Source organism: Bidens hawaiensis, unplaced genomic scaffold, assembly GCF_021521415.1.
Source record: "Bidens hawaiensis isolate Kalapana, Puna unplaced genomic scaffold, B.hawaiensis_p1.1 tig00035416_1, whole genome shotgun sequence".
In the NCBI taxonomy this organism is placed as follows: Eukaryota; Viridiplantae; Streptophyta; class Magnoliopsida; order Asterales; family Asteraceae; genus Bidens; species Bidens hawaiensis.
In genome coordinates, this window is record NW_027496146.1 from 31044 (window position 1) to 103132 (window position 72089).

The 72089-nt window shown below is 38.2% G+C and overlaps 1 protein-coding gene across 1 annotated transcript; it reads left to right on the plus strand.

Moving 5' to 3' along the window:
- Window positions 1–28947: 28947 nt before the first annotated feature.
- Window positions 28948–30605, plus strand: LOC143587240 (zinc finger protein 4-like). Its single transcript, XM_077068584.1, has 2 exons — window positions 28948–29234; window positions 29673–30605. The coding sequence occupies exon 2, from the start codon at window positions 29720–29722 to the stop codon at window positions 30344–30346; it is 627 nt and encodes a 208-aa protein (XP_076924699.1). The 5' UTR covers window positions 28948–29234; window positions 29673–29719; the 3' UTR covers window positions 30347–30605.
- The last annotated feature ends 41484 nt before the right edge of the window (window positions 30606–72089 follow it).

The following is a 72089-nucleotide window of genomic DNA, read 5'->3' on the forward strand; positions in this document are numbered from 1 at the left end:
AGTAGTTTTCGGTTGCCAAGGGTTCTCGGTCAACGTTAGTTCTCGGTCAACACTTGTTCTCAGTTATTTTCAAGGCTTCTCGGTCAAAGCTCATTTTCAGTCACCTAAGTTCTTGGTCAAAGTAACAGTTCTCGGCCAAAAAAAAAAATGGCGGGAAAATATTTCTTGAACGAAAATTTTCCTGAATGCTCCTTATAAGCGAGACTTCATTCTTGAAAATTTGGGCGAAAACATTTTCTTTCGGGTGATTTTCGGTGAATTTTTTTGCGAGAAATTCGAAAAAAAATTGTCTTGAACGAAATTTTTCCTAGACACTTCTTTTGAGTGGGACATATTTCTTGAGAATTTTGCCAATCGTATTTTTTTCGAAAAATTTGTTGGGTTTTATACAAGATTATCAAAGTTCAAGTTAACCATATTTAACTAGAAAACGCAACGGAAGCTTAGATTTTAAATCTAGTTATAAACATACCTTTATGTTAAAACTAAAACCCAAAGCCAAGGATCAATATTACAAGAACAATATGCTTACAAAATGTAAATGGTACCTTCTTATACCTTATAAGAAGATGTAGATGGATGAAGAAGATAATGACTTTGAATGGCTAGGTTGCAAAGGAGAAACCCTCAAGCTTTTGATACCCCAAGCTTTGATCAACAACACCAACTAGTTGCTAGGATTTAGAACACTTGAACTAGCTCACAAAAAACTCCCTCTTGTTGCCCAAGGGAGCCGTGGGTTTTGGAGAGAAAGAGAGAGAGTTATTTTGTTACAACACTTGAAAATTCAAAAAAATGAGACAAGAAGCTAATTGCATGTGTTGTGAATGGAGAAGTATAAAGGAGGTCAACACTAGAAGACAAAACCTTGGAGTCTCCACCCACATGGGGTGGACGGCTCCCCTTTTTTTTTTTTTTTTTTTTTTTTTTTTTGTGTTTTTTGTTTTAACCATTTAAACATCTCCATTCATTTTATAAAACTTAATTTTATAAAATGTACATGCATTTACATAATTATTTAACCAATTAAATAATTAATTTATATAAATAAATTATCCAGATAATTTATTTAAATCCTCAAGTGTGTTTGTTTAGAAAACCAATTTCCTAAACACGTAGTGTTCGGTATTCTTTTAAATGATCAAATCACTAAAGGAATACATTTGGTGTTGTCTAGCTTGTTATTGGGTATGACCCGACTTGGATCAAACACAGTTAGCCACATTAGTATAAGTATGTGTCTCGGGCATACGTAATTCCAACAATCTCCCACTTGCACGAGATACATAGAAAATTAATGCAAGTGTTGAATACCGCCTAACAACAGTTCACCACCCCTAATGTGTTTGACGAAGTGCCATTCAATAACATCATCCCTTCAAGTTCCTTACTTGATATGTTTTAGGTGAATCTATCATTATATCCCTTTGTTACTAGATGTCATGTTGGATCTAAGAGACATAGGCGATCATTCTCTTTACAATTCAACTTTATCAGGCCTTAGACATCTAAACTCTCAACACATAAGAGGAACAAATTCCTTCTTGACTGTATACGCCTCTCACTATCACTTTATACTCCACCCGAGCTCATCCTTATGTACCATCTTTTACGAATAGCGAAGGGGAGAGTCAAAGTGTAATACTTGGTGAAAATCAAGACCCAGTATACATCTCAGGTCTAAGGATAATATGAAATTCTCCTTTACTCAAAATTACTAATGATCAAGTCAATCGACTCCATGTAGTAATATTGAGAGCGGGTCAGTCCAATATTTGTATCCCACAAATATCTATGAACCTTGGCAGCAAACCTATGCTCCATATTCATTCCTTATGAATATCCACCAATCCTAGTTCATAATAGTCTTGCTTCATATTTGTTCCCACAAATGTGATCGACTACGGACTTTTAGAATAAGATAACTTATTCATGGATTAAACATGCAAAATTAGAATTTAACTCAAGATTCCATAATCATATAAAAGTTAAATTACAAAAGTCTTTTAAACGTAAATACAAAATAGATCAAATCCAATTACTAGAATATCGAAGTCCTAAGCCACTCGCATGACGCTCATGTTTCGGTCTTTCTAGGAGCTTCGTGAATGGATCCGCAAGATTTTGATCAGTTCCAACTTTGCGAATACATATCTTTCCTTTTTCAACTTCATCCCTTATGTAGTTGAATCTCCGCTCTATGTGCCTTGTCTTTTGGTGTGAACGAGGTTCCTTGATTTGTGCAATCGCACCCTCGTTGTCACAAAAGATTTCTAGGGGGTCTTGAATGGAAGAGACCACCCCTAGATCAGTAATGAATTTCTTCAACCATGCAGCTTCCTGAGCTGCTAATGAAGCGGCGATGTATTCTGATTCTGTAGTGGACAATGCTACCACTTCCTGTTTTGAGCTCTTCCAAGAGACAGCTCCTCCATTAAGAGTGAACACATACCCAGATTGTGATCGAGAATCATCTCGATCAGTTTGGAAGCTCGCATCCGTGTAACCTTTTATAGCGAGTTCCTCCTCACCAGATCCATATATCAGAAACATATCCTTAGTTCTCCTAAGGTATTTCAATATGCTCTTAACAGCCATCCAATGACTGTTTCCTGGATTCTGTTGATATCTGCTTGTCATGCTCAAAGCGCATGACACATCCGGTCTAGTACATATCATCGCATACATGATGGATCCTATAGCTGAAGCATATGGGATTTGTTTCATCATCTCTTGCTCACCCTTTGAGTTTGGACATTGAGCTGAACTCAATATGGTCCCTCTTTGAATAGGTACAAAACCTTTCTTGGAGTTTTCCATCTTGAACCTTTTCAAGATTTTATCAATGTATGTACTTTGGTTCAAACCTATCAAGCGCCTTGACCTATCCCTATAGATCTTTATTCCCAAAATATAGGCAGCTTCACCAAGATCCTTGATGGAAAATCTACTTCCAAGCCAAGCCTTAACGCTTTCCATGGTTGGAATGTCATTTCCAAATAGTAGAATGTCATCGACATACAATACTAAGAAGGTAATTATACTCCCACTAGCTTTCTTATACACACAAGCCTCATCAGCGTTCTTGATGAATCCAAAACTTTTGATTTCTTCATCAAAACGATGATTCCAAGTTCTAGATGCTTGTTTCAATCCATAGATTGATTTCTTTAACTTGCATACTTTATTAGGATGTTTTGGATCGACAAAACCTTCAGGCTGAACCATATAGACATCTTCCTCAAGATATCCATTTAGGAAAGCGGTCTTGACATCCATTTGCCAAATTTCATAATCATAATGTGCAGCTATGGCAAATAATATCCTAATAGACTTTAGCATTGCCACAGGCGAAAAAGTCTCATCATAATCAACCCCTTGAGTTTGAGTGAAACCTTTAGCTACAAGTCTTGCTTTATAAGTATCCAAGTTTCCATGCATATCAGTTTTCCTTTTGAAAACCCACTTACTTCCAACAGCTTTGGAGTTGAGTGGTGGTTCAACCAATTCCCAAACTTGGTTGTCATACATGGATTGCATCTCAACGTTCATGGCTTCAAGCCATTTGTCACAATCATTCTTGGACATTGCATCACGGTATGTGGTTGGTTCATCCGAATCTACCACGTAGCAACCTTCTACAAAAAATCCATATCTTTCAGGTGGATTGCTAACTCTACCAGATCTGCGAACGTTTTGTGTGTTTTGATCAACCACTTGATCACTTTCAACAACCTCTTGTTGAGTGCTAGTATCAACCAATTGTGTATCATCTTGTGATTCTTGATCCTCATCAAATTTCACTGTTCTACTATTAGTTCCTTCCTCAAGGAACTTAGTTTCCAAGAACTTACCCTTTCGAGCAATAATAACATTTTGCTCACTAGGATCGTAAAAGTAATATCCTAAATCATCTTTAGGATAACCTATAAAGATACACTTAGTGGATCGGACTTCTAATTTGTTTGGGGTGTATTGCTTTACATAAGCTTCACAACCCCAAACTCTTAAGAATGATAGCGATGGAGCCTTTCCATGCCATACTTCAAAAGGTGTCTTCTCCACTTTCTTGGTCGGAGCCATATTCAATATGCGAACAGCGGAAAGTAAAGCATAGCCCCAAAATGATAGAGGTAAAGTGCTTCTAGCCATCATCGATCGAACCATATCTAATAGGGTACGATTTCTCCTTTCAGACACACCATTATGTTGTGGTGTTCCAGGTGGAGTAAGTTGTGAAATAATTCCACAACTCTTAAGATGATCTTGAAAAACACCACTTAGGTATTCACCTCCTCTATCACTACGAAGTACTTTGATTGTGGTCTTGAGTTGTCTTTCTACTTCAGTTTTGAAGTCTTTGAACATTTCAAAAGCTTCATCTTTGTGTTTCATTAAGTACACATAACCATATCGACTATAATCGTCAATAAAGGTAATGAAGTATCTTTCACCATTCCTAGTCATTGGTCTAAAAGGACCACATACATCCGAATGTATGATACCCAATAATTCTTTTGACCTTTCAAAAGTTTTATTAAAGGGTTGCTTTGTCATTTTGCCTTGTAAACAAGATTCACATATATCAAATGAATCATACTCATTTGTTTCTAGAATACCACTCTTGCGAAGAGTTTGCATGCGATTCTTGCTTATATGTCCAAGGCGACAATGCCAAAGATAGGAATCACCCAAGTCCTTCTTGAGTTTCTTGGTGTTGACATTGTACATTGAACTACTATGTGACATACCACTTTGATCTATTTCATATATACCATTCATGGGTATAGCTTTAAAATAAAACATGCCATTCATCAAAACATGAATATCACAATTTATAAATTTAAGATCAAAGCCACATTGTTTTAAAAGAGACACGGAAATAATGTTTCTCCTTAACTTAGGAGCATACAAAACATTCTTCAAAATTACTTCCAAACCACTTGGAAGCTTTAACAAGTAGTCTCCTTGGGCTTGGACTTCAACTCTTGCTCCATTGCCCATAAAGAGACTAATGTCCCCTTTGTTGAGTTGTTTACTTCTTTTGAACCCCTGCAACAAATTGCAAATGTGAGTTCCACATCCGGTATCAAGTACCCATGTATTTGAAGAAATAACATTTAGTTCAATATGTATAGTAAAGATAATACCTGAGGTATGCCCCGCATCCCTCTTATCTTTTAACGCATTGAGATAGGTCGGACAATTCCTTTTCCAATGACCTATCTCTCCACACTCAAAGCATGGATCTTGCGCCGCAACCTTTTGCTTCTTTTCCTTCGGTTTGGTGGGCGTGATGGCTTTCCTCTTTCCCTTTCCTTGGACGTGGCCCTTGCCCTTAGCAACACTTGCTTTGGGGTTGGAGTTATGTCCCCTTTTCCCTTCATTGATTGTTAGAACGGGTAAAACCCTTTTACCCATTCCCGCTTCGGCCGTTCTTAGCATTGCGTGAAGCTCACCAATGCTTTTGTCCCACCCGTTCATGTTATAGTTCATGACAAAGGTTTCAAACCTTTTGGTCAAAGAGTTGAGGATCAAATCCGTAGCCAACTCATTTGAGACGGGACAATTCAACCTACGAAGCTTTTCAATGTAGCTTTTCATCTTTAGGACATAAGATGAGACGCTTTGGGTTTCCTCCATACGACATGCATGAAACGCTCGAACCGTTTCGAAACGTTCCGCTCTAGCTTGTTGAAGGAACATTTCCTTCAATTGAGTTATCATGTCGTATGCCCCATGATGCTCGAAATCCTTTTGGATTTCGGGAATCATAGTCCCTAACATGAGGCAAGAGGCTTGCACCGAATCTTTGGTGTACTTGACCCAATCGTTATACGCCTCCTCATCTTCCACGTTAGGCTCATCGGGAATGGGATCGTCTAAGACATATGATATCTCTTCTTGTTTGAGAACTATTCTTAAGTTGCGATACCAATCCATAAAGTTATTATGGTTTAGACGATCCTTTTCAAGGATGGTTCTTAAGGATAGGTTACGGGTGTTATGGGTAGAGGTGTTTGCATTGTTAGCGGCCATCTACAAAATTTAACAAAGTTTTATTTTAGTATTATAAACAATTTAATTATTAATACCCTTTTATTCCAAATTTTAAAATAATAATTAAATTCTAGAATCCAACGATAAATCAAATTTCGGTTAGGTGACCTTTATCCCGTTATTTGATTTAACAAGGTAGTCAATCTTGACAATTGCAACCCTTTGCAACTTCTAGAGGTATGGGACCATTCGAAATCCTTATTTCGTGTTGGCATGTTTATCCCATCAACACCATTGGACCCCATGCTTAGGTGACCTTTATCACATGGTTTCCAATTCAAGTCGTCCTACTTGTATAAACATGTAAGATTAACATACAAGTGGTTAGGTGACCTTTATCCCACAAATATGTTAATATTACCCTAAGTATATTAGTTTGCTCAAAATGGTTAGGTGACCTTTATCCCATTTAAAGTTCCCTAATACGTTAAGTGTCATACAAAAGGATGGTGTAAGACTTGTTTCCTTGGTAATTATGAAAAAGGGATTTTAAGTTTTCCAATATTCTAGTTTGAAAAACATTATGCCATATCCTAACATGCATTTAGTAATATGGCGATTTTGAAAACCAATTTTCAAGGTTCAAGTTATAATAAAACCAATTTTATTATATGTGAGTAATCGCTTAGTTTTAATAAACCCATTTAATTAAACTAATTGACGCGATATTACCAAATATATATTAGAACCCGTTTTATGCTTGTTGTCGTTCCTATGTGACGGTTTGGATATCCTAATATCTATCAACCACACATTACAATAAGTAAAACAAACAACCAAGCAAACACATGCAAAATATAGTCATAACCGAGAACCGCTAAGTTTGACCATACTTGTTAGCCGAAACAAGTATAGGTCATAAGTCACACCTAAGGGACAAAACATGACACAAGGATGGAATGTTGACTCCCACTTGACCTTGCATCCAAATGCTTCAAGTATCCTTTCCAAGTTGTTGTGTTCTTGTTGGGCTTGTTAATGGGCTCCAAACTTCCAAAAGTCTTCTTGGGCCCAAGAGTGAAATTTATGGGCCTAATGGGCTTGAATCCCATGATGGGCCGGTGAGGCCCAACAAGCCCAAAATTTCGGTCCAAGGCCCAAATCCACCAATTCTTGCATCTTCAATTTTTACAAAATGTATCCTAATACATATTTTTCTAAAAAAAGAAAATGCAACTAATCTATTTATTACAAACCAACTTATGAATAAATAAATTACACAAGCCTAAGATTATGAATTATTACAACCATATTGAATAATAAACATAATCAACATACACAAACAACAATCAACACATCCAAGGTCTAGGTTTCGGTTATGACACATCCAAACATACCAAATGTTCTAAGCATGCAACCTAAGCAACCAATGCCCAAAATCACCAAATAAAAATCGGCCCCCCCCCCCAAAGAGGCTACGGCCCAAAAAAATTTTTATTATTTTTTTATTTTCAACATCCAAATGTTAATAATGGTTTCCTAAGATCTTTCCATGCATGTCAAGATCTTACAAATCCATGAGGGGTATAATCCACCAAAATTTCGGACCCCTTTTTCACCCATGAAAAAACCCGAAATCTATGAACATGTAAGAAACATAAGTCCTTGTAACCGGCTCTTGATGCCATTGTTGGGTTTTATACAAGATTATCAAAGTTCAAGTTAACCATATTTAACTAGAAAACGCAACGGAAGCTTAGATTTTAAATCTAGTTATAAACATACCTTTATGTTAAAACTAAAACCCAAAGCCAAGGATCAATATTACAAGAACAATATGCTTACAAAATGTAAATGGTACCTTCTTATACCTTATAAGAAGATGTAGATGGATGAAGAAGATAATGACTTTGAATGGCTAGGTTGCAAAGGAGAAACCCTCAAGCTTTTGATACCCCAAGCTTTGATCAACAACACCAACTAGTTGCTAGGATTTAGAACACTTGAACTAGCTCACAAAAAACTCCCTCTTGTTGCCCAAGGGAGCCGTGGGTTTTGGAGAGAAAGAGAGAGAGTTATTTTGTTACAACACTTGAAAATTCAAAAAAATGAGACAAGAAGCTAATTGCATGTGTTGTGAATGGAGAAGTATAAAGGAGGTCAACACTAGAAGACAAAACCTTGGAGTCTCCACCCACATGGGGTGGACGGCTCCCCTTTTTTTTTTTTTTTTTTTTTTTTTTTTTTGTGTTTTTTGTTTTAACCATTTAAACATCTCCATTCATTTTATAAAACTTAATTTTATAAAATGTACATGCATTTACATAATTATTTAACCAATTAAATAATTAATTTATATAAATAAATTATCCAGATAATTTATTTAAATCCTCAAGTGTGTTTGTTTAGAAAACCAATTTCCTAAACACGTAGTGTTCGGTATTCTTTTAAATGATCAAATCACTAAAGGAATACATTTGGTGTTGTCTAGCTTGTTATTGGGTATGACCCGACTTGGATCAAACACAGTTAGCCACATTAGTATAAGTATGTGTCTCGGGCATACGTAATTCCAACAAAATTTTGGAGGGAAAACCAGTTTAATTTCTTTAATTACTCAATAGATTCTTCACAACCCATCTCAATATTTGGAAGTACTCTTAATCAGTCTACTCCCTCACAAGTAGTATTTCAGAGTTCATCATCTGAGGTAAGTTTTCAACCATGTTCTCAAGATTGTGTTGATAAAATAGAATTATATAAGCTCCACAATGATAATTTAATCAGAGACATGGAAAGATTAAATTCTGAAAATTTTAAACTTAAGAAAAATGAAAAGGCTTTCCTAGATAAAATAGAAGCACAGAAAAATGACATCTCTAAGCTTAAGTCTGATTTCAGTATAAAAAGTTGTCACCTCCTAGATGCCAAACAGGAAATCACTAAACTAACTGCTAAACTGGAAGCCTCTAAGTAAGAAATTCTGAATCTAACTAGTAAATTTGAAAGGGCTGAACTTGATTTCAAAAAATTCGAGGGTTCCAGTAAAATAGTCATTTCAATGATTGAAAATCAATTATGGTGGAAAGAAACCGAAGGTGAGTGTATAGGATATAGTCAAGTACCCCCACCATACAATGACAACTATACTAGTCTTCCTCTTACCAAAAAGCAGGAAGAAAAGGGAAAAGACATCAAGTATGGTAAATAGATTCAATCTGAAATTGTTGGATTAGGAGAGGTAATTAATCCTGCTTTTAAATGTGTGAACAATTTTGATGCCTCTACTTCATGTGCAGATATAGTAAATGATGTTGCTTCTGTTAGTATAGGGGTTCATGCCAGTGAAAATGAATCTTATTTTAACGTGTCATCAAACAAAGATGACTCCACAACACAAAATTGTACTAATAATAATACAAAGAGTTGTGGAAATAAAGGGAAGGCACATAAGAAATCAGCACAACAAGGACAGTTTCGTCCACATAGATCCTCCGGATCTCAATGTGTTGATAAATCATTGGGTGCTATTTATATTAACAGGCAAACATGTTACCACTGTGGCACGTCAGGACATATAGCCAGGAATTGTGTTCATCGTCTATATGTTCCCTATTGTAATAAAGATCAGAAGGCTTCACCAATGGGCAAGAAGAATGGAAAAACCTTTCCTAAGAAGGAATTCCAACATGAGGCAAGTGCTTCCGTTGACATTAGAAGAAGGATGAAGGCGTGTTTCGTCTGCGGGAACGGCGGGCAGTTGGCAAAGGAGTGTCACTACCGTCCTGTTAATAGACAAGCTCCTCGGGTGAAAGGTAATAAGTTTCAACCCAATCCAGTGGTTAAACAAAATGATTATTTTACAAAACCACGAGTATTCATACAACGGGACACAGATACTAAAGGATTCAAAACTAATATGACAAGTTTGCACTCAAATAATTTAGAAACTGTTAAAAGAAAAATAAATTTTCAGAAGTCAAAGAGTGTTGAGAGTTCTAAGAATTCGAGTTCGAATTGGTCCACTCCAAAATCTGTTCTATCAAATTTCACTAAACCAAGACAGACTTGGAAACTTAAAACTCAGCAAATAGAATCTTTATTAACTAATGATTCTGTTAAAGATGGGAAATATATGAGTTGGCAAGAGGTCACATATGTTGATGCTCAAGGGAACCCCAAGACATTTATGACTTGGTTTCCTATCTCCAACTGATCCCTCTATGCATGTAGGAACAATCACAAATTCATTTTTATTAAATGGGTTGTTCCAGGCTGTAGGTTCCTGGACGGATCGTACACGGGATGTCTCTAACAACGCAGGTGCGGAATCCCTGCGTAAGTAGATACGAGTGTAGAGTATGTAGAGATCGAACACACAAGCAATAAACCAACCACGTTATATTGATAACAAACATGTGACCCGAGGTCACCGTTACAGACTATGACACGTAACTCGGTTACTGAAAACTGAAACGAAAACCCTAAACCAACTAACTAAACTGTTTCGTCTGAAACAGTATATAAACACGACAACTTCGCCACAGGCGAAGTTGTCAATAACTTCGCTGATTCAACAAGTTCGCCATAGCGAACTTGTTGACAACTTCGCGCATTACAAAACAAACATAAACAAAACATAATTACATTACAGACTCGATTACAAATGCTAGACTATGAACTACTGACATACATGTACCAACAGACTCCCCCTTGGCAGTAGCTTCATATCTTGATCTTCAAATCTTGAGTCTTGTAAACTTTACCTCTACGCGTGCGCCCCTTCTCTCACACATACCGACACTACCCTTTGATATTTCCTAGCTTGATCCTTCCAAGCAGGAATGTAGAAGATCTTCTTCTCGTTGAGCACTTTCAAATCATCCTTCGATAGATTAACAAGATGCATCGGGTCGTACACCCGAAGTACTTCTTGTTCATCCTCATCTTCCATTACCGCCTCAGCTGTCTCACAATCCACGTACCACCATTTTAAATCTTTTAGGACGTTCTTGGGCATAACTTTCATCGGTACTTCTTTCAAATGACGGACTGGTTTATACTTCATTACCATCCAAGGTTTGCCGTCAGCCCTCATTCCACGATCTTTGTCTTCTATCAACTTTCCTTTTTGAGGCTTTAGGAGTTCAAACTTTTTGTCTTTAATGGCTTCTTTCCAGACGATCTTCCCAATGATTCTTGCCATATCATCATTACTTCTATTGATCAGCCCCAATCTCACTAAATCTCTCACCTCACATTCTGGTAAGGAATTCAGAGATCTCAACAATCTCTTAAAGTACTGAATGCCGTCGTACCGTTTGATCACAAATAGTTTCAGCTCTTTGTCGTACAACCAGCATATGATTCCTTTCTTTGACTCTGCATAGCCCTTTATATTATAAGTCTTTCTGAACATCGTTGGCACTGCAGGCTTCTTGGTTTTAACAAACCACTGAGCACAGCCTTCTTTCCAGTTCGGCTGCTCCTCCCATACTGTATCTTCTATCACACTCTCATCCCCCAATTCTGATCTCTCAACAGCTGGAATCTCATGTTCCACTGACTCATCTACAATCTCACCTTCTTCTAATACATCTTCCACATTAATCTGTTCTCCAATCCTCTCAATCTCATCCATAGGCAACACGTCATCATCATCCATCAACTCATCGTCCTCCTCCTCATCCAACTCCTTCAACGCATCAATAACGTCTTCAACATCAGCGTCGTCATCGACAACTACAACATCATCACCAGCTGCATTTGTAGACTCCCCCTCAGTTGTGGAAGCTCCAAGAGCCTGAGAGATTCTTGGCAGCTCACCACCTGCACCTGAAGGTGCATTGGGATCATCGTCATGATCTTCTCGTCTTTTCGTTCTCAACTCATCGCCCCTACACGTCTTCTCCCCCTGAGATACCAAGTAATCCTTGAAGGCATCTATTATTCGTCCATGTTCTACCAGGAGGGCAGCTTGTAGTCGATTGGATTCCACTAGGCGGTCAATAGTCTTTGACTGTTCAGCAACAATCCGCTCTAGCGAAAGAATCCTCTCGGTATCTGAAGTAGGCAATGGAGTTGGTGGAACATCAGCAGAAGTGACCGCAGGTGGTACACTTGGTAACCCTGCAGTAGAGGTGATTGTCGACTCCACAAACCGTGCAACTACCACCGGTGGATTAAGCGGTTGAGGTGGTAGGGACACAATTGTTGGTGCCGACGTCTCGATCGCTGAAACCTGTGCAGTAGTAGGAATAAGAGACATACCAGATAAGGCAGGTGGAGCAAAACGTACTAGTCTTGAAGATTCTCCAGCTCCCGAACCTATCCCTCTCTGTTCTCTTCTTGAGCGTCTTAGCACAATCTGTACTGCCTCCTCTTCATCCACTTCATCCTCATCCTCCCCCACAGTTCTCGGCCTCTTTCCCGTAGTCCGTTCACGAGACACCATAAGTCTTCTTGCCTCAGCAAACGTCTCGTCTAGATCAGAGTCAGCTACCGAAGTAGCTGCTCTGGTAACATCCATAAACTGAGGACCCGAGACATCCATATCAAACAAACCATGTCCACTAAAAGCAGCATCTAGATCAACGTTTTCAGCAGTGGACACAGCCTGAGATATAGTAGCTGGCACAGCAGCAGAAGATACAACAGGCGCAGCTGATACAGCATGAGGTGCTGCCGCCTGATGTGGTTGCGGATCCCTGAACTCGTCCCCTCCTGCAGGAACATACTCCGGGTTAATGAGATACCCGAAAAGTGGAGTATGCCTGGGACGCCGCTCAGGGTTGCTTCGAGTGCTCGACGTTCTGCACTGAGCAAAGATACGTTTTGTTACGCACTCAACGTATCTGATAGGGCGTCTTTGCGGTACAGACGGAGCGACATGATTGATAATCATTTGTAGGAACCGAGGATACATAATAAAACGCTCGCGCGCCGTCGCCCGTCTCTGACGATCAATCTCGTAAAAGATTAGCTGACTAAACGAATATCTGCGGTTGTAAGTCAGCGCAATCATAGCCGATTGCATCGTCGCACCCATCCCATCTGTTCCTGCCTTTCTGCCGGACATGCATACTATCAACACATGCATCAAAAAGCGCCATTGATCCAGCAGAAAGCCTTTCCTCCTCTGCGAGTCCCCCAGCGGACCCGAATAACCCATCCTTAAGTAAGCTCCGTCACGGAAAGGAGCTACGAATTCCGTTGGGTCGTCTCTCGTTTCATCACCGAACTGCTGAGCCAACCGTATGTCTTCCGAGGAAAACTGTATGTCTTGACCATTGACAGTTGCTCGCATCACTGGAGGCTCAGGTCTGCAATCATAATACACCGTCTGCCAGAAATCTTGAATGTTGGGCAGAGATATGGGTAGTGTATTAGTGATCGCGTGGAAAACTCGTGATCGTTGGAGAAATGTGATAATCTCCCTATAGTCTTCAACGCCTCGTGCGTCTGGATCCAAAGTGATGTATTGGTTATGAGCTGGGAAGAATTGTCGTTGCTCATCACCATCATCACCGCCAGCACCTCCAACAGCACCCATATCTGCACAAAACAAATCAAGTTAGAGACCATAAAACCATCTCACAAGTTCGCTGTGTACCATATGCGAAGTTGTGATGTACAGGCGAATTTAAAGGTGAGGCGAAGTTGGGAACAACTTCGCTTCATCTGTAAGTTCGTCTATAAACTTATAAAAAATTTGAAATAGGCGAAGTTGTGTTCAAGGCGAAGTTATGGATAACTTCGCCATAGGCGAAATTAAGCTTCAAGCGAAGTTGTGGATAACTTCGCTGAAGGCGAACTTAAGCCACTGGCGAAGTTGAGAATAACTTCGCGTAAACCTTAACTTCGCCTGAATCTGAAACGGCGACTGTTCAGATTCAAACAAGTGTTATCCGACGTTTCGGACCGATTTAATGATCCATCAATGAAGAACGGCATGGATTAATGATATTGAAACGTGAAGGACGTCCATGAACACGTAACACAAAGGTGAAAAACTTGGTTTCGAAGGTTCGACGACCCGAGGTCTCGAACCGGGTAAAACTATAGAGAATGAGTATGTTTGTGAAAGATATTGACCATACATACCGTCAATGAGTACTAGAAACTGAAATCAAGGATCGAAATCGAAGATAACAAGATCGCGGATAATCTGTATTTGATATTATGTTCGCCGGAAAGTTTTCAATATATGTTACTGTTCCCGTTAGAAAGTCCTTATATAGGGCTGAGTTGGTTCAGGCGAAGTTACGCTTAACTTCGCCAAGGCGAAGTTAAGCACAACTTCGCTGAATTCAACAACTTCGCCCGTAATTTTCAAAATCAGCCCTTTAAGTTTGAATAATCCTGAATTTAACCTTAGAAATTACCAAAAAGAGTTAAACAAATATGATCAAGACCCAGTAACCAACAATAAAATAATATAACTACAAAAACTAAAAAAAACTTAGAAAAATTTTAACGAAATAAGGGATCAAATTTCAGTCTAGTCAGGGACCACTACGTTTTAGAAAAGATCCTAACAGGAATCATACTAACGATGTGACTGTCACTTAGATCCGTCTTTGGCTGTATTATGACATAGAGACACAGGTTGCAAGCATGTAAATAACGTAAATGGTTTTCATCGTTTCTGTGATACGGATTAAGGTTCAGTTAAGCTCAAAAATTTAAGTTGGCAACATCTCAGAGATAATGATGTCTTCTATCTATTCTCAAAGCGTATTTGGCTATACCCAAGTCACCCCGAATTGACTTCGACCCATAATGTCTGATTAACTTGTATATACTCGTTGACTGCTTCCCGTTCTCTTCTTACTCCAGACATGAGAAGTCTTGATTGTTACTATGTCTCATAAGTACTAAAAATATACATGTTTTTTTTTTTTTTTTTTTTTTTTTTTTTTTTTTTTTAACCAAACATTCTTATTGACTTCGGAGTATTAAACTACTGCAAGTCCCGAATCTGGATCACTGCAGTGTCTTGAAATGCTTTCTTCACGGGAATCAGATCACTCAGGGGCTCGTGTATGACTGGGTAGTCGCTTTTCTGCCTATCATTCGGAAAGATATGTGTGAAGACATTCAAAACTCTTAAGGAGTTTCCACGTAAATTCGAGTAGTTTAAGTTAGTATCACATACACTTTTACGCACCATAAAAATTACCACGACATACAATGACTGTTCTAAAGCCTTTTAAGCCTAATAACTTCACTAGTTAAGCACACACGATTAGTATATATATCATTTTCCAAGGTTGGATCAATTTTCTGTTAAACACAGCATAGAACTTCATACGAAGTAACAGACTTGAAAATTAATTTCATTTCCCTTAAAAAAAAACTTTAAATTCAATCGCCCCAATCACGTCAAAGTCGTCAGGTAAACGGCTATCCTGAAGATCCAATGGATCAACTGGACCGACCACATACAAGTATGTGTCCTTCTTACTAAGTATGACCGACTAATTTTCAGCAACTGAAAGAACACACGTCATAGCTGCACCGGTCACTTTCAGTCTTCCGGTTAATGGCTATCTTCATTCTCTAAGTTGAAACGAGGACCAAAACATATCCTAGGATATGTCCATCAAACTGAGGTAACCGACTCATTTTAAGCAAAAATGACCCATGTTTTTTTTTTTTTTTTTTTTTTTTTTTTTTAAAATCAAAGACATGGTTACTCGGGATTGATCATCCCGTTTAGCTCAATTAGGTTTTGAAATCTAGATTTATCAAACGCTTTTGTAAACAAGTCAGCAAAATTTTCAAGTGTATCAACTTTTTCGATCTTGATCAGTTTCTTCTCAGCACAATCCCGTATGAAGTGATGACGAATGTCAATATGTTTAGTTTTACTGTGCTTCACGGGATTGTTAATTACTGAGATGGCGGCAGTGTTATCAATTAAAATAGGAGTAAGTAAGAAATTCAGACCATAGTCGCGCAATTGTTGCTGAATCCACAAAACCTGAGAGCAGCAGTTGGATGCTGCCATGTATTCAGCTTCGCATGTTGAAATTGCAACTGATGTCTGTTTCTTGCACTGCCAGGAAACTAATCTTCCTCCAAGAAACTGACAGCCTCCTGTTGTTGACTTCCGACTCTGATTACAGCCACCATAATCAGAATCTGTATACGCCACCAGTTCAACGTCTCCCCCCTTTGGGTACCACAACCCTAGTTTCGGCTTGCCCTTAAGATACCGCAAAATCCTCTTCACACCTTTCATGTGAGATTCCTTTGGGTTTGCCTGAAAACGAGCACAAAGACAAACAGAAAACATTATATCGGGCCTAGAAGCAGTTAAATACATTAATGAACCTATTATCGCCCGATACAGAGTAGGGTCCACATCTGCGTCACCATCTGATTCAGCGCCCAATTTGTGATTGACGCAGATTGGGGTGTCATATGGAGAACTGTCCTCCATCTTGAATCTCTTCAGCACATCATGAACATACTTTGTTTGATGAATGAACATCCCATCCTTCTTCTGATCAACCTGCAATCCTAGAAAGAAGGTTAGTTCACCCATAGCACTCATCTCGAATCGTTTCTTCATGACAGCCTCAAAATCCTGACACATGGATACTCTTGATGCAGCAAAAATGATATCATCCACGTAGACTTGAACCAGTAAGAAGTCACATCCTTCTCTCTTCACAAACAGCGTACTGTCAATCAATCCCCTTTCAAAACCATTTTCCAGCAAGTAGTCCGATAACGTTGAATACCAGGCACGAGGTGCCTGATGTAACCCATATAACGCCTTGCTCAACCTGTATACGTGATCCGGAAAGTCTGGGTCAGGAAAACCCGGAGGTTGTTCAACAAACACAACCTCATCAACTTTCCCGTTAAGAAACGCGCTCTTCACATCTAACTGAAACACCTTCATCTTTTTAGATGCAGCAAACGCCAAAAACAATCGAATCGCTTCTAACCGGGCAACAGGAGCGAAAACCTCATTGTAGTCAATACCCTCTTGTTGATTAAAACCTTTAACAACCAGCCTCGCCTTATTTCTCACGATAATCCCCTTTTCATCCCTCTTACACTTGAACACCCATTTCGTGCCTATAGCATGCACATTTCTTGGTTTTTCAACCAAGGTCCAAACTTCCATTTTCTCGAACTGAGCCAATTCTTCTTGCATGGCTTCGACCCACGAGCTGTCCTTTAAAGCCATTTGATAATTCTTTGGTTCAATTTGGCTTATAAAGCAGGAGTACAAACATTCATTCATTATACCCGTTTCTTTTATGCTTGTATAAACACAGGTGTGCTCATTCAAGCTACTTCTGGTTTGTACACTCGAGGACACATCACCTATAACGTTCTCCAAAGGGTGATCTTTGTGAATTCTCGTGGTCGGAACAGCACCGACATGTAAATTGTCTTCCAAGTTCGAAGAGATCTCATCTATGGTTGTTTCTGGCTGAGAGTGAAAAGGATTAATAAACTCATCTTCAGTTGAGGCCGCAGGGGTATCGATAGGATTTGATGTGGAAGGCTGAGATTTTTCTGTCATCTGATGTTGCACTACCTCCTCTTCCTCATCAAAAATCATCTTCGTCACTGCTCTTTCGTCTTCTTCAGAAATTTCCAAAGTAGGTACGTTAAACGACTTAAAAAGTTTAACATAGTCAAACAGCTCAGCAGGTCCATTGCTTGGTTTTGGCGGTTGGTAACTAGTAATGTCGGTGTTACAAACCACCTCCACCTTGCAAGTTGTCGTATTGAAGACCCGTCTGTTGGGAGTCCCAACAACATAACCGACTAGGATTCCCTCATCGGCTACTTCACCAAATTTCGAGTTAGTCTTCAAAATCGAACAAGGAGACCCAAAAGGTTCAAGACCGCACAAGTTGGGCTTCCTTCCGTGCATAAGCTCGTAACAAGTTTTTCCAAGTCTCTTAACGGTTAACACCCGATTCAGAACATAGCAGGCTGTAGCAACTGCTTCAGCCCAGAACATCACAGGAAGCTTTGAGTCTGCCAGCATAGTTCTGGCTCCTTCAATCAACGTTCGGTTCTTCCTTTCAGCTACTCCGTTCTGTTGTGGAGTATACGGAGCGCTGTATTGATGCTCAATACCCTTCTGAAGACAAAAGATTTCCATCTCAAAGTTCTTGAACTCTGTCCCATTGTCGCTTCTGATGAATTTAACTGATTTACTCATGACGTTCTCGACTTTTGTAATCAGATTCTTCACCATCTGAGTCGTCTCGTCTTTCGTTTTCAGAAAATATACCCACGAGTATCGCGAGTAATCATCAGTTATCACCAAGCAGTAAGAAGTACCACCTAGACTTTGTACATTCACCGGACCGAAGAGATCCATATGAAGTAGTTCTAGAGTACCAGCAATTGAGTTGATCGTCTTGGTGAGATGGCTTTTCTTGTGTTGTTTTCCCTTCTTGCACGCTATGCATTTATCTTCAAAGTTAAAACTCTTTAAGGGAACGCCCATCACAAGCCCATTTTTGACAATGAAGTTCATCTTACGAAGATGAATATGTCCCATTCTCCTGTGCCATAATTCTGATTCTGATTCGCTTGCCTTTGTCATTAAACAGGATTCTCCGGTGGCCATTTCAGTAGACCTCATATCCATCACGTATGTATTCGTTTCACGTGGAGCTTTCATTACTATCCATTCTTCTGGTATATGAAAACCAGGCTTCAATACAATCGCTTCATTCTTAGTGAAATGGACAGTGTATTCTTTATCACAGATCTGCGACACACTCAGCAGATTGTGCTTTAATTCCTCCACAAAATTTACGTTTTCAAGTGTCATTCTCCCATTCGACACAGTTCCTCTACCGGTAATCCTTCCTCCGCTTTCACCAGCAAAACTAACTCTAGCTCCCTGAACAGGTTTTAAGTCTTGCAACAAGTGTCTGTTGCCTGTCATGTGCCTGGAACAGCCGCTATCTACAATCCAAAGATTGTTTGCAGCCCTGTTCAACTGTTCCTGCACAATAAAACAAAGAGTTAGAATCTTGGGACCCAAGACCAATTGGTCTTGGATCGATACGTCCCGTACCCTGGCTTTCTTAAGTTAGCATCAGGATAATTTCTGTAAGTCCTGTTAGGGAATCTCCCTGCAGATTGTGTGTAATGCCTTCCAAACCTTTGAGAATTGAAGGTGTTATATCTTGAGGTTTGGTTGTAAAAATGAGGTTGGTTTTTATGAAAACTTGAATTCGTTATATTTTGGCATTTTTTAAAGTTTTCATTTTTAGCAGGAACAAAATGATGCTTATTCTCATTTTTATTTGTCTTTACATCTCTAAATCTCGGTTTCAAAGGGCAATCTGCAACTAGATGTCCTAACTTGTTACATCTAAAGCAACATCTACTCTCCATTTTCTTGTCAAATGTTGGTTTGGATGTAGAGGCAGCGTTACCAGCCGTTCGTCTCACATAAGGTGGGACGTACGGATTGAGTGGAGAACTCTTTTTAGAAACTTCATTTTTATCTCCATCGGTGGGTAAACCTACCTTCTCTTTTGTCTGACCAGATTCGGACAACTTATCCGAATCTGATGAGACTGGACTTGAAACAGAAATATTCACACTAGAAACAGGCGAACTTGTTTCGCCACAGTTAACACTTGATTCAACACTTGTAATCTTGATAGGAGTTGTCTGAGAAACCTCGAAATCAACAGATTTCTGAACACTTGGATTATAAGTATAGTTGTGGTTAAAGGGTGGTGGAACTTCATTATATCCGATTCCTCCCCTCTTTGCAGAGGTACCTGGATCACTCACGAGGTGATCAAGGATGGCCGAGGAATTCCTGAACTGCTCAAGTTTGCGGTTCAGTTCCACCACCTTTACCTGGTGGTCAGCAATCTGTTTATCTCGATCAGCAATCACTTTAGTTTTTTCCTCCAAAACTTCATAACTAAGATCAATTATTTCAATTTTCTCAGCAAGTTTAATTTTTAAGCTTTGAACGTCTTTTTCACATGCTTTTATTTTAATTTTATAACTCGTTTCTCTTGCTTTCGTAAAATGGTGATCTTCTTTAATAGTTTTAAAGTCAGCATCTAAATGGACATACTGATCAGTTATTGTTTTAAGTTGCTCAGACAAATTCTCACAACTAGTACAAATAGTTTTAGGACTTACCTCGGAGCGATTATCTTTGTCATTTGCCATGAAAGCGATTTCTTCTTCATTTGCTTTCTCAATTTCTTCAACCTTCTTACATTCTTCAGCTTCAGACTCAGCCATGTTTGCTTGCTCACCAGAACCACTTGAGCGTTGATTCCAGTTGTACTCTCCTGCCTCTCTGGTCAACATGGCATTTATCTCTCTGTTAACTCCTGAGTGTTGTGTAGGTCGACCTTGTCCTCGTTCAACCCTCTCATTTCTGCATTCCTTGGCAAAGTGCCCGTACTGTTGACAATTATAGCACCTTACTTTGGACTTGTCGAACCCGGGCCGACCACCAACAAACTTTCTCCCCGTCTTATTCATGAAACGCTTGACTCTCCTCACTATCATGGCCATTTGCCATTGCAAATCCATCTCCTCCAGATCATCAGCATCGATCTGGTCATAATCCTCATCCAGAACAGCAGGGTCCACAATCTTCCCCTGGATGTAGTTTTCATAGGAAGCAATAAATGATGCATAGACTGCAAACTGCTCTTCAGCAGATTTTACACTCATAGGCATCTTGGAATAACTATTGCTAGATGCATTTGCAGAAAAACTACTTGTGGATGCTTGAGGCTTTGAAGTACTAGATCCTCCAGCAACGAAACATACATCACCATTCGTGTTTACAGAAACTTTTCCTTCATGAGACGAGTCAGAGCCTGACTCCCCTTTAGAGTAATAAGCAGCAGATTCAGGCCTTGAACTTGAGCCTGAGTTGACCTTTGCACCATACATACCAGGGTCTTGTATCTGATCTGTAGGTGTTTCTTTTCGAACCATATTAAGCTCATAAGTTCTGAGCTTGTTCACTGCCGTTTCAAGATCATAATTAGGAAAGTCTCTGTCTTCCCTCATAAGAACGGTGTACATTTCCCACTTCGGTGGAAGAGCATCGAGAAGTTTTTCAACGATCTCTTCTTCTCGGTAAGCAATCGAATAATTGCTAAGCTCTGTCATTAGATGATAGTATCTGGTGATAATATCATCCAGCGATTCGTTCTTCAAAAATTTGAAGACGGAGAACTGGGTCTTCAAAAGTTTTACCTTCGATGCACGGATACCCACATTCCCCTCGAATCTATTTTCAAGAGCATCCCAAAGCTCTCTTGCAGAAGTGTACTTTCGGAACGTATGGAGAACCTCTTGAGGAAGTGCCATTGTTATCGCAGCATGGGCCTTGCTTTCGGCCTCGTACATTTTCTTTTCTTCCTCCTCCATTTTGCTGTACTTCTTAACCACATCGCGACCTTCGTATTGCGCAGTTGGAGGGATATATCCATCCTGGATGCACACCCACATTTTGGCATCCTGGTATTTGATGTATTGGATGAATCTGTCCTTCCATGCCACGAAGTCAGTTCCCTTCATCAGCCTCGGGGCCTTAGTGGCAGACCCCGCTTCTACTTCCATCTTGACCAAGTCGGAGATATTGATCGACGACATCCTTGCAAAAACCTGAAAAACCTGGAAAAAAAAAAAATATTAAAACAGCTCAGTTGGCGAAGTTAAGAATAACTTCGCTTGAAGGTTAACTTCGCTGAAAGAGAACTTCGCTGAGATCTTAAATTCGCTTGATTTGGGCGAAGTTAAGAATAACTTCGCTTAGCTCTGGCGAACTTATGAGTTGAGCGAACTTGGGTTTGAAGCGAAGTTGCGGATAACTTCGCTAAGGCGAACTTATGAAGTGAGCGAAGTTGTAGTTAACTTCGCTAATCCTTATATCTTCGCCAAAAACCCTAATTCCAGCGACGGCAACTTCGCCTGAAGAATGGTAACTTCGCCCGATGAACGGTAACTTCGCCCGATGAACAGGGAAGTTTGTTCAGATCTGTTTTCGTCAATCCAGCAGCTCCCGATCAATGCAAAGGCTTGAAAATGACTGTCAAGCACTAGCAAAACTCAATCCCAACAAAAACACGTCCCGCGAATAGGTCAAACGAGACGTTTTCTACAACCGCGTGAAATCCCGAACCTCACAATCGAGCCGATTGGCTCTGATACCAATTGTAGGTTCCTGGACGGATCGTACACGGGATGTCTCTAACAACGCAGGTGCGGAATCCCTGCGTAGGTAGATACGAGTGTAGAGTATGTAGAGATCGAACACACAAGCAATAAACCAACCACGTTATATTGATAACAAACACGTGACCCGAGGTCACCGTTACAGACTATGACACGTAACTCGGTTACTGAAAACTGAAACGAAAACCCTAAACCAACTAACTAAACTGTTTCGTCTGAAACAGTATATAAACACGACAACTTCGCCACAGGCGAAGTTGTCAATAACTTCGCTGATTCAACAAGTTCGCCATAGCGAACTTGTTGACAACTTCGCGCATTACAAAACAAACATAAACAAAACATAATTATATTACAGACTCGATTACAAATGCTAGACTATGAACTACTGACATACATGTACCAACACAGGCACATGACAGGGTAAATATCCATTTTTTTAATCTTTAAACCATAAAATGGATTATGTGTTGCCTGGACGGGATTTTAGGGTGATGGAACATTTTTAATCTGCTCTTTATGTATGTAGGAACAAGTCAGGGGAGGGAAATTAAAAAAATTCAAAAAGAGTGTGTGTGTGTGTGTGTGTTTTAAAACAAAAGGTTAAAAAGAGTGTGTGTGTGTTTTTTTAAACAAAAAGTTAAAAAGAGTGTGTGTTAAAAAATTAATAATAATAATAAAATTTTTTAATTACATTCGCTTAAAATTATGTCGGTCACTCAAGTTTGAAGAACATATACTTGTATATGTTTGGTCCGGTGATCTACTCGTAGATTCACAGGATAGCCATTTATCTAAAGACTAAAAGCATCATGGGCGATTGTGATATGTTTTCGTGATATGTATTCTTTCACTTAAAATTATATCGGTAATTCCAAGTCGGAGGGACACGTATTTTCATATGTGTTTTGGTCCTGTTAACCACCAGTGGTCATACGGGATAACCATTTACCAGAAAACTGAAGAGTGACCGGGCTGACTGAGTTCTTAACATATGTATCTTCTGTAACCTTCTGGGAAGTGATATGATTATTCCGTTAACAGCTTTTTAGAAGCTTCAAAATATTTTCAAATGAATATTAATCCAACCTTTGGAAAATGATAGATAAATTGTTTCTGTGTGTCCAACGGGTGGAGTTATTAACCTTAAAAGGCCCTAGAACATTCATTGATTTGTATGGTAGCTTTCCATGACGCGTAAAAGTTGTAGTGATATAAACTAAATATGCTAAACTTATTGTGAAGAGTCATTTTGAAGAAATGTGCATGTCTCCATATACATCTCTCCGAGGGATAGGCAGAAAAGCAATTACCCAGTCATATATGAGCCCGTTAGTGTCTTGACCACCAAAAATATTGTGTTATTATGTTTATTATTAATAAAAAATAAAAATAAAAAGAGAGAGAGAGAAATAAAAGGGAATTATGAGTATGCATATAATTTGTGCTGTGAAAAAAAAATGTTATTTCAGAAGCTTAAAGGGTCAAACTAGAACTAAAGAGATAGGGGCACACAAGTAAGTCCTGTCATGTCCCGAATGAAAGGCCTGTAAGTCCACTGACTTGTAAGTCCAACGTTCAACCTTAAAGCTTAAATTCTTGTTCGTTTATCTATAAAAGAAAATCTTTTTGATCAAGCACTAGGGGGTTGGAGTCAAATTGGGGTGATCTGGGGAAAGCCAAATACGCTTTGAGAGGATATAGGAGGCATCACAGGTCCATGAGTGATGTCCATCTAAGCTTTATGCCGAACTAAACCTAATTCATATCACTGATGCAATGAAAATCATGCTGAGTTTATTATACCTACTATCAACCTGTTTCTTTATGTCATAATAACGCTGAACATGAATCTTTGTGAAAGCACCGTTATCAATAAGATTCCATGTTCGGATCTTTTCATAAAGGCAGCAGTTTTATCAAAAACTGAAATTTGATCCCAAAATTTTTGCAAAATTTCAAGAGGACCGGTGATTAAATTTGTTTTATTTGTTGTTTTTGGTTTTATTTTATTTCATTTATTTTTTACTTCTTGATTACTCTTGTCGAAACAAATGTGTTAAGAAATCGTCTTAAAGTTTGTTTTAGCTGTTGTCTTCAGCTCATGAAATCTGATATCGGTTATTGTGTTATAGTTGGTTTAGCTGGTATGATCTCATCTCAAGTCTTTTAAAGAAAATCAAACAAAAAAAAAACAGAAAAATAAAAATCTCAAAAATTATGTCTGTCTTATTTTGTTTCATTTAATTGTTTTCAAAATATTTTGGTTGATCATTCTATCAAAGTTGAGTGTTCTTTCAAGACAGATTTCTTAACGGAAGCATATGAAGTATCTCAGATTCAAATTAGATGATGTTGTCAATAAGGGGGAGATGATAGAGTATTGGATGCAGATGCTGAAGTTGCAGATGATGTTCAAGTAAAGATTCTGAAGGTTTTGAAAGCATCAGTCTAAGGGGGATATTGTTGGGCCATAATTTGGTTAGACTGACGCATATCAAAAGGCCATGACATGATCAAGACCAAAGTGACATAAACGAAGACGAGTTGAAGAATTGCATTATGGTTATGATGATGTAGTAGGGATTTCGGTTGGGCTTGGGCTTGGGCTTTGTTGGGCTAGGTTGTTTTGGTTTCCCTATATATAGATAACATGTATAGGATTTATTGTTGGTTGTTGAACACTTTGAGAGCCACCATCTAGAGAGAAAATAACGATTTTGGGTAATCTCATGTACTAGACGATTTACTAATATAATTGTTTACATTTGGAGTATTATCGTGTTTATTATATTCGTGTTCTTCATTTATCTCGTTCTTGAATCACCACGGTGTTAGGATTCCGTACTAACATCGTGTTCGAGTTGATATCATATTGTAGTGATTCAGATTTGGGACTTACAATAACAGTGCTCAAACGCTTGATAATGATAACTAATAATTAATCAAAACTTTAAAGGGTATTTATAGACGAAGACTTCATTCGTTATACATGCCACAACAAAAGAGAGTCATTCTCTAACATACGTTAACATGATTACATTAAATTAACGAATAAGCACATTCGTAGTCATCATTCGTTAACAAGCCTAACGAATGAACCCGAATAAACACGCATTGACACATTCGTTATTATCTACTCTAGCGAATGTGCCTTACAATAACAAATGTGCCTTACAATAGCAAAGTTCCATTAAATTTTCAAACTCAATCTATTAAAGATTACATTAATAGATCTTGAAGTCATGCCATTAATATGCATGGCCCATCATACTCAATTGTAAGGCCCCGGTCCTGGTGCCCTACTTTGTCGTTGGATTACTCATAAACACAGTTCTAAATATTATAGTGAATTAAAACTTTCGCGAAATATAAAAAGTTCAATCATTCTTTACAAACATTCGATACTTTTCTTTAAAAACAAAACATAAATGATTTATTTAAAACATGATGACAAAACTTATTTCGATGCCAGTCCCTTCAATCCTGCCATGTGTCCTTCTCTCAAGCCAACTTCTTCAATCTATTCACTTGCGTGCATACTAAAAGTCAGCTATGCTGAGTGAGTTCTAATTAATCAGGCAACATGCATTCATACATTTACTTTCATATACGCATCCGAAGATACATATTATATATTTTACATGTTACATTCCTTTCGTATGTTCATACATTCTTTCATACTATCACACTTTCATACTTTCATACTACATACTTACTATCTTTACCATCTTAAATATTATTAGGGTCTGGTCCCTTTCTTCTCTATCTTAGATATTATCAGGTTCTGGTCCCTTCCTTCTCTATCTCATATATTATTGGTGTCTGGTCCCTTTCTTCTCTATCTCATATATTATTAGGGTTTGGTCCCTTCTATCTTAGATATTATTAGGGTATGGTCCCTTCTTTCTCAACAACCATACCTACGCTTCTTTACACGTACATTCTATTATATACATTCATACATATTCTTAACCATTCATACATCATTCATGCATCTTATGTAAGACTCATCTTTCCTGGCGATACGTGAAATATCTGAAGATCGTTGTCGTACCGACAAGCATACATTCATAACACAAATATAACTATCACATCTATCATTAAGACATACACTTGCCACTTAAGTATTAACATTCACTTTTTGTATGCACACAGCCCCGAAAACATAACAATGAAGCGGGGCTAGAAACTCACCCGCGTCCTGCTACGTTCACCGTTAATGGTTATTCCTTTCTTTAGTTGTGCGTGACTAAGTGTATAACAATTACACGTATCAATTAACTATCGCTACCCATATTGCGTTTCTAGTTTAATTATAAAACTCGATGAACGAGGGTCCGGGGCAGCGGGGTTCTAAAGGCGGCAGCCCCTAGCAGGGTCCAAGGGGTAGTACCCCTAGCTGGGGTCGAGCTTTCTTAACACAATTTTCATTAGAATTCTTAACTTATTATTTTATTTTCTAACTCATAAAGTTCGAGGGCTTCTTTGTAATTAATCCATTTTATCCTAAGTTCAGGGGCCTTCCTGTCATTTTATCAAACTCTAATTCGTCCTTTGACCCTTAATGAATGCGGGCTCATTCGTTGACTGGACTAACGAATGAGCATCAAACGAAAGTGAGCTCATTCGTTAGTCTGGTCTAACGAATGACCTCCAACGAATGATGGCTCTATAACGAACGGGCACTCATTCGTTATTTCATAACGAATGGGTCTTTTCATAACAAACGACCTAGCGAATGAGCCTCTAACGAATGAGGGCTCATTCGTTAGTTCTCTATAACGAATTGCTTAACGAATGAGGTTCCTTCGTTATTCTTCCTTAACGAGTGATCATAGCTCATTCGTTACACGCGCCTAGGGTTAGGGCACGGAATGTCAGAACATTCCCTAACATTCTTACCTCATACGCTGCCTTTCCGGCGTCGCCATGCCGGAAAAACGTGTTTTCACACCGTTTTCTCCCCGATCGATCCGGATACGAGCTAGGATGACCCCCTAAACTTGTCATTTGATTGGTTTATACCCGATTCCACTTGGATCTCGTGACTTTAACGGTTGAGGGCGTCGGTTCATCATTTCGCGACTAAATCTAGAGGGTTTCAATCCATATAAGATCATACTTTTATACCTCGGATCAAAGATTGGTTTTCCTTCTTGGTTTCGGCTAGAGAAAGAGAGAAAGAAGAGAGAGAGTTTAAGTGTGTGTTTTGGGTGGTGTATGGAATGAGTGAAAATGAATTGATTAATGAATAATTATTGTTTATATATTATGGGTCTTGGGCTTAAGCCCATGGTCTTTCTTCCTTCCCTATTAATCCAAATCCATTACCCACATTTATTTAACCCAACATAAGCCCATATCATAATAACTAGTATTATTATTTTATTAACCGAAACAGGAAATGGGATGTTACATTAGGTAAGTAGATACACAACTTTAGATGTTAGAAAACAAAAATATATATATAAATACATGTTGGCATGCGTAAGCCAAAAGTGTTAGGGTGGAGAGAGTGGTCACCTAAGGGTAGTGTGAAGCTACCCTTAACATTGATCAATCATGCACTGCCACATCATTTTTACCCTCAACTACACTAAGGGTTGTGAACAGTGACGCATCCAAATTACCTTACAAAAGTTTATTTTTTAGTTTAAAATAACTCAAAAATTATAATTTAAAAACTCAAAAATAAAAAAAAATGCATGCATTAATATTTAAAAACACATAATAATTAAACATTTTATTAAAACATAGATAAAAAATATTATTACCAATTCCATCGATTTTTTACTTTTGTTATGAGTTCAAATGTGTCGTTATCGCGAGCGTTAATTTGTAAACCATATTTCGCCATTTCAAACACACTTGGTGTGTGTAAGATGGCTTGATCCTCCATATGAAACAAAATAGTTCCAAACTCGTGTCCAAAAACCCAGAGTCCGTTGCTCCATGTGGTCCATGTATTCGAACACATAGACCCAAGCCTTAGCTAGCGCTTTATCTTCACAGATCCATATTCGTGGCGTAATTCGTTGGGGATTTGATTGAGGATTTGGTTGCTCCATGTAAATATTGTTTGAATTTGAAGAGAATAAAAAAATTATTGTAGAATACAGTGTTTAAAAATGAGAAAAGATGGGGACTTAGATAGAAAAATAGGAAATATGGGTACTTATTTATTGGAATTAAATTTAGAATTATAGTTGTCAAATGACCATATTTCACACAAAGTCTCACGTGGTTTACTATTTTAGCCAACTCATAGCCGGAGAAAAAAGGGGGCGACGGAGGTTTTCCCTGCAGGGAATAGTGGCCCTCGGAGGGATCCGTCGCCCAACTCCACCATTATATTTATTTGTTTTAAAAATATAGATGATCCGACATATGAATGAGCAAATTCGGTACTGATTCAATATCAAAGTTTTGAGTTTCGGTATCGGTACGGTACCGCTATTTTCCGAATTTTACCTTAAATACCGGTATCGTCCTGTTTTCGAACCAATACTAAGAATTTATGATTTTCGAGATCGGATCGATACCAATACCAGTCGGTATCGGTACAGTTCGATCATTCTCTAGTTTTACATTTCCTTAGTCCTTACTTTTCAAATTTCTGGTTTGGTATTTGTTTTCTATTTTCTAAATGTGCAAAATATAGAAGAAGTATAATATCTTGGGATTGGCATGCTTTCGACCTTTAAGAGGAATACTATAGTAGTACTAAGTTACCTTTAAAAAGTCATCAATCATTCTGCAAATTTTAAATTATTTGCTCCTCCTCTCTCTCTTTCACTTACCTGACAATCTGACATCACCCCACTCTCTCTCTCTCTCTCTCTCTCTCATATGATCTTATCTTAATAATTCCTCCATTTTCATTATTCTGCGTCTCATCTTTCTCACCATATTTGGCAAAACATAGAAAACATCATCACACAACGTGTTTCATATTCTAGTTCAAACCAGTTACTTAGTACGGACCCAGTTAGTACACTTTAGTTCAGGTACCCCTTTTCTGTAGTTGGACATTTGCTGTTGATGTTTTTTTACAGTTCTCTCGTGTTTACTGATAAATTTGTGAAGTTTATGGATTAGCTTTGAATTTGTATAATTCTGTGCAGATTGTAGTAAAAAAATTTTTTTGTTAATTGTTGCTCAAGATTTATATAGTATAAGATTTTTGTGTTTATGGGTAGTTCAGTAGGTTTCAGATTGAGTGATTAATGTTCTTAGTTATGGTTTTCAACTCGGGTTTATGCAATTCATACCAAATCTGAAAATTTGCAGATTTTGGGGATTTATTGTGCTTGGTTGTAAAGAGTGATAGATTTATAATGGTATTTGGTTGCAAGTTTAACAAGAATCTTGCAAATAATGGATCTGTAACTGCTTTATGATAGTCCTCAGTTATTAATACCTGGTTATCAAATTTGGTTTTATAGAAGACAAACATCAAGATTGTGGTTAGTACATCATTAACCAACCAAGCATGGAATCTCCAAATAACATGTTTGAATCGGAAGAGGAATCAGAAATCAGCAGCCATGTACCCGAAGGCGGCAGCACAACTTCTGGAGCCACACCGGTCACTCTGGACCTAACTCTGGCTTTCAACCCCATGATGATGGACGAACATGCACCCACTGAAGTGCCGTCTACAAACACTGCCTCGGGATCACCGACACTGCGTGTCTTCTCTTGCAATTATTGTAGGCGCAAGTTCTACAGCTCACAGGCATTAGGAGGCCATCAAAATGCGCATAAACGAGAAAGAACAATGGCTAAAAGAGCCATGAGAATGGGAATGTTGTCCGAAAGATATCCAAGTTTAGCATCATTACCACTTCATGGATCTACATATCGGTCACTGGGTGTTGAAGCCCACGGGTCTTTGCATCAACGGGTTGTGCCTACACAAATGGGGTTTTACTCCGTAAGAGGCGGATCAAGATTCGACCAAACCTATGTTGGGCGACCAATGTTTGTGGAAGAAGATGAACCCGAAATGTTTTGGCCGGGTAGCTTTAGGCAGATTGATAATGTTGGTGGTTCAAGTATGGCTCCACCAACGGGTCGAGATTCTAACAACAGCCCTGATCTTACTTTGAAACTTTGACATTTAAGTCAAAGATTTGGTTGCTAGAATTAATATCTATGTTTGGTTTTTTATGTTTAGGGTTGTGAGCAATTCGGGTAGCTACAATGTACAGTGAGATACAAGATGAATTTGGCTTCATTTTTGTGGTTATCCATGTAATTCTGTGATATGCAATATTTAGCTTGATTTATCTCCAATAAAAACAATGTGGCTACAAGTTTTCCTTTTTTTTTTATTTTTTGGTAAATTTGATGCGCTTTATGTGTTTTCGTTAAGGTGTACCTGACCAAATATAAATTTGGTATGTCAACCTCAATGTATATGAGGTAACGAATGAACAGTTACAATACTAGGTGGTTAATATGTCACCGAGGATACAACGAAAGGTTGGATTTTACACGAAACATGGTCTTTCTATACCAAACACAGGAGATGTAAGTCCTCAAAATCAAAAGTACGACAAACGTAAGGCTTAACGTAGTGGGCGAAATGTGAGGGGTGACAGGGGCGATTTTGGGGATGAACACCCCCCCCCCCCCGGCGATTTTGGGGCGAAATGGGGTGGGGGCGGGATGATTTTGTCGCCTGGAAGAAGAAAAAAAATAGTAATAAAATAATTAATATATGTGTGTGATATATATACATATATATATATATATTATTTGTAGCCCCTACACCATTACACCTCGAAATCAAATTATCACCACTTGTTGACTGGACGTCACGTGTCGAAATTCGCCCTAATTTGTAGTCCCTCCGCTACGCGTAATGTAAATTAATAAGAGATTCATCATGCCAAATACGTGTCAATTGCACATGTAATTGGAGTTAAAATCTTTCCAGAAATACACCCTATAAAATTTCATTTTAAGCCAGTGAGTTCTAAAATATTATATTTGGAAGTAGCACTACATAGTATCGCTTCTTCTCAAAGCCCAGGGTCTTAGATATGGGGACTTTCTATGGGTATGTTCAGCTTATAAAGCATAAGTGTTGAAATAAATGGCAATTAATCAAACTGGTAGAAAAACATTTAGCTCAAAAAAAGTTGAGCTAAATTTCATAACTCTTTCAGACATGTTTTTTTAATGGGGTCATATGTTTTTCTATCATTTTGATAAAATGATATGATTGGTATTAATCAAAATGCTTTTATAATGTGGCCATATAGCCTGGATCTTGAATAAAAAGTAACGGGGTACTAGGGGTTAAAAATTTAGAGTGAATTGCGGTTTTCGTCAATGTGGTTTGTTAAAATTTGCGGGTTTAGTTAGCAGTTTCAGATTTACGATTTTAGTTCTATGGTTTCATTTCACTTGCAATAAAATATCATCTCACTAACCCCGTTAAGTCTGGTCCCATCAACATGCCCCTCACATGAGGGCCAATTTTGTGTTTATTACCCCAAATAAACTCCAAACCTAATTCGCAAGCCCCTACACGGGAGGTGCTAATGTGTACTTTGGGGGGGGGGGGGGCGTCACATGAGGAGCACACATATGGGTTTAACGATCATACTTAACGACGTTTGTGTGGTCAGGTTAAATTGCAAGTGAAATGCAACCAACAGGACAAAAATCACAAATTTGAAACTATTTGACTAAAATCGCAGATTTGGACAAACTACAGGGACGAAAACCACAGTTTACTCACAAAATTTGTTTAGGAGTAACTGATATATATAACGAAAAAGAAAAACAATATTACATTAAAAATGTACTTCGCCAAGAAAAATTGACGGATACCCTTAAACCATGGCTAGATTTGCCTGATCGCCCTTGCCCCTAAGGGCGCAGCTCAAGAGGGACCCGGGGTGGCCCCGGTCACCCCCGTTTTTTCGCTTAGTAAGGCGAATTTTCATGATTTCATCCAAACATTTTATAGGTATTGAGTCCGGTCACCTCCGTGTAAAGCTGTTGGTCACCCATTCTCTTTATCTTTTTAATAAAATTCCAACATTTGATTTTTTTTCCACAATCAGAAGGTAATAAGTCAAAAATGGGTCTATATTTGGATGACAATCGGTCAAAATTAAACCAAATAAGTCAAGTGGAATGAGTTATTATCTTAATTTGGACCAAAACTGAACTGAATTTGGGGCTAGGGTTTGTGCTGTAGTGCTGTGTGTGATGAACAAGAAGGTTGAAGAAAGTAGGTAAAAAAACATATTTGTTTACATCTAACTCCTCCAGCTTTATTAGTTTGTTTAAATCAAGTTTAGGCATTTTACTTTTAACTCCTTCAACTTCTAATTTTATTTATAAAAGGTATAAATTCAACTTATATATATATATGTAAAAAATACATAAAAAGTATGATTCGGTTAATTCATAGTCGATATCCACCACCCAACTAGCGCCTAAAATATCTACAACCATGATTGTAGGTATAGTCAATTTAATGATGAAGAAAAAATAAATAATTAGATTTTATATTGTTTGACCTGACCCGACCCGAACCGAAATCACAAACCCAAAATTTTGGTCCGTGATTTCTGTCACCCCGATGACATTGCTCAATCTTCGCCACTGCTTGCCCCCAACTATAAGTTTGAAATACAATTTGTTTTTGTATCTTGAAGTATGCTTGATGATAGCCATGGTTGTGATTTTACTTGAGTATGTATGATCTTGCTCTGTAACTCCAAATTAAAGGACACAGACCGAACACGAGTTTAATCTGATCTCACTAAGAGCAAGGCTATGCTTTGCCTATGTAGAACTGACGAGGCCACATGCTCAGTCCATAATAATTAAACTAAGAAGAGTGTTATGCAATGGCATATGTAAAACTAATGAGTTCACATGGTTTGGCCCTAAGTTCTTATGATATTTAAAATTTACATGAATGATCAAGTCTTTGGGATTGTAACATTCGTTACTTTTCAACCCGAAAATCCGGCCTTTTTAAATTTTTATTTTTTTATTTATAAGTACGTGTGTAAATATAAAAATATATTTCAAGTTTCGTCTTATGTATTTTTATTATGTTCATTAACCGACACGTTTCGATGCTCCAAAGTATTCGTAATTATCTTTTGTTGATTTAATAATAATTACGACGTTTTATAATCATTATTCATTCATGTTTTATTTCGTGTGATTCATTAACGAAATTTCAAGTTTTAGCAAGTTACTAAAACGAATCTCCGAGTCTTAAAAGTTTATAAAATAATCAAAGTTTCAATCTATACGAGTATTAAACGTAAACAACCCAAATATATTAAAGTATATCAAGTTATGTATATTTAAAATACAAGGTTCAAAGAGTAAATAAAGTTCAAAAACAAATTATAAAGTTATTTAAAGTTCAAGGGATGAAGGTGTAACATTGTATTTAAAATATAATAAACAACCAGCCCCCCCCCCCCCACACCCGTCTCCCTCCTCTCTTCACGTTTTTCCGGCAATAACTTCGGCGGCCAGAAACCGGCATCGGAGAAAACCCAAACATCGTTATAACCCCCAAATTGATTCGTTAATTCATCCCAAACGACTTCTCCATTAACGATAAACATTAATATACGATTAATTTCGTTATTAACAACCCAAATTAACTCTAATTAATCTCTAACCCGTTAGATTATTATAACAACTCTAATAACTCAAATAAAAATCAAACGATCCAATCGAGGGTATAAATAAGATGCTAATATTCGTCTAAACATGTTGCAAACATAAAATTTCACAAACAAATTCTCTAGATATCTCGTTTGATCATTAAAGTTTACTTTTCCGGCGAGTCTTGTTCTCAATATTCCAACACCAAACCATGTAAGTAATATATGTATGTTAATCATTTTAAGCCGTCTAATAACACCCCTAACCTAATTTGAGCAAACATGGAGCTAATTAAACATATTAGAAATATAGGGTTTAAAGGAAGAAGATGAAGTTGAAGGATTATATATATTTAATTGTTTTCATCTTATAATACAAAACCCAAACTGGTCCAGTGGCTAAGTCACTAATGTGTGGTCCAAGGGACTCGAGTTCGAACCCGGGTCAGTGCATGTTTTGTTTTATATATCAAATTATTATAAATCAAATAAAATCATTTTAGGTTAAATAAAAATTGTTTTAGATTATTTTTAGCATTTCATCCAAAAACCAAACTTTTACAAACCCGAAACATTCATTAAGACTCGTAAAATACATACATATATATATATATATATGATATATATATATGTATGTATATATATATATAAATAGAGAGAGAGAGAGAGAGAGAAAATGGTTCAAATAAAAAACAATTGTTTTGTGAGAAGTGTGAGAAGACTTTGAAAATAAACTACATCACCTAAATAAGACACTATGCCATGTAAATAGAAAACTATACAACTTTTAGAAACTACCAATCTCAACCACTAGATCTTAGATCCAAGGGTCTACATCTATTCTTATGCTTCTCACAAAACAATTGGTTTTTATGTTAACCCTACCTTTCCCTATATATATATATATATATATATATATATATATATATATAAACGAATACATAAAATTACTACGTGTCGTGATGTGGTCGCTCCACCTTTTTTGGGAGTCATGAGATTTGCTTGATTTTTAAATGGAGGCTTCTCATGCATTTGACATGAATTCACGTGTATGGGTCTTATCAAACCTAGATATTTCTTAAACAGGTTATGACATCCCATTAAATTAAAAACTAATCTCACCAAATATTTGATATAAAAATTCTATAAAGTTGGGGATATACTAAAAATTAATATATGGTTTATTTGAAAAAAGATGTATATTATATATAATTAAAAAACGTATTATATAATAAAAATAATAAACGGATCTTGGGTCTCATCAAACGCATATATCATTTAAACCGGGTTATAACATCTCATTAATTTGTGAAATAATTTATCATGAAACCATAAGTATATTATTAACTTTCATACAATAAAAAAAATAAAAATTCAAAAAAATAAATAAATATTAAAAACAAATAATATAAAACAACCCCGTAATACGGGGGATAAAAACTAGTGTGTGTATATATATATATATATAGAAAAAGGTTAAAATAAAAAGACATAGTTTTGTAGGGAGAGTATGAATGACATAAAATTTAGAGTTAGAAAACTATGAAGCCTAAATCCTAGATCCTAAGAAACAATTTGGTATTTTAAAAACTACCAATCTCAACCATTAGATCATAGATCCAATAGCTTAGATTTATTCTTACTTTTTCTAGAAAACTATTTCTTTTTCTTATAACTCATCCCTTTCTATAATATATATAAACAAAAACATAAAAATCCTATGTGTTGCGATGTGGTCGCTCCCCCTTTTTTTGGAGTCATCAGATTTGCTTGATTTTTAAATGGAGGCTTCTCATGGATTTGACCCGTACTCATGGCTATGGGTCTTATCAAATCCAGATATTTCTTAAACATGTTATAACATCTCATTAAATTAAACACTAATATCACCAAATATATGATACAAAAATCCTATAAAGTAGGAATATATTAAAAATTAATATCTGATTTATTTAAAAAAAATATATGTTATTTATAATTAAAAAACCAGTTTTATATTTAAAAAAAATAAACGGGTCTTAGGTCCTATCAAACTCATATAACTTTTAAACCGGGTTATAACATCTCATTTATTTATGAAACAATTTAATATCAAACCATAAGTATATTATTAACTTTCATACAATAATAAAAATAAAAATTCAAAAAACAGATAACTACTAAAAACAAATAATATAAAACGACCCCCGTAATACGTGAGATAAAAACTAGTGTGTGTGTGTGTGTGTGTGTGTGTGTGTGTATACACATATATATAAGGGTTAAAATAAAAAGACATAGGAAGAATAGGAATGACATAAAATTTAGAGTTAGGAAACTATGTAGCATAAATCCTAGATCCTAGGAAACTATTTGGTATTTTAAAAACTACCAATCATAGATCCAATGGCTTAGATTTATTCTTACTCTTCCTAGAAAACTATTTCATTTTATTATAACTCACCCCTATATATATATATATACACACACACACACACAGAGACACACACACATACAAACGTACTGAACCACATTCAAACCTATATACCTACACACATACAAACATACATACACATATACAAAAATACGTACCTACACACGTACATACGCACCTACACAATAATAAAGGGAGTGAAATTAGGGATTAATGGAGTTACACATTCACTTCTCGCACTTCTCGTTGTAAAAAAGACTTCTAAAATGATCCAATACCTATATATATGTATTATCGTCGTAAACTTTACTAAAATAAAATATACCGGTAAAGATAAAAATCTCGTAACAATATAATATTCAAATTTAATATTCATATCATAAGTAATATTATAATAATAAGACATTAAAATCCGTTAGACTTTTATATTAATACACATTAAAATGTTTAAAAGTATGTATATAAATAATAGCGTATGAACTTTAAAACCAACATTTTATTTCCGTTAATTAGTTAGTAATTCTCATGTTTCTTATTTTAGCTCATAAGATTCGATTCTTTGGTTTCATATAACGCGCGCTCTCCGTTTCATTTTCAATTTGTCATCTAAATTCAAAGGTAAGTTTCTCACACCCCCTTTTTAATCTTTTATTACTTTTGGGGGTAACATGTGTATTATACAAATCCCAATTACTTATAATTTCGCTTACAAATTACAATTTGCTTCATGGACTTGTGTGTTTACTTGTTACTTGCTCAAAATTACTTGCTCACGGATTACTCCACGATACTATGATCATACACCCCCCCTCCCCCCCGCTTGCACTCAAGACCTTGTTGTTATGAGTGGAAAATGGTCTCATTATCCGAGTACGTTGGTTGTAACCATCGGGAAAGAACCTTATTTGCTTTTCACGAGTTTTCATGGAATTGTATGATTTTTATGTATTATATAAAAATGTTTGAACTCACCAACTATTAAGTTAGTTGACATTATTTTATACATATGTTACAGGTACGCTTATTAGAGAACAAAACAAGAGAAGACACTAGACATAGATTATTAATAGAGTGTTTGATATGTTTTATTTTCTTGTAATTCTCTTATTTGCAAAAGAACTTGTTATTTAAATCATCAATGAAATAATGATAATATTGTCACTTAATAGTGTCACATATGTTTTAAACATTCTGTACGTCACACCTGGGCATATTCCGCTTTAGCCGGGGTGTTACATATTGGTATTAGATCCGTGACTATTAGATAGGACATTAGACATAGTGTTTTAGTTAGTTATAGTTTATTTGCTTAATTATTTAGTTTGCATGATTAGAAATTATGTGAGTCTTATGTGATTGTTCGAAACACTTACTTGTTACTATTTTACTGATGATTCAATTAATTCAATAACACAAGCACACACAAGTCCAAGGCTTATGCCTAAAAACAAATATTTTTCAAACATTATTAATAATCGATTTCTTTTGCGGTGTTCTGATAATTCTTCTTCTTAAAATGGTTCTATATGGCGGGTATGTAGTAACTGTAAGGGGGGCGTGCTTGTTTTTCGAAACTCTTGACACCAAGGTTATTGAAACCTAAGGATAAGCAATGCGCATAAATCCCAATTAGACGCGAGACCCGGTTGCTTACCTGGAGAGTTAGGAAAGGGCGTGGACATATTAAGCCAAATCATACCACTTTCAGCGCCATATGAATCATAACTTTAAGCTTTCAAACGTGACCACGTTCTCTTTTTGAAAAGAATATGGCTACACTCCTAAGGATGTCACGCAAGTCATGGTGGTTCATGCGACGTGTGACTCCGACTCTCTATGTTTTACAGTGTGTTTTAACTGAAAGTCTGTCAAGTGTAAGGCCCCGGTCCTGGTGCCCTACATTTCATGTCTGATTTACTCATAAACACAGTTCTACAAATCAGGGTTAATTAAAACTTTTTGCGAAAATGTTAACTTCAATCATTCGTTACAAAACATACAAACTTGTCATTAAAACGTATCATAATACATCATCTTTAAAACACCATTTATTCTGTCTTTAGATTCCAGATTAACTAGAACTCACTCTGTGTAGCTGACTCTTAGTATGCACGCAGGTAAATACGCTTGAGGAGCTAGCATGAGAACGACACATGGCAAGGATTGAACGACTGGCATCTGAAGACGGAGGAAATGATGTTTTAAAGATGATGTATTATGATACGTTTTAATGACAAGTTTGTATGTTTTGTAACGAATGATTGAAGTTAACATTTCCGCAAAAAGTTTTAATTAACTCTGATTTGTAGAACTGTGTTTATGGGTAAATCTGACATGAAATGTAGGGCACCAGGACCGGGGCCTTACAAGTTGGTATCAGAGCATGAGTTCGAGATAATTAAGAATCCAATATGCTTAGACTCGAACAGAGAATGGGATTTAAGTAAGAAAGGAAAGAAGATGTCAGTTCAAGATAGTCATGTGTCACTCAAGCAAGCTCAATAAAGGTACAGTGTATGGTTAAATAATAATGTATATTGATGTTAGCTTAATTGATAAAGAAAGGATATGTGAATGATATGGATAGGATTAAGTAATTGTCTGATTAATTAACTATTTAAAAGTAGAACTTAGCACAAATAGACTCATAAAGGGAAGTGTATAGGACACGGAAAGTAACGTGATCAGCTAATCACAGCTGGCCACTGTTATTACCTGTTAGCCTTACTATCCTTGTACTAAATAGTTCCTTGAGTGATGAAGTTTGTGTTTCCTTATAGAGTACAAATGGCTGTAGCAAGAAGGGTCATCGATAAAGGAGGTCGCACTGGACGTCGTGGTAGGCCACGAATGGTTCGAGAACTTTCTTTTGAACCATCTACTAACACCGGGGGAGAAGAAAGTGCAGCTGATCGAAATCCGAGCAACAACGAAGGATATCAACTTGACCCTATTGTTCAAGCTGCCATTGCTCAAGCTGTAGCAGCTGCCGTGAAGAACTTGAATCCTGAAAAGTCTGCTAGAAGTCATGAAAGAAATACTGAGAGATCAGGGGATAATGGTAAGAAAGGTGATGAGGCGGAGATGGGTGACTCGAGCGAAGTCCAATCTGTGAACGTTAATGACAGGAAGAGAGGCCGAGGTGGGTGCAATTACTAGTCGTCTAAAGGTTGCGACCCGCCAAAACTGACTTGTCTAGGAGATGGAATCGCTACTCTCCAGTGGATAACCACCATGGACAAGGTTATCCGAATTAGAGAATTTCGTCCCGACCAAGCAGTGGTCTATGCCACTAAATCGTTTGGAGATGAAGCCATGTACTGGTGGGAGACTGTGGAGTAGAGGAAGAGTCGAAATGAGATTAAGGCATTAAGGTGGGAAGATTTGAAAGAGACTGTCATGAAATGTTTCTGTGCTGATGCTGAAGTGGAAAGGACTGAGATGAAGTTTCTGAACTTGAAGGCGAGAAGATGACGCACCGCGAGTACACCACTGAATTCAACCTCCTGTCCAGGCTAATGACGGATATGGTGAACACCATAGCGAAGTATATCAAGTGCTATGTCAGAGGACTTCCACAGAATGTCCGCACGTTAGTAAGGGCTAGTAAACCGAAAACCTTTGATCCTACTGTTGGGCTTGCAGAAATGGTTTATGACGACCTGGCTTTGGACCATCTGGCAGTGGATGAAAAGAAGGAGAAGAAAGGGGCTACACACAATAAGCGGTCTGGCGATATGGTGACAACAACTGATGAGAGGAGGTCAAAATTTGGAAACAAGGATGCATGCAAGGTGTGCGGGAAGATGCACTTGGGAGAATGCAAGGCTGGTCCAAACCAGTGCTACCGATGCGGGAAGAAGGGACACATATCTCGTGAATGCACCGAGGACCAGAAATGTTACAAATATGGTAAGTCGGGTCATATAGCAAGAGATTGTGGAGAAGCCATAGCAGTGGGGAAGGAATGGAGACGCGTAGAAGGATGGTCTATCATCCACCAAGCAGGTTGCAAGAGATTAAGTGGCTTATCTTAGTTGTTTTATATTAGTGCTTGTTAAGGGGTGTCTTATGTTACAATATGCCTCAATGTTTAATTGGTATGCTAAAATGATTTCCTTTTATGGTTTTATGAATGACCTGTGTTTGATCTATAAGGCCAAAAGTGAACAATAATGATAAGAGTAGTGTGCCATGTATAGTGTGATAAAATGTATCATTGGGAACTTCATGGGAAAGGTACCTAAGAAAGCTAAAACCAATGATCAACTCGATGAGTTTTAAGACAAGAGGTAAAGCGGTAAGCGAGAAAGCTAGGACGCGTTATGAAGAGGCAAGAGCAGGAGGTAATCCTGTTGGGGTAACTAAGTAGGTTTCGGGAACGAAACCTCTTTTAAGGGGGGTAGACTTGTAACATCCTGAAATTTCTATAAATAATATTTAATATATTATTTACTTCGGAAGAATAAAATTGATATAGTAGATGGATAATAATATATTTCCCATTTCCACTATCGGCTAATAAAATAAATTACTATGAGTTAGGTTTGTGTCGGGTTAAATAGATATGGGTTATGAACTTGGGTCAAAAGGAAGGAAGAAAAGATCATGGGCTTAAGCCAATGACCTATGGTATAAGTACCATTATTTTCCATTATTTCCCTCATTCTCATCCATTCCATACACCACCCAAAACACACACTTAAGCTCTCTCTCATCTCCCTCCCTTTCTCTAACCGAAACCAGGAATAAGAATCGATTCTCGACCCGAGGTAATGATAGTATGATATTGTATGGATCCAAACCCTCTAGATCTTGTCGCGAAACAACGAGCCGACACCCTAAACCGTTAAAGTCACGAGATCCAGATGGAATCCAGTATAAACAAATCAAAATATGAGCTTAGGGGTCACCCTTGCTCAGATCTAGATCGAACGGGACGAAAAACAGTGAAAAACGGTGGAAAACGAGTGAGATCTCGCTTTTCCGGCTAGATCTCGGTTTTCCAGTGATGACGGTGCCGGAAAGGCGGCGTCGGAAAAGCGGGGAATGTGAGGAATGTTAATGCATGGAAATTTGACACTGTGGATACGTTATCCTGACATATGTTCTTGGATCAGTTAGCCTTAGTCAGATCCTGTTAGGATCAAGGATCCTCAGTACTTATTATTTACTAACGATTGTTTCCTGTGTATAACATTATATTTGACAGATGTAACGGCTAAGAGACCTGGTCTACCCCCTATTTCGCAGCCTGAGTGATGGAGCACGTGGTCAAAGTGGCTGTTATGATTATATTGAATATAACGGCGGATTTTTAGGAAGAATAGTTAATTGTCTTTATTATTTATAACTCCATTGAGTTATGATCAGTTAAGGCAGACACCCTATATATACTACACATTCATAATCATCCAGGGGCAAGCTAGAAACACACACACACACACTTAGAATTATTGTAAACACTGATCATAATCTCCAACCTTGTATCCTTATTTTTCATATTAATAAATTGGTCATAGACAAGTTGTCATCACCCGGGGTTTTTTTCCTTTGATCTAATCAAAATCAAGGGGTTTTTCCTCACAACAAATTAGGGTGTTCATCTCCATTTTGTTCTTATATTCATCATTATCATTATAGCACTATACCTCACAATTACAAATTTGGATACATTATCCTTAGCAGATTTTTGTCCAAAACAAGTTGGCGCCCACCGTGGGGCAATTGGTGCTATAATCCAGAAAATACCCTATCAATATTCAACCATTCATACCCATATCACCATCAATGGCCTCTCAACAATATTCTACTTCATCAACCATGTCTTCCTCAGTTTCACTCCCACTGAGATCCTCACTACCAATGCCTCCTCCAATTGCGGAAGCACCAAGGGCTACTACTGCTGGAAACAAGACGCAACTTCCAGTGTTCCAAGGCTCAAAAACCACTGCTGCCACTTCGGTCGTTAACTCTAACAATGATGTTTCTGCTATGTTTTCATAGGTTAAGGCATACATGGAGCAGCGGAACAAAACCAACCAGAGGATCCTATGTGAAATTGAATATCTCAAGAAAAGAAAGAGGCCAGCGGAGGATCAGACTCCCTTGATGCCAAGGGTGCTGGATTTCTCTAATCCAAGATCCATGGCTCAACATGCTCAAGGATCCTCAATCCTTAAGCAACGATCATCCATCCTTCAACCAGGGTCTGTGGGTCAGCATACTCAAGGATCCTCGATCTTCCAGCAAGGATCATCCATCCTTCAACCAGGGTCTGTGGGTCAGCATACTCAATGATACTCAATCTTCCAGCAAGGATCATCCATCCTTCAACAAGGGTCCATGGGTCAGCAAGCTCAGGGATCCTCGTCCCTTTAGCCAGGATCGTCTATCCTCCAACAAGAGTCCATGGATCGGCTAGCTCAAGGATCCTCGTTTCTTCAACAAGGATCGTCCGTCCTTCAACCAGGATCCTCTGGATTGTATCTTACAGGATCCTTCAACTCCCAACCTCAAGGATCCTTCTTCCAGAATCAAGGATCCTCCGGAATTCAACATCAAAGGTTTCGGAGGTCCATGAAGGAGACATTATCCCATGCAGACCATTGCCTCTGGAGGACCAACTCCTGTAGCCGACGCTTCTTAGCTTAGCTATTCTTCTGGAATACTGACATTTACGTTACAAAGAGGTAACATATATAATCCTATATCCTTAGATACTAATCACGGTTCCATGTAGGATGCAGGTATCAATCAAGCTATGGCTAAGGAACTGCGGAAACTTAAGGATATGATATCCAGCGTACCAGGGGTGGTCCTACCGATCCCTGAAATAAAATAAGGAAGCCACAAGTTGTCCAGATTTGCGACACCTATTTGTGATGCTGAAGTCCCAAAACGATTTCAGACCCCAAACATGAAGGTGTATGATGGAACAAATGATCCCGAAAAGCATGTGGCTCAATACATGGAGAGGATGGAAATCAATCCAATTCCTGAAAGACTCAAGGAGGCTTGTCTATGCAAGGGTTTCGGATCCACACTAACAGTATCTGCATTAAAATGGCGGCTAAGTCTTCCTCCTTACTCTGTTACTTCATTTTATCACTTAGTTAACTTGTTCAACAGTCAATTTTCCTATAGTAGGAAATTTTAGAAGTTAACCAGTGATCTATACGGAATTAGCCAACCTAATGATGAATCCCTTAGGGATTTTGTTACAAGGTTTGGCAGGGAAGCCATGGAAATCCCCAATCTTGATATGGCTACTGTTGTTGAAGCATTCAAGACGGGACTTCAGAGGGGCTCCCCCTTCTATGATGATCTTGTGATGACTCCTTGCAAGTCTTTAGATAAAGTGAGGAACAGAGCGCTGAGGTTCATACTGCTGGAAGATGACAAAAGGATCCAGGAACGGTTAGGGGCTCAAACGAAACGAGAATCCCCTGACAAGAATAAAGGATCCTCGTTCAGAAGCAACAACTCGAAGCCATACCCCAAATTCAACAATCAAAACATTCGAATAGTTGAACAAGGATATGATGATGAGGATTACCCCAGCATTTCAGATTATAACTTCTCCGTAGATACCCATGGCTTGATTTGTGCCATGAAGGATCTAGGGGAGAAGGAAAGGTGGCCCTGAAAGAACGACAAGTCAACCACCTTCAGAGACAAATCCAAATGGTGTGCTTTTCATGAGGATTTTGGCCACATGACGGACGATTGCATCCCTTGAGGAGCGAAATCTGTTACCTCCTATGCAAGGGCCATTTTAAGGAACTGTTGGGAAGAAAGAAGTCGAGGATCCAGGATTCTGAAGAGGTTCCTCAAAAAGCAACTCCGCCACCACCAGATACTCAAGTGATCAACTTCATTTCCGGTGGCTCAGACATATGTGGAACTTCCTACTCTGCAGCTAAGAGACTGGCCAAGGAGACCAAGTTGGATAACGGAGAACGACCAGTTAAATCCACCACCTTGACAACAGACAAAAGGATCTTCTTTGATGAGGAAGATAAATCAAGCATCTAGTATCCCCATCATGACGGTTTGATTATTACATTGTTTATTGCTAACCATTATGTACGCAGGATCCTTGTCAGTGGTGGAAGCTCGGTCAACATCAACCAACATGATGTCCTGCAGAAGATGAACATACCAGATTCAGAGATCATCCCAAGGACATCAGTGCTAGTCGGTTTCAGTGGTGAAACCAAGAAAACATTGGGGGACATCAAACTCCCAATATACATTGAAGGGTTAAATTTTTACCAAAATTTTTGTGTTATAGATAACCTTTCTTGTTGCAATGTTATTTTGGACAGGCCTTGGCTACATGGGATGAAGGCAGTGGCCTCTACTTACCATCAATGCATCACACTACTAACTCCTTAGGAGTAGTAAGGATAGATGGTGACCAAGTCGAAGCTAAGAACTACTATTCTTCATCCATGAAGCCGACAGCTAAACAGACGATAGCATAGCAATTACAGCAAAATCCTAGGAATGTACTGGAAGCTTGAGAGCAGGACCTAAATGAAGTATACTTGGATCCCGAGGATCCAGACGTTAAAATTTTCCTAGGATCCAGTATCCCAAGTAAGATCGAGGAGGATATAATATCCTTCCTAAAGCGAAGAAAGTCCACGTTTGCCTTCAAACATTCAGACATGGCAGGTATTTCTAAGGAGGTAATTACTCACAAGTTAGACCTTGATTTATTTGTTAAACCCGTCCATCAGAAGCGAAGGACATTCGCTCCTGAGAGGAACTCGATCGTACAAGAAGAAGTTGAAACACTTCTTAAGGCCGGTATAATCAGAGAGGTTAAGTATCCTCGATGGTTAGCTAATGTGGTTGTTGTTTCTAAAAAGAATGGGAAGTGGAGGGTGTGTGTCGATTTTACTGATTTAAACAAGGCATGCCCCAAGGATCCTTTCCCGTTACCACATATAGACTCCATGGTGGATGCAACGGCAGGACATGAGATGCTTACCTTTATGGATGCTTCCTCTGGATTTCAACAAATTCAGATGGAACCATCTGATCAAAAGGATACAACATTCATGACTCCTATCGGCATATACTGTTATATTGCTATGCCATTCGGACTAAGAAATGCAGGGGTAACATATCAAAGATTAGTCAACATGATGTTCAAGGATCAGTTAGGCAAGACTATGGAAGTCTACATAGATGACATGGTGGTGAAGTCAAAGCGAGCTGATGATCACCTCAGAGATCTTGAAGAAGCATTCAATATCCTCGACCAGTATAACATGAAACTGAACCCGTCAAAATGCCATTTTGGTGTTAAGGCTGGAAAGTTTCTAGGATACATGGTGACTAAAGGAGGGATAGAAGCAAGCCTTGAGCAGATAGAATCCATCGTCAATCTAAAATCCCCTGTGAATGCTAAGGATGTCCAGAGGCTGATGGGAAGAATAGTGTAACGATTCCGACTAAACCAGGTATACCCTAACCGGTGGACCATCGTTACGTCATATTTAATGTCTGGTACATGAATTACCACAGTAATTATACGAGGATACATGGTTCACTGTATTGATTGTACGTGAATATATAATTCATCGCGTTGAATATGCGATTAATCGATCGATAGTTATTGAAACCCGAACGAATCGAGGGTTCAATTATTGACGAAATATATGATATTTAGTGATGTTACGAAGCATTAATGCTTCGGGATAAGTGAATTAAAGCACAGAAAAAGAATTTTGATTTAATGGTACGTCGGTACATTAAACGAAACCTTTAATACCAAACCGAGCAAGAGACGATCGATCAAGCCGAAAAAGATGCGCGATAATTAATAATATGATGTTTTAAGTTAATAAATGTCATGGTTTAAGTTTTTAAATTTTTTAAATCGGTTTTATATAAATTTCATTTTTAAGCCAAAAAACGACGTTTTAACCTCGTTTTAAGCCGAATTAGACATTTAATCGAAAACGAACTGAACCAGATTATCCAAAACATTATCCGGATATCCGAAATCCAAACATGTGGCTAGAATTGAAGAGGTGGGTCCCACCCCACCCCTTATCAATTCTGATCGGACCAGGGGGGGTCTAACCCCATTCCATTTTTTCTTTTTCACAAAAACACATCCAACAATCCATCAATTCTCTCAACTTCATGATCGAAAACCGAGATTTTTAACAAGAAAAACACGGTAAGGATCGAGTTATTTACGTTTTCATCTTCGTTTCTTGAGTTTATTTTCAAGAAAATGAGGTTTCAAAGATGAAAACCGATTCTTGCATGATCAAGTGATGTATACGGGTTATACAAGGGATCTTGGTTCAAGAAAGGAGTTAAACGAACCAAGAACGAATTTTTACGGTTTAAATCTTTGTTTTTGAATCATAACCGAAACTATAGTGTAAGAGGCTTGATCGTGAGTGTAACTTGCTTGGTATTGTGGTATGTTGGTTGTAGGTTCTGTATTTAGTGGTAGATAAGGCGGAAAGACGAGTTTGTAGCTTGTAGTGGCGGAAAACGAAAGGTATATTCTGTTTATGTTCGGTTTTGGAGTTTTTGGACAGATTGTGGTAGGTTTAGATTTAGGTCATGAAATTTGACAGAGGTGTTAAACACATGAAAATAAGAGTTCTGTGAATTTTTGGTAATTTTTGGACAAAGGATGAATATTTAGTGAATTTAATGCTCGGTTTTGGCTAAAAATAGTGAAAAATAGTTAAATATCATGAAAACTTTTGGAAAATTGCAGATAAGCTTTCTATATCATGTATAAGTCACATACAAAATTTTAGGTCAGTTGGAGAAGTCTAAGTGGGCTTTTCGGTTAAACGAGTTCTAGGATTTTCTAGCTCGGTTTTAGTGAAAATGGCATGTAAAAGAAGATTTTGGTTCTGGAAAAATTACAGGGGAATATGTATATGGCAGGGGACATCCAGGAAAAATTTGGGATTTTTCTAAGGTCGTTTGGTATTTACGACATATTTAGTGTTTAAATGGTGTTTAAAAATAGATAAATAAATTTTTAATATAAAAATTAATTCTGGAAATATTTTTATAAAATTCCCCACTGTCAAAAAGTGATTTGTGCAAAATTTCAAGATCCGAGACTAAACGGATAATTATTTGTGTTAAAAAGAAGATAAAAACAAACTTTTAAAGCTTAAAACGCGTAAACCAGCAAAGTTCGGGTAGACGAGCTGACTGGTGTATAAGAACCCTAAAAATGAACTATTTTCATATAACTGAGTTAAACAAGTAAAAATAAATCATCCGAAAATAATTCGGATGATTTGGGTAATTTTAAACGATTTAACAGTTTCCGGTGCGCTAAAGACGGAAACGGGTCCCGCGGCCAAACGGGGCGTCTAAACCGAGCTCTAATCTCACAACGTTAACTAAATTATCAGTCAACAACTATTTTCGGGTCGTGTGTGACCAAACTCATTTTTGGAACGTAAAAACGGATAACCGTGCTAGGCACGCAAAACGGGAAAAAAACGACTAATAATAATATTGACCATTGAACTCTAAACGATATCACAATCTGAGTCCGGAGAAGTGTTTCTGGGTTAACATTGCCGCCAGAATGGGTACAATACTGGGTTAACAGTGTCCCCAGATGTCCCTAGATGTGTTTATGGGTTAACATTGCCCCCGGATGTGTACAGTGCTGGGTTAACAGTGTCCCCAGATGTACCGGTTAACTTGGTTAAAGTTATATTAATAATGAGTGTATAGTAACGATCGTAGGGATCATATTACAGATTGGACGTGTTAACTGATAATGATTGTTGTTACCTGCTTGTATGTGCTAAGGTGAGTTTCACGAGCCCCTTTTTCTGAATTGTTTTTAAATACTTTCTCGGGGCGGAAGCATGTTACTACTGAAATGTTTAAGTACATACTGAACGCATGGATTTGCGTGGATTTATATATATTTTATTGCACGGGAATCGTACGGAAATGTACTAAGATGGTAATTGTCTGAGTTGCTAACATTCTAAGGCCCCGGAACACGAGTGATTAACTGAAAGCCGGTAGAGTGTGGATAGTACTATTGGTCTGACAAACCCAACTGGTCCGGCATGGATTTGCTGATGTTTTTTCTCAGCCAGTTGCACATGTCTATTTTGTTGTTGATATATATTTTGATATGTAATGTTAGACATAGCGGTTTGGGGCAGGTCCGTGGGCGGGGGATATGCCACGGGGGTTGTGTGTGATAGTCAGAGGTTTCACTTGTGGGCTCAGCATAATTACATCGATAATATTATATTTTGATAATGATTTATCATGGTTTACTCGAATTGTGAAACTCACCAACTATTCGTAGTTGACCCGTTTTCTCACATGCTTTTCAGGTACAACTAAGATGAAGTGATTGCTTACGTGCTAAGTGCTTGATGTGTGTAAGATTTGCGTGCGGAATGTTAGGATACATTATAATAAATAGAATTATGTATCGTATTGTATGATGTGTGTATCACCTAAACGGTAATGAAATACGAGATAATGTAATTTGAAGTATATTAATGTATTCGGTTTTCTTTATAAACAATGTGGTTGATATCAGAGGTGTCTGTTGCATCCCGTTTACGTTTCCGCTGCGGTTATGGGGTGTTACAGAACTTGGTATCAGAGCCATTGGTTATAAAGATTTAGGATGTCTTTAAAAGATACCTAAAATATAACCAGTAGCTCAAGTATTATAGGATCTGAATATCAACTAATAATATATAGTGACGAGATCTGGATGAACTTGGATGGACAAGTGAGTTATTATGGTCCGGAACATAATAACAGACTTGTCCGCACGAGGGAACTCAGGGGAAGTCACGGGGAACATTAATAGGTAAAAATGGCAACATATTTGTAAAGTATATAATATTATTTATGCGTGCTAATGTGTATATATATATATATGTACGTATCTTGTGGGTACATGTATTGAGAAATAGGACCCGGATAAGGAACCGGGGGATGAAATAATAAAAAGTACCGAGAATGCTGAAATTTCTAGAGCATCGGTTGATGATAAGTCTGACTTATCGGGCCATAGTTATTATAGTACCAAGTTAGATCTCTCGCTTGACATTAACCAAAAATATCTAGTAACCGTCACTCCCAACCAAAATTGATAAATCCCTTACCCTACCAATACCGGTACCGTATACCTTAATAACCCCCTATGTTCACCCGGACCGACGACCCTCACGTACGGACGGATCTGTACCTGAACCCATTCCTATTCCATTAAGGTAAATAAATAAATAAATAAATAAATAAATAGGATAAAATAAAATAATAATAATAACAATAAATTTGATAATAAATAAGCAGATAAAAATAATATATATAGAAATATATATGTGTATTTCTCACTCTCAAACATATGAGTCATACCACCTCCAGATCGAGAATTACTGATTTTAGCAAACCTAGAACGCCTGAGGATATTGACTGAGCAAGTGATAGAGTTTCCCATAATAGTAAGTAATAATATTTGAAGGCAACCCATGTTGCGCGATCACCTTGAACCTTGCAATTCCCTATGCTATCCTTACATCCGTTAGATGCCCATACCCATGTATACTCGAATAGAATGATTACCCATACACAAAGAGGTGTTGGAATCATTATAGCCTAGTTGGTTGTTCGTTCGTAGGTGGCATACCGTGTATGCTGGATATACAAATAGACACAGATATTATAACTCCGTGGTACGTAATCGTTTGGTGCTCACGGTAAGCATGTATCGGTTATACTGACATGCAGAAGGATATTGAAATCAAACGTATTAAACATTAGTCTTTGTTAAGAAAGATCGATATGTCAGTTGGTGACAAGGGTTATGAAACATATTTAAACGTTAACCGACGTCAGGTTAAGTCCATATGTTATTATATTTACGGGACATATATACTAGATACTGGTATGTGTAATATGTATGATAATATTTGGTGTGTATGTGTACCTGCTATTATGATTGAGCTGGTAACGAGTTATACGGTGAGATTAGTATTGATTACTGCGTATGGGATGGGTACGGCAGAATGACATAAAGAGAGTAACTCCAATGATGGAGATTGATATGATTCAGTTGATTGCTCAAAGATAGCAGATGATGATACCGAAAGTCGTATCACAGATCACTGCTAGTGTCTATGCAATCGTGATCGCAGAAATATGGACCGAGCAATCACATGAATATGAATATTTCAATTTTTAGAGTTATTACTAAGAGTGATAATGTCCCACCGAATACTATTATGACTACAAGTATTAGTTATAAACTAAACATGAATGGTAGTCGTAATGAATTAGATCCGGTATGAAGGCTATATTTGTTGATTGTGTTAAGGAAATTATTAATAGTTTACTGATGGTAAAGGGAGGAATAGATTAGCAAGTGGATAGAAAAGATCGAAACGGTCGAGGATATTGGTAAGAGTCTAGAACATTGTGTAGTGAAATATGCTACAGATATGTTGGTAGATTATGTTGTATCGTGATGGAACACGATGGTACAAAATTAAAAAAAAAAAATTATTACTCAGGATTTAAAATTCTTGTGCTAGAGCACTTTTATTCGAGTGATTTAGTTCAGAGATTGGAAACTGAGCTATGAAAGATAGAAATGTTGTGTGCTGATCACTTAGAACACGCTAATCGTTTGAAGGAATTGTCATGTCTGGTAACATGGCTAATTACTCCTGAAACTAAGCGAAGTGAGCGCTATATTGGGGACTAACTCCATCGATAAGGAGTATAGTCAATCCTGTAAAATATACAACCTTTGGAAGGGTTGTGTCACAAGCCAGCATTGATATATTTGACTCTGTGGGGAGCGGACTGGAAGGACGTTAGGTGAGACGTCGAGTGTTAATGAAGAGAAATGGTAAAGGTATAGGGCAAAATGGGCTTTTGAATAAGTAGGTATGTCCTACAACCCAGAATTATACTAAGACTAGTTCTGGTGTGAAAACATGAACCGCATGAAGGGTCCTTCCCTAAATGTGGAAAATATGGTTATCGGCAGGGAGAAGAATGTTGAGTGATAGTAGGCCACAGGTGTAGTAAAGATGGACGTAATGCCCCAATTGTAGAACCAATTGAAGCCATGTGAACCGGCAACCCCAACCCATTCGTGTACAACCACTCCGAACCCAACAACTTCAATAACAATCCATCCAAATAAACCAAAATTATACCAAACAGTTGTACTTACTATGAATGTAGCAGTACAGAACGTTTCGAGAGAAATTGCCCAAAGTTGAACCAAGGTGTCGTGGGAAGACGAACCTCATGGCAAGCATCAACCTCTGATCAAGCAAGGAGCCGTGCATTTGTGAGTAATTCGAATAAAGCACGTCATGATCCAAAGGTGGTGTTAAGTATGTTGTAGTTTTAAATCAATAGGCTTCAGTGATATTTTTACGGTCGTCGATAGAAGTTAATTCCTGTTAACCTCCTATCATTTGGAAAGATACCGATTAGTGAAACTATAGAACCCTATACTGTAGAATCGCTAACGGTAAACCCCTAATGGTTAACTAAATTGTTTGGAATTGTCCTATTATTCTGAACGATTAACCTTTCCTTATTGACCTACGACCAGTAAAGTTAAGAAGTTTTGACGTAATAGTTAACGTGGATTGGCTAACTCGACATGAAGCTGAAATCAAATATGAAAATAAGATGATTAGAAGCTCTCGTTCGGATGATGAAGCAATTAGATACAGAGAAAAGTGTACGGTATTATGTTACCATTCTAATCTCATCTTGAGATGTTATAATATTTACGACAAGAAGACGTGGTGTATTTAACGAACGCGATTGCCAAAGTATTTAAAAGAAAACATATAGAAGATATCCCGATGGTACGCGAATTTCCAGAAGTTTTCCCAGAAGAACTTCCTGGATTACCGCCAACCCGACAAGTAGGATTCAGAATCGATTTAATACCTCAAGCTGGCCCTGTTGCTAAAGCATCTTACCGACTTGCACCAACTGAAATGCAAGAATTATTGGATAAAGGTTTTATACGATCTAGTTAGTCACCATGGGGTGCACCAGTGTTAATTGGGAAATGAAGGACGGGAGTGTTAGGATATGTATTGATTAGAGAGAATTGCATAAAGTGACGATCAAGAATAGGTATTCACTTCTTCGAAGTGAATGATCTGTTTAACCAACTGCAAGGGGCGATTTATTTTTAGAAAATTGATCTTAGATATAGTTATCACCAAATGAAGAAAATCCAAGATGAGGACGTTGCAACAACAGCGTTTCGGACTCGTTACGGCCATTATGAATTCTTATTTATGCCGTTCGAGCTAACAAGTGTGCCGGCAGTGTTCATGGAACTCATGAACCGAGTCTGTAAACTTTATTTTGACAAATTTGTCATAACATTCATTGATGATATTTTGATATATTCGCAACGTAAAGAAGAGCACGAACGACGGTTAAGGAAAATTGTGGAAGTGTTAAAGCAAGAGGAGGCGTACGCGAAGTTTTCGAAATGTGATTTTGAATACAGAAAGCATAATCCCTTGGTCATGTTGTAAAGCAACAAGGATTTCACATAGATTCAAATAAGATAGAAACCATTAAAATTGGCAGTCACCCAAGGCGCCAAAGGAAACGCGCCAATTTTTAGGACTAGCCGGAGACTATCAGCGGGTTATTGAAGAAATTTTTAGCATTACCCAACCCATAATCCTTTGTACGACGCAAATGTACAAATTTTATAGATGATAAGAGACCGCAGTCTCATATTCAACGAAGATGGGTCGAGTTGTTAAGTGATTATGACTGTGACATCCGTTATCACCCCGGCAAAGCTAACGTCGTAGCCGATGCCTTGAGTAGGAAAGATCGGGTTAAGCCATTGCAAGTGCGAGCGCTGGGGATGATAGTCCAGTCGAACCTTTCGGACCTGATTCGAGTCGCTCAACGTGAGTCGTTGAAAGAGGAACAATTGGAAAAGGAGGAATTTTACGGCAATGAGAAGAATTTCGAACAGCGCGTGGACGAAATTCTCTATTTCAAAAATCGGGTTTGGATCCCGACCCTCCATGACCTTCATGAATTAATCATGGACGAAGCGCATAGATCGAAATATTCCATACATCCGGGATCGGATTAGACTATTGATGATACGAATATCTGAAATGATTTTATTAATGGCCGAGTTTGGAGAAAGACATGGTTACGTATGTTGGTGAATAATCAAGTTATGCAAGAGATAAGGCTGCACACCGAAAACCCTAGGGAACGCCACAACGACAAAAAAATTCGCCAATGATAGTGGAAATAAATTACAATGGGTTTCGGGACGCAAATTCCCAAGATATATCAAAGGCATGATGTGAATTGGGTAATCACGGATCGATTAACCAATCCTCGTATTTCATTCCAATCTATGACGATTACCACAATAAATTCTCGCCCAAATTCATGATAGTGAAATGGTATCTCGTCGTGGAGTACCATTTTCAATTATCTCAGATCGAAATAGTCATCCTACTTCCATGATTGGAAGGCGGGGAAGGAAGCATCGAGAGCTTGAAGCTTTCTATGGGTGAAGTAATTATCACCAAGTTGTTAAATTGAAATTGGGCGTCAATCAAGCCATAAGATTTGAATTGATTCTAGAAACAACCAATCGGATTTATAATATTTAAGATAAGTTGAAAGCAGCGTGAGATTGGCAAAGGACTTATGCCAACATTCAAAGGAAACCATTGTCGCTGGAAAGAGGTGACAAGGTATTTTTAAGGCATCACCTTAGAAAGGTGATATGAGGTTTGGCAAAACCGAAAATAGCTCCTTAATATATTGGACCTCATGAGACTATCTCCATGGTTGGTCATTTAGTTTATCGATTAAAGTACTCCAGGGGCTAAGTACTATAAATGATGTTTACTATGTATTCGGATTGAAAAGTACCTAAGCGATGAGGCAACGAAAGTACTAGTAATGGAGGTACTCATAGAAGATATACTTGATATCATAAATAATTCCGTAGAGATAGTAGAAAGGAAAACTAAACAGTTTGGACATACCAAGCTTTATTGATTAAGATTAAGTGGAATTCACAGCGAGGACCAGATTATACCTGGTAACGCGAGGGTGAATTCTGAAGGAAAAACCCCCCACCTTTCTCTCAGAAGGGGATAGTGGGCGTGTAAAATTTCGAGGATGAAATTTCTTAACGGGGGGAGAATGTAACGATTCCGACTAAACCAGGTATACCCTAACCGGTGGACCATCGTTACGTCATATTTAATGTCTGGTACATGAATTACCACAGTAATTATACGAGGATACATGGTTCACTGTATTGATTGTACGTAAATATATAATTCATCGCATTGAATATGCGATTAATCGATCGATAGTTATTGAAACCCGAACGAATCGAGGGTTCAATTATTGACGAAATATATGATATTTAGTGATGTTACGAAGCATTAATGCTTCGGGATAAGTGAATTAAAGCACAGAAAAAGAATTTCGATTTAATGGTACGTCGGTACATTAAACGAAACCTTTAATACCAAACCGAGCAAGAGACGATCGATCAAGCCGAAAATGATGCGCGATAATTAATAATATAATGTTTTAAGTTAATAAATGTCATGGTTTAAGTTTTTAAAGTTTTTAAATCGGTTTTATATAAATTTCATTTTTAAGCCGAAAAACGACCGTTTTAACCTCGTTTTAAGCCGAATTAGACATTTAACCGAAAAACGAACTGAACCAGATTATCCAAAACATTATCCGGATATCCGAAATCCAAACATGTGGCTAGAATTGAAGAGGTGGGTCCTACCCCACCCCTTATCAATTCCGATCGGACCAAGGGGGGGTCTAACCCCATTCCTTTATTTCTTTTTCACACAAACACATCCAACAATCCATCAATTCTCTCAACTTCATGACCGATAATCGAGATTTTTAACAAGAAAAACACGGTAAGGATCGAGTTATTTACGTTTTCATCTTCGTTTCTTGAGTTTATTTGCAAGAAAATGAGGTTTCAAAGATGAAAACCGATTCTTGCATGATCAAGTGATGTATACGGGTTATACAAGGGATCTTGGTTCAAGAAAAGAGTTAAACGAACCAAGAACGAATTTTTACGGTTTAAATCTTTGTTTTTGAATCATAACCGAAACTATAGTGTAAGAGGCTTGATCGTGAGTGTAACTTGCTTGGTATTGTGGTATGTTGGTTGTAGGTTCTGTATTTAGTGGTAGATAAGACGGAAAGACGAGTTTGTAGCTTGTAGTGGCGGAAAACGAAAGGTATATTCGGTTTATGTTCGGTTTTGGAGTTTTTGGACAGATTTTGGTAGGTTTAGAGTTAGGTCATGAAATTTGACAGAGGTGTTAAACACATGAAAATAAGAGTTCTGTAAATTTTTGGGAATTTTTGGACAAAGGATGAATATTTGGTGAATTTAATGGTCGGTTTTTGGCTAAAAATGGTGAAAAATAGATAAATATCATGAAAAGTTCTGGAAAATTTCAGATAAGCTTTTTATATCATGTATAAGTCACATTAAAAATTTTAGGTCAGTTGGAGAAGTCTAAGTGGGCTTTTCGGTTAAACGAGTTCTAGGGTTTTCTAGCTCGGTTTTAGTGAAAATGGCATGTAAAAGAAGATTTTGGTTCTGTAAAAATTACAGGGGACTATGCGGATGGCAGGGGACATCCAGGAAAAATTTGGGATTTTTCTAAGGTCGTTTGGTATTTACGACATATTTAGTGTTTAAATGGTGTTTAAAAATAGATAAATAAATTTTAAATATAAAAATTAATTCTGGAAATATTTTTATAAAATTCCCCACTGTCAAAAAGTGATTTGTGCAAAATTTCAAGATCCGAGACTAAACGGATAATTATTTGTGCTAAAAAGAAGATAAAAACAAACTTTTAAAGCTTAAAACGCGTAAACCAGCAAAGTTCGGGTAGACGAGCTGACTGGTGTATAAGAACCATAAAAATGAACTATTTTCATATAACTGAGTTAAACAAGTAAAAATAAATCATCCGAAAATAATTCGGATGATTTGGGTAATTTTAAACGATTTAACAGTTTCCGGTGCGCTAAAGACGGAAACGGGTCCCGCGGCCAAACGGGGCGTCTAAACCGAGCTCTAATCTCACAACTTTAACTAAATTATCAGTCAACAACTATTTTCGGGTAGTTTGTGACCAAACACATTTTTGGAACGTAAAAACGGATAACCGTGCTAGGCACGCAAAACGGGAAAAAATGACTAATAATAATTTTGACCATTGAACTTTAAACGATATCACAATCTGAGTCCGGAGAAGTGTTTCTGGGTTAACATTGCCCCCGGAATGGGTACAGTACTGGGTTAACAGTGTCCCCAGATGTCCCTAGATGTGTTTCTGGGTTAACATTGCCCCCGGATGTGTACAGTGCTGGGTTAACAGTGTCCCTAGATGTACCGGTTAACTTGGTTAAAGTTATATTAATAATGAGTGTATAGTAACGATCGTAGGGATCATATTACAGATTGGACGTGTTAACTGATAATGATTGTTGTTACCTGCTTGCATGTGCTAAGGTGAGTTTCACGAGCCCCTTTTTCTGAATTGTTTTTAAATACTTTCTCGGGGCGGAAGCATAATACTACTGAAATGTTTAAGTACATACTGAACGCATGGATTTGCGTGGATTTATATATATTTTATTGTACGGGAATCGTACGGAAATGTACTAAGATGGTAATTGTCTGAGTTGCTAACATTTTAAGGCCCCGGAACACGAGTGATTAACTGAAAGCCGGTAGAGTGTGGATAGTACTATTGGTCTGACAAACCCAATTGGTCCGGCATGGATTTGCTGATGTTTTTTCTCAGCCAGTTGCACATGTCTATTTTGTTGTTGATATATATTTTGCTATGTAATGTTAGACATAGCGGTTTGGGGCAGGTCCGTGGGCGGGGGATATGCCACGGGGGTTGTGTGTGATAGTCAGAGGTTTCACTTGTGGGCTCAGCATAATTACATCGATAATATTATATTTTGATAATGATTTATCATGGTTTACTCGAATTGTGAAACTCACCAACTATTCGTAGTTGACCCGTTTTCTCACATGCTTTTCAGGTACAACTAAGATGAAGTGATTGCTTACGTGCTAAGTGCTTGATGTGTGTAAGATTTGCGTGCGGAATGTTAGGATACATTATAATAAATAGAATTATGTATCGTATTGTATGATGTGTGTATCACCTAGACGGTAATGAAATACGAGATAATGTAATTTGAAGTATATTAATGTATTCGGTTTTCTTTATAAACAATGTGGTTGATATCAGAGGTGTCTGTTGCATCCCGTTTACGTTTCCGTTGCGGTTACGGGGTGTTACAAATAGTTTCTCTTAACAGATTTATTTCCAGATCCTCGGAGAAGTGCAAAGACTTCTATGACATCCTCAGGAAGAATAAGAAGTTCGAATGGACAGATAAGCTTGAAGTCGCCCTAAAAGCCTTAAAGGATTACTTATCCTCGGCACCAGCTTTGATGAAGCATGTGGATGGAGAATCCTTATATCTATACCTAGCTGTTTCAGGAAATGCAGTAAGTGCCGTCCTTGTTAAGGATCATGAAGTTGACCATCATCCCGTTTATTATGTAAGTAAAAGTCATTTAGATGCGGAAGCCATGTATTCTCATTTAGAAAAGTTAATTCTTGCACTTATTATGGCTTCTACGAAATTGAGACATTACTTTGAAACGCATACTATTATTTTAAGAACTAATTATCCTGTTAAGAATGTGCTTAGAGAAATAGAATTGTCGGGAAGGATGGCCAAGTGGGTTGTGAAGCTGAGTGTATATGATATTCAATATGAGCCCAGAACAGCCGTTAAATCGCAAGCACTAGCAGACTTTGTAGCTGATTTCAGCAGTGACATGCAAAAGGAAGCTGATTTAAAGGTCCAACAACTAGAAGAAACCAAGGATCCTTGGATCCTCTTCACAGATGGAGCATCCAACGTAAGAAGAACAGGATTAGGTATCCTACTGAAATCGCCACAGGGGGACATATTACCCCAGTCTATAGTCTGTGAGTTCCAAGCGACAAATAATGAGGCATAATATGAAGATCTGATCGCAGGTTTGCAATTAGGTAAACGCTTGAGGATCAGGTATCTTCAAGTATATATAGACTCATTATTGATAGCTAACCACTTTAATGGCTCATATATTGTTAAAGGTGAAAGACTAATCAAATATCTAGAAGTTGTGAAGGAATTAGCAAAATCCTTCGAATTGTTTAGTATTGATCAGGTACCAAGGGAAGAGAATGCTGGGGCAGATGCTTTGGTGAATTTAGCCTCATCCTTGAAGATTCTAGAAGAAACGAAGATCCCAATCATCCATGTACTCACGCCAGCAATAGGAGAACAAGAAGTTGGAGAAATAACGAATGACAAAGAGATCATACTTTGGGATCCTCATCCTCAAACAACCAAAGATCCTGGATCCTCCCAATCAAAAAATACATTCAAACTGGAGAGATTTCAGCCACGGAGAATCCTAAATCCTTCAAACTAAAGGTATCACAATACATTTTATTACATGATATTTTATATAGAAAATCTCTTGCAGGTCTATACTTGAGGTAATCATACTGGAGGTAGAGCTCTGTTTTCAAGGATTCTAAGAACATGACACTTTTGGCCAACTATGAAGAGAGACGCCATGGAATACTCAAAGAAGTGTGATACTTTCCAAAGGCATGGGAACATCTTACATCAACCAGCAGAACCTATGTATCCTATATCCTCATCATGGCATTTCATGAAATGGGGAATGGACATTATGGGCAAGCTACCAAAGGCGCTAGGCGGAAAGGTCTTTATTCTTGCTATGACAAACTACTTATCTAAATGGATTGAAGCAGAAGCACTCGTACAAGTCCGAGAAAGGGAATTTATATCCTTCATAAAAAGAAATATTATAACTAGAGTTGGTATCCCATCTGAAATTGTTTGTGATAATGAATTCCAGTTTATTGGGAAAAGAACTACTAACTTTTGTGACAGTTGGGGCATCAAGATGATTACTTCCACACCGGTTCATCCATAAGCTAATGGCCAAGCAGAGTTAAGCAACAAAATAATCATCAAAAATTTGAAGAAGAAGCTAGGATCCAAGAAAGGCAAGTGGGCCGAAAAGCTACCTTATGTTCTTTGGGCTGACAGGACAACACCTAAGAACGCAACAGGCCAAACACCCTTCTTGTTGGTGTTTGGATCAGAAGCAGTAATTCCTACCAAGATGGTGGTTCCTACAGCCAGAATAAGCATCCGTGATCCTGAAGGCAATAAAGAAATCCTTCTCGAAGACTTTGATACTGTTGAAGAACTCAAAGACCTAGCCAAGATCATAATGGCGGCCTATCAACAAAGGTAGCTGGGGCATATAAAAAAGTATAAGGATTAGAAGATTTCAAGAAGGAGATTGGTCTTGAGGAAAGCCTTCCAAAATACAACCAATCCAGCAGATGGGAAGTTAGCACCCAAATGGGAAGGTCCTTACCTGATAGAATCAGAAACATGAAAGGGAGCATATCATTTGCTCACTATGGAAGGCAATTGGTTACCAAGAGCTTGGAATGCCATTCACCTCAAGAAATACTTCTTCTGATCAGGATCAAGGATCCTAAAATCGGTAATATCTATCTGATCACTTATTCATTTAAGATTTTTTATTTTAAGGATAACATATTCTTAACGGTTGATATTTCCAAGTTTTAAGTAACTATGCAGGATATTAATAAGATATTCAAATGTCTAAAGAGGTTGGCCACCTCTCCTTCACATTTAAGGTACTTTACTATTGTTTCGGTCAAAAATTAACAAAGTAACTTTTGATCAAATTAGTAAGTGAGGTAGAGTGCTTGATGGTAAAACGAATGAACACAAAGATTTGATTACGAGGGAAAAATCCCTTGATTATGATAATCTCCGGCACAAAAAACCCCCGGACGGTGAAAACTATCACCGTCACTTTTATTAATAATAAAAAGAGGATTACAAGTGGTGGAGCTGATATAATATCGAGTGCTTAAGTGTTTACAGTGATTGCTAGTAGCTAAGTCGTGAAAGTGTGTGTTCTAATGATATTATCAACTCATTTATATAAGAAGAGACTGCAACTGTTATCCCGAAATAACCGGAAACCCTAGACTAATTCTTCTATAATCCGTTAGTTGCCCACGTTCGAATTTAACGAAGTCCAGATAATATCCGTTGCAGTCCACGTTCTTATAATCACATTTACCACGTGTTCTTATCTGCAAAACAAACAAGAATGATATAAGACAATTGAATTAGTCAACGTACCTTCCTCAAAATAGCAGATTAAGTCGTTATCCCTAAATGAGGCTCAATTCCGAGTATAAAAATCTGCACCCAACAATTGCCCCCAATTTTTACCGCATGACAGCTGTAAAATTTTGAATTTTAAAATCAATAATATCTCTGCGATTTGAAAGGATGTGCAAGTGGATCAAGGAGACTCTATAACCATTTCTTTAGGTTATAGTTAAACCATTCCCACTTTTCCAAATCATAATACTCTTCCACCGGTTCATAATCAAGTTAGTTCTTATCTCTTGTCTTCTTAATTTCTTGAAATTTTTCTTCCAATTCAAACGATAATGAGGAAGAGAACCCCTCGAGCACCCAATCCTTTCTCTTTCACAACCTCGGACGATTTTGTTGACCAGGCTCTTATTCCGGCCACTGATGAAGACCAGGTGCTCTTTAGAGATCTTGACATTAGATTTCTAAAAGATTCAGGCCTGTTACCTGCCGAAGCCATTATCAGACCCTACGATTCTAAAGCCAAGGCTGACTACTCCTCCAAAACCTGGCTGTGCTTTTTCTATTACCCTTTTTCAGTCGGCCTTTCATACCCTTTTTCCCCGCTTATCGAGGAGTTTTTTGACGTCACCGGGTTCTCGTACTCGCAAGTCATGCCGATGGTGTGGAGGGTTTTGGCCACGGTAGATCGACTGAACAAAACCCATGGGCTGTCCATAGGCATGCCCGAGATAGCCGTGACTTATAACCTTCGTACTCATGGATGTTTTCGCTACTGTCTTCAATCTAAATCTTGCTGTCGTTATATGATTCCCAGGTGTCCAGTAGCGACCCCGATTGGAAGAAACATTTCTTTTTCGTCCGCCGAGACTCTATTCCCAATGGAATGAACTTGCCTATCAAATGGGTTCATAAGGGTAGGAAATATTTAGGATAGAATTTCTTTTCTCAAACAATTTATCTTAATACGATTTCTTTTTTGGCAGTTGTGTTTGAGGATTTGAAGTTTAGGAAGGATACGAATAGAAGGCTCAAGGCATTGTTTAAAATTCCGGCGGAGGATACTGAATTCTGGTTAAAAGAAGAAATAGGGGAAACAAATGTGACTGGCACAGAAGTTAATTGTTCTCTTGCCTATGAATTGCGAGCCAATGTCACACACTATCTCTGCTGGGATTCCAAATCTTGTCAGGATATTGCGCTTGATGAATGAGATAACTTCTTTCTCTCTGACTAGAACAAAACATTCAGCCTCAATCCACTTCGAGAAATAATCTGTCATAGCCAGCATAAAGAATTTTCCTCCCGGGGCTCTTGGTAGCTTTCCCACAATATCCATACCCCACTTCATGAAAGGCCAAGGGGATATAATAGGATATAATGGTTCAGCCGGCTGGTGTAGAATGTTGCTATGTCTCTGGCATGCCTCACATTTCTGAGAATAATTCATAGCATCCCTCTTCATCGTTGGCCAGAAGTATCCGGTCCTCAGGATTTTAGAGAATGGTGCTCTGCCCCCAATGTGTTTCCCACAATCTCCTTCATGGGTATCCTGAAGAACTTCTTGAGCTTCTGCCTTCTCCAAGCACCTAAGATATGGTCCTGCAAGAGATTTTCTGTATAATATATCATTCATTATAGTATATGGGATTACCTTTGTGTGAAAAGCCCTAGGGTTTTGATCCATAGGGATAATTCCATCCTGAATATATCTTCTGATTGGGATAATCCAAGAATTTTCGTTATCTTCAGGATTTTTAACTCCCATATCTTCATCATCTTCTGATATTTCATTGACACATTGCTCTTCTATTGCTGGGCTCAGGATATGTATGATAGGAAACTTGACACCTTCCGGTATTCTGAAGGATGAAGTTAAGTATGCTAGGGCATCTGCTTCAACATTCTCTTCTCTAGGTACCTGTGTAATATCAAACATTTCGAAACATTTTGCTAGTTTTTTGACTAGCTCTAAATATTTCATTAGTTTTTCTCCTCTAACAGTATATGAACCATTAAAGTGATTAGTTAATAATAATGAATCAACATGTACTTGAATAAACCTGATTTTCATGTCGATTGCTAGTTGTAATCCTGCTATCAAGGCTTCATATTCTGCCTCATTGTTTGTGGCTTGGAATCCGCAGGATATGGATTGAGGTATAATGTCCCCCTGTGACAACTTCAGCAGAATCACGTTACTTGTTCCTCTAACATTTGAAACACCATCAGTGTATAGAATCCACTTATCTTTGGTTTCTTCAAGTTGTTGGACTTCCAAGTCTGCTTCTTCTTTAAGTTCACTGGTGAAATCAGCCACAAAGTCTGCCAATGCCTGGGATTTGATGGCAGTCCTAGGTTCATATGCTATATCATATGCACTCAAATTTACAGTCCATTTTGCCATCCTGCCTGAGATTTCTGGTTTTCTCACAACAGACTAAACAGGGTAATTAGTTTTAACAAGAATAGGATGAGTTTCAAAATAATTTCTAAGTTTAGTAGATGCCATAATAAGTGCTAAAATTAATTTCTCAAGATAAGAATACATGGTTTCAGCATCCAATAAACTCTTACTTACATAATAGATGGGATGTTGTTGACCTTCAAGATCCTTAGCCAGAACTGCACTTACAGCATTATTTGATACAACTAGATATAGTGATAGAGGTTCACCTTCTTCTGGTTTTACCAGCATAGGAGCAGAAGAAAGATAAGCTTTTAAGGACATTAAAGCTTCCTCATACTTACTAGTCCACTCGAACCTTTTGTTTTTCCTCAGGATATCATAAAATTCTTTGCACTTTTCTAAGGATTTGGATATGAATCTGTTGAGTGCCGCTATCCTGCCAGTCAGCCTCTGAACATCTTTGACTGATGCTGGGGATTTCAGATTCAAGATAGCTTGTATCTGCTCTGGACTCGCCTCTAATCCCCTTTTGGTGACCATGTATCCCACGAATTTTCCAGCTTTCACTCCGAAATGGCACTTTGCAGGATTTAGCTTCATGTTATATTTGTCGATGATATAAAATGTTGTCTTGAGATCCTGGAGGTGATCCTCAGCTTTCTTGGACTTCACCACCATATCATCAATATAGACCTCTATCGTGTCCCCTAGTTGCTCTTTGAACATCATGTTAACTAACCTCTGATAGGTTGCACCTGCATTTCTAAGTCCAAAAGGCATAGCAATATAACAATAAATACACGTGGGAGTCATGAAGGCTGTGTCTTCTTGAAATGAGGGCTCCATTTGGATTTGCTGAAATCCCGAGGATGCATCCATAAATGTCAGCATCTTGTGGCCGGCTGTAGCATCTACCATTGAATCGATGTGTGGCAGAGGGAATGGATCTTTAGGACATGCTTTATTCAAGTCTGTAAAATCCACACAAAATCTCCATTTTCCGTTCTTTTTCTTCACAACCACCACATTTGCTAACCATCGGGGATGTTGAACTTCCCTGATCATATTTTCCTTCAGAAGTCTTTCAACTTCTTGTTGGATAATTATGTTTCTCTCAGGTGCAAACTTTCTTCTCTTTTGATGGGTTGGCCTGAAAGAATTATCAATTCCAAGTTTATGTGTTATAATATCTTTGGACATACCTATCATATCGTCATGTTTCCATGCAAATGTTGACAGTCTTGTCTTGAGGAAATCGATTAATTTTGAATCAATATCCTTAGGAATGCTCATTCCCATCAGCACTTTGACTTCAGGATCCTCGGGATAAGGAAGTACTTCTTTAATTCCCCTTCGACATATATTGGAAGTTTTATTTCCCCAATAGTGTTCTTAGTCTCTCCGCTGAAGCCAAACAATACTGAGGATCTGGGAACGATCTCTTTCTCAGGAATATTCATCTTTCTCAGCACATCTAATTGAATAATGTTGAAAGAGCTTCCACCATCCACGAGGATCATGCGCACATAATGGTTAGCTACATATAATGTTATTACCAAACTATCATGGTGAGGATCCTGAATGTCAACTCTATCATTTTCATAGAAGGTTATGGTTTTTGCTTGAGTGAGAATGGATGTCTTTGTTGGTCTGTCAGCCACTTATAACTTCCTTTGATCAGCATTTCTTTTTGCAGCAAAATAAGAAGTTCCACAGATGTCAGATCCTCCGGATATGAACATGATTGTTCTTGCATCTGTTGGTGGAGGAGTCGCCTTCTCAAGAGTATTTTCAGGATTTTGTTCCTTTCCCTTCTTCCGGCCAAGTAGCTCTTTCAAGTGGCCGTTGTTGAGAAGATAGCTAATCTCTCTTCTGAGTGCAATGCAATCATCGGTCAAGTTCCCAAAGTCTTCGTGGAAGGTACACCACTTTGATTTGTCTTTGTAGGCTCCTTGTTTTTCCATCTTCTTTGGCCACCTGGCTTTCTCACCTAAATCCTGCATAGCACACATTAACCCACCAATATCAACAGAAAAACAATATTCAGAACCTTTAGGATATTCTTCATCTTGCTCATCATCTACTGCATTGATCCTGGGGTTATCAGGCTTATAGTAAGGCTTTGACCGATATGATTTTCCTGGGGATTCGGCCTTCCTGTTCGTCTGGTCATACTTCGGGATACCGATCTTATAGTTTTTCTTATCATCTTCTAGCCTGATAAACTTCAGAACTCTGCTTCTTGCTTCATCTAATGACCTGCATGGAGTCATAACAAGATAATCATGAAAGAGGAGCCTTTTTCTAACCCCAACTTAAGAGCTTCCACTGCTGAAGTCGGGTTTAGATTTGGAATTTCCAACGACTCCTTGCTAAATCTGGTAATAAAATCTCTCAAGGATTCCCCAGGATTCTGAGTAACCCTGTAAAGATCACCTGTCATTTTCTCAAATATTCCACTGCAAGAAAACTGGTTATTAAACAAGTTAATTAAATGAGAAAAGGAAGTGATAGTATTAGGAGGAATACTCGGTAGCCATTTCATGGCTGCTCCAGTCAAGGTAGACCCAAAGCCCTTGCAAAGACATGCTTCCTTGATTTCCATAGGGATTGGGTTGATCTCCATACGCTCTCTATACTGTGCAACGTGCTCCTCAGGATCCGTCGAACCATCATACAGCTTCATATTTGGGGTTTGATACCGTTTAGGGATTTGTACGTCACCAATTGATGGTACGAATCGGGATACTCTGTGACTATCAGTGGGGACTTTAGCTATGGGACGAATTACACCAGGAACATTTGATATCATGTCCTTAAGCTTCTGTAATTCCCGGGCTAAACTTGAACTTATACATGCATCCTGCAAAAATCCTTGATTAGCATTAAAGGGAATTGTATTGAAAGTGTTACCCTGGTTAGTATTCTGAGGAACAGTCTGGGTGTTGTAGCTTGCATTCCCAAACATAGTATTTCCTAGAGCGACAAATGGAGTGGCCGAGGTGTTAGCCTGCATCGGGATGATTTCTCCTGGTGCATCCCAAAGGACCCTGCAAACCATGATGAAGGCAATCCTTAGAATCATGCTTGTTGTTGAAATCCTAAGGATAACGCCGGCTGATAAGGACCTAAGGATAACGCCTGATGGAACAATCCTGAGGATCTAGACTGTTGGAAGGATGAGGACCCAGGATTGTACGCCATGGCTGGTTCCAGACGCACCAATCCTGAAGATCCTGAAGGAGTGAAATCCAGAGATCTCGGGATTAGCGGTGTAAATTCTTCCACCGGCTGTTTGGCCTTCCTGAAATCTTCCAGTTCCTTCACGAGCATCTGGTTGGTCTTGTTCTGGCGATCCATCTGTTCCTGTAACCGTCTATACATAGATAGAAGGTCATTGTTGGACACCATAATGGGATCCTAGGGAGATGGTCTTGCTCCTGAGAACACGGGAGTAGCAGCTTTCTTCTGAGTGTTGTCCGGTTTCTTCGGAATAACACCAGGAGGAGGAGGAGGCATAGAAGGCCTCACAGAGGAATCTGAAGCCGCGACAGAAGAAGAAACAATTTTCAGTTGGGAAGACATGTTATGGATGTTGAGAGTGGGGTTTAGTTTGAGAGTTGATAATGATCAAAGCACCGTTTGCCCCACGGTGGGCGCCAAATTGTTTCGGTCAAAAATTAACAAAGTAACTTTTGATCAAATTAGTACGTGAGGTAGAGTGCTTGATGGTAAAACGAATGAACACAGCGATTTGATTACGAGGGAAAAATCCCTTGATTATGATAATCTCCGGCACAAAAAACCCCCGGACGGTGAAAACTATCACCGTCACTTTTATTAATAATAAAAATAGGATTACAAGTGGTGGAGCTGATATAATATCGAGTGCTTAAGTGTTTACAGTGATTGCTAGTATCTAAGTCGTGAAAGTGTGTGTTCTAATGATATTATCAGCTCATTTATATAAGAAAAGACTACAACTGTTATCCCAAAATAACCGGAAACCCTAGACAAATTCTTCTATAATCCGTTAGTTGCCCACGTTCGAATTTGACGAAGTCCAGATAATATCCGTTGCAGTCCACGTTCTTATAATCACATTTACCACGTGTTCTTATCTGCAAAACAAACAAGAATGATATAGGACAATTGAATTAATCAACGTACCTTCCTCAGAATAGCATATTAAGTCGTTATCCCTAAATGAGGCTCAATTCCGAGGATTAAAATCCGCACCCAACAACTATTTCCTTGGCCTAACCCACGATTAAGGTATGACCCCTGATGGTCATATCTTTTAAGGTTTAAAGGTTTTCACCTCTCTTATGAATTAGAGTTTCTACACTCTCACCTGTAGCGCACGCTATCCAACGTATAGTACGGGGCAGCGGGACTAGTACACGCTTAGTGGCTGACAATTTCGTTGTCTTCGGCTATATGGAGTATCCTACGATTTATGGTAGACGTACCATACCACCGGTTTATAACATTTTCATGTTATCTCACGTTTGGGCTAAATCCCAGTTTTTGGGTTTGTCCCCAGTTGCACGGGCTTGTCCCCAGTTTGTTATTTGGGCTTGTCCCCAGCTTAACGGGTTTAACCCTAATTAATCTTATAAGTTATTTGCAACAGATGTCCTAAGTTCAATTATGAGGATCAAGACTTATGGATCCGAAATCCTTAGCTTACTTCTACACGCATCACGGAAGAATCATTACTTATGGTAACTTAGGTCTAATTAGACCTTATGGTACGATTTCTACTTGTCAATTTACATTTGTTTGGCTAAGATCCTTATAAACCTTTTTGCTTAAGGATTTAAAATCTTTAAATTATTTTTACAATGATATTCTATCCTATAATTTTTACTCAAGATTGTTTCTTAAAACTTTCAACAAGACTAAAGCTATAACAAACAAACTTTCAAAATAACAAGTAACAAGCGAATAGTCAAAAGTTTTCAATTACTATTAATCATAAGTCACCTAAACTTACCAAAATTCTTAACCCAGATTTCACCATGCGAAAAATGGACCAGCCACCTGGGTTAAACAGGTGTTACTAGTTGTTCATGATTTGCAGGAAGAAGGATATACAACCGGAAGGAAAGTTCCCAAGGAAACTCAATTGATATATGACAATTATATTCAGCTGGTTAAATCTCATATGTTTTTGCAGGAACTTTGAATTCAAAGGCAAAATGACAGCTGTGATCTTATCACAACCGCCATTTTGGGGGCAATTGTTAGTGCATGGAAATTTGACACTATGGATACGTTATCTGGTATATGTTCTTGGATCAGTTAACCTTAGTCAGATCCTGTCAGGATCAAGGATTCTCAGTACTTATTATTTACTAACGATTGTTTCTTGTGTATAACATTATATTTGACAGATGTAACAGCTAAGAGACTTGGTCTACCCCCTATTTCGCAGCCTGGGTGATGGAGCACGTGGTCAAAGTGGTTGTTACGATTATATGGAATATAATGGCGGATTTTTAGGAAAAATAGTTTATTGTCTTTATTATTTATAACTCCATTGATTTATGCTCAGTTAAGGCACACACCCTATATATACTACACATTCATAATCATCCAGGGGCAAGCCAGAAACACACACACACACTTAGAATTATTGTAAACACCGATCATAATCTCCAACTTTGTATCCTTCTTTTCATATTAATAAATTGGTGATAGACAAGTTGTCATCACCCGGGATTTTTTTCCTTTGATCTAATCAAGATCAAGGGGTTTTTCCTCGCAACAAATCACGGTGTTCATCTCCATTTTGTTCTTAAATTCGTCATTATCATTATAGCACTATACCTCACAACTACGAATTTGGATACATTATGCTTGTTAGGGCATGAATTTTATGCTGAGGATCCTTAATCCTTAACTATCTCATGGATAGATTATCCTTAAGATATGTAGCAGGTTATAAAGGATCAATGATCCTCGGCGTTATTTGTTTACTAATGATTGTGTTTAGTATGGTGATGTGTTAGACATGTATAACAACTCTAAGATCCAGTCTACTGTACGTTCCGCTAGAGACATCTATAGCATATGGTCAAGATTGAAGACTAAGCTAAAGCGAGAAGTAATGGAATAATAAGGTCGATTGCCGAGTACTAATAGACAAGACATGTCATTCTTGAAGACGTGCTTGCATCAATTATCCTTATGGAGTATTCTCTAGCTGGAGTATGGATCCATGATCCTTATTCAGCATGTCTATTAATGGACAATTTCGTGTGAAGACTGATATTTTAAATATCAACAATGGTCCCTAGACCTAGTCCACCACTTAATTCGTTACTAAACGGCTATCAGCACGTGGTCAAAGCTCACGATGATGAAGAGTGGAAGACTAGCGGATTTATAGGATATAGTTGTTAGTTAGTTACTTATTATTTTCTTTATATACTGAGTCGTGATCAACATTAGAACACACACAAACACACATATTCTAGCTGCTAAGATATTTTGTACTCACACATATAGCATTCGTTGATCAACAACTCAACAACACTTGTAGTCATCTTTTTACCATTAATAAACTTGAAGGTGATTGTTTTCACCGTCCGAAGGTTTTTTGTGCTGGAGAGTATAATAATCACGTTCCATCCGACCAAGGATTACATTGTTAATCTTTGACCGAAGCAATTCGATCAAAGATTACCTTGCTAGTTTTTGACCGAAGTAAGATTATCATAATCAAGGGTTTTTTCCCTCATGATCAAATCATTGTGTTCATCAAGTATTCGATTATACATTCGATCTTATCGTGTTAGCACTATACCTCACTTTACATATTTGGATATATTATCCTTAGCTTATTTTTATCCAAAACAATTTGGCGCCCACCATGGGGCAATTGGTGCTATAATCCATATTATTCCTATCATTTTCAACCTTCTCACACCCATATCACCGTCAATGGCCTCTCAATCAACCTCTACTTCGTCAACCATGCCGTCATCGGTCCCTCTCTCATCAAGGACTTTGCCACCGATGCCTCCGCCAATCACGGGAGCACAATGAACTGCTGCTGTTGGAAGCAAGACACAGCTGCCAGTCTTCCAGAGATCGAGAACCACTGCTGCCACCCCGGTGGTTAGTACTAACAATGATGTTTCATATATGTTTTCACAGGTTAAAGCATACATGGAGCAGCTAAACAAGACCAACCAGAGGATCCTTCGTGAGATAGAAGATCTCAAGAAAACTAAGAAGCCAGCGAAGGATCACACTCCCCTGATACCCAGGATGCTGGACTTCACCAGTCCAGGATCCATGGCCCAGTTCACTCAAGGATCATCTATCCTTCAACAATGGTCCATGGGTCAAAAGACTCAAGGATCCTCACTGTTTCCTGCCAGGATCATCTATCCTTCAACAAGGATCCATGGGTCAACAAACTCAAGGATCCTCATACTTTCAGCAAGGACCATCTATCCTTCAACAAGGGTCCATGGGTCAACAAACTCAAGGACCCTCGCACTTCCAACAAGGATCACCCATCCTTCAACCAGGTTCCTCTGGATTATATCTTCAAGGATCCTATAATTCCCAACCTCAAGGATCCTTCTATCAGAATCTAGGATCCTCAGGAGTCCAACATCAACGATCCTCCGAAGTTCATGAAGGAGATATAATCCCCATGCAAACCATAGCTTCTGGAGGGCCAACTCCTATTGCAGACTCCTCTTATCCCAGCTACTCATTCGGGATGCCTACCTTTACCCAGCGAAGAGGTAACCCATATGATCCTATATCCTTTAACGCTAACCGTGGTCCAGTGCAGGATGCAGGTATTAACCAAGCTATGGCCAAGGAGCTACAGAAGCTCAAGGATATGATATCCAGTGTTCCCGGGGTGATACGACCATTCCCCGAGATACCTGAGGGAAGTCACAAGTTATCCAGATTTGCTCCACCTATCTGTGATGTTGAAATCCCGAAGCGGTTCCAGACCCCCAACATGAAGACTTATGATGGGACCACCGATCCTGAAGAGCACGTTGCACAATATAGGGAGCGTATGGAGATCAACCCTATCCAGGAGAGACTCAAGGAAGCTTGCTTGTGCAAAGGCTTCGGATCCACAATCAGAGGATCCGCCTTAAATGGCTGCTAAGTCTTCTTCCCTTTTCAGTTACTTCTTTTTCACATTTAGTTAACTTGTTCAACAGCCAATTTTCCTGTAGTAGGAAATTTGAGAAGTTAACTAGTGATTTATACCGAGTCTTCCAACCTAGTGATGAATCCCTTAGGGATTGTTATGAGGTTCGGTAGGGAAGCTCTAGAAATCCCTAATCTTGACATGGCTACTACTGTTGAGGCCTTCAAGTTGGGACTTCAGAGGGGCTCCCCCTTTTATGATGATATTGTGATGACTCCTTGCAGGTTTCTAGATAAAGTAAGAAACAGGGCACTCCGGCTCATACGATTGGAAGACGAAAAGAAGATCCAGGATCGTCAGGGGGTTCAAACAAAATAGGAATCCCCTGACAAAAATAAAGGATCCTTATACAATAACAACAACTCGAAGCCGTACACCAAATTCAACAATCAAAACGCACGAGCAGTCGAAGAAGGAGATGATGGTGAAGACTATCCCTGCATCTCTGAGTATTGTTTCTCCGTAGATACCCATGGCTTGATATGTGCCATGAAGGATCTAGGGGAGAAAGCAAGGTGGCCTCGTAAGAATGGGAAGACGACCACCTTCAAAGATAAATCCAAGTGGTGTGCCTTCCACGAAGATTTTGGCCACATGACAGAAGAATGCATTGGCTTAAGGAGGGAAATTGGATACCTCCTGAGCAAGGGTCACTTTAAAGAACTCTTGGGAAGGAAAAAATCCAAGATCCAGGATCCTGAAGATCTTCCATAAAAAGCAACGCCACCACCACCGGATGCTCACGTGATCAACTTCGTCTCCAAAGACTATGATATATTCCAAACACCT

Excerpts from the sequence above, each read along its gene's own strand:
- LOC143587240 (XM_077068584.1), top strand. The coding sequence starts at position 29,720 with ATGGAATCTCCAAATAACATGTTTGAATCGGAAGAGGAATCAGAAATC.